The sequence below is a fragment of the Chelonia mydas genome, chromosome 1 (assembly GCF_015237465.2).
Source record: "Chelonia mydas isolate rCheMyd1 chromosome 1, rCheMyd1.pri.v2, whole genome shotgun sequence".
Taxonomy (NCBI): domain Eukaryota; kingdom Metazoa; phylum Chordata; order Testudines; family Cheloniidae; genus Chelonia; species Chelonia mydas.
This window is the reverse complement of record NC_057849.1, coordinates 234939589-235011677: the sequence shown is the minus strand read 5'-3', so window position 1 is coordinate 235011677 and position 72089 is coordinate 234939589. Positions and strand designations below refer to the sequence as shown.

At 43.7% G+C, this 72089-nt stretch overlaps 1 long non-coding RNA gene across 5 annotated transcripts; it reads left to right on the top strand.

The window, feature by feature from the left end:
• Window positions 1–30712: 30712 nt before the first annotated feature.
• Window positions 30713–68779, top strand: LOC122464398. Of its 5 annotated transcripts, XR_006288369.1 has the most exons (5): window positions 30713–30737; window positions 50703–50794; window positions 51918–51984; window positions 54115–54242; window positions 68414–68743. It is a non-coding gene; the product is annotated as an uncharacterized LOC122464398 (long non-coding RNA). The 5 variants fall into 5 exon arrangements; XR_006288380.1 differs by lacking the exon at window positions 50703–50794 and having other exon boundaries at window positions 30723–30829; window positions 68414–68779; XR_006288379.1 differs by lacking the exons at window positions 30713–30737; window positions 50703–50794 and adding an exon at window positions 34076–34388.
• The last annotated feature ends 3310 nt before the right edge of the window (window positions 68780–72089 follow it).

The following is a 72089-nucleotide window of genomic DNA, read 5'->3' as shown; positions in this document are numbered from 1 at the left end:
TTTGCAGAAGACATGGTGTTTCTGCTGTAGCTGTGTTTTGAGACTGTATATTAATTACTTCTTCTAGGATGAGGCCTTTCAACATATTATTACAAAAAATATCACCGGTTGATTAAAGGTTCAATCTTTAATCACTGTATGTGTTAAATTCTGATGTAGAGGTGGGTCCCTATCAACCCCCACTGCTTCAAACAGCCACAGACTTGAGGGAAATTATCATCTGCATTTGGAGTTAAGCCTCATTGATAATTTGAGGTACTTGTGAAGCCAAACTTTGACTCTCTGGTCTGTGTGGTCTGATCCGGAGGGGTGCTGATCTTTTGTAGTTTAGATGAAGCTGAGGTCCCTTGCATGCTCCTTGTGGGAGGGACTGTGTTGCCTTCTGCACACTGCACTGAGGACATTGTGTGCAATTTCTCCATATTAACTGGAATTTTAATCTAACAGGGTTGCTTTAAGCAAAGAAATAAAATGAACTGTCTGCAGATTGTGTCCTTGGCTTCTGAGAAATCTTCTGTTCCACAGCCACCTTCAATTCAAATTGTAAGTGTAAAAAAAATAATAATAAAGAAGGTTGATCTCCTTCCACTACCAAATACCGTATCTAACAATTAGATTTATTTAATGAATAAACAAACATGTAGAAGGAACACAGATGTTTTGCTTAAGATTTTTAAAATAGTTTCTGCAAAACACAGTAAAATCAGTGTAACTGGCACAGGGACCCCAGTGGAAATAGAAATGTAAAAATCAGGGGCTCTGAAGAACATCTTTTCACCCTTTGTGTTAGATAAACTGCATGTGCCAGATCCTGAGCTGGTGTAAATTGGTATGGCTCTGTTGATTTTCAATGGAGATATGCCAGTTTACCACAGTGGATGTTTTGGCCCTCCATTTCTGATAGTTGAGCTGGAAGGATTTTAATGTTCTTTGCCATTGTAAGACCTTAGCAAGCACAATAGAAAGGAAGAACAAAAGTGAATAAAGATCCTCACGCTGGGAAATTGTTTTTGCTAACAAACATCAACTCAAACCCATTTAAAGTGTGCAGGCAATAAGCACCCTTCCTGAGACTGGCTTAATGGCTAAAGCCCAGGCAGAGGATTCACAAGATGTTGGTTCTCTTCCTAGCTCTGCCACTGAGTAGCTGCATGACCTTGGCCAAGTCAGTTAATCAAACTATTGCTATGGTCTCATCTGTAAGATGGGAATGATACTGTTGTTGTATAACAATCATTATATAACATGTATAAAATGTCTTGGGAGACTCAGACAGAAAGTGCTTGAGAAGTGAAGTCTACAATTATTTATTATTAATTAGTCTCTGTGTGCCATTTATGGTTTTAGAGTCGCTTGTATGCATTGCACATAATCTGTCTTCTGGCTATTGTGATCAATGATACCCATAAGAAGTTAATTTGTAAATGTCAGCTCTCAGAAGTTGCTATGCAAATGTATTCTGTCCTCAGGGAGTGATCAGCCAATCAGAATTTGTTCTGATGGTACAATATTCGAAACGCCACATCCTTGATAGAGCTTTGGTAGATGGGATTATATAAAAATGGTTGTAGCTGGTTTTGTGAGAACTCTCCAAAGCTAAGATTAAAAAAGCCACTTAAGAGCCTAAATATGAACATGGGTGTCCTGATTTTCAAAAGTTCTGAGCATCTAGCAGCTCCCTTTGACTTCAGTGTGAGCTGCTGGGTACTCAGCACTTTTGAAAATCAGGTCACTTCAATGTGTGCTTAAATATGGATTTAAGCACCTAACTTTAGCCTTTTTTTTTTTCTTCAATCTTGGCTCAACTTTCCAGTCTTTTCAAGTAATTGAATTAAATTAACTGAATAAAATATTTCAGTGATATAGTTTTTCCCAATTCTTGATGACTAATACTCTAGATGTAGTGGTTACGAGCCAAAATTGACCACATCTGGAATTTATCAAGGTGCTGCTGCTGAAGTGGATTTCATTGTATTTTGTGAGCAACCAGATTTCTAAGGGTAACTTCAGTAAAAGGAAATCCATATGCCTCAGGCGTCTGACATCACTGACAACTTTCTTTTTATGTGGTTAAGTTTGTAGTTAATTCCCCTGTTCCTCAGCACTGATCAAGAAGTGTTCAGCATGACTGGTGCAAGGGGAAATTGCAAAGCCCTTTCTGCTCCCTCAGTTCTGGAATCAAGCTGCTCTGGCTACTCTAGCTTACTAAAGCTCAAGACTGTTCTTATTTGTCCAAGCTGCCAGCAGTCTTAATGGACCAGGATGGCACCTTAGGACAAAAGTACACAATGAGCATTTCCCCATACTTTCCCTATACCTCTGTAGGAGCCATTACAGCAGCTGAACATCACCTGAGAGCATCCATCTACATTGCAGCGATTCTCCTGTGGTCGCTAAGCCAAATTCAGGACTTCTGTGGGTTGATGAAGCAGTGCAAAGCTGCCCCAACACTAGGGGGACTCTGGACAGATTGTCTTCGGTATTTACATGTCTGTTTATATTTAGGGAAAAAACAGCACCAGAAAAGATGAAATCCAGGTTGTAACATTCTGCACATGACAAGCTTGAGGGTAAAAAGCCTGAATGTGCCTAAGTCCCTTTGTTAAAAAGGACATAGGTGCTCAGGAGCCTGTCAATGACTGTCAATAGGACTTAGGCACCAAAGTCACTTAGGATCACATGAAAATTGTATCCTGGGTGTTTTGTGATTTCTTTGGGATCCTGAGATAGGAACCGTTCACTTTTCTCTATTGCTGTACAGTATTCCATATGTGATATGGTTCCATATCTTTTTAAAACATAAACTTTCTTGTGTCCCTAATTTTGTTTCTCCTAGGGTCTTTTTGTCTGTTTTTAGTTTTCTTGGCCTTATCCCATTGTTCTGTTCCCTCAGTCCCAAATGCTGATGGCTTCTCATTTAAAGCTGACCTTTGCAGGTGTCTGTGGCTTTCGAGAGTGCTTTACCCTTTGTTGAAGTGGACTTTAACTTCACTTTTTATTTTAAAAAAAGATCAGTTGGGAGACTCTAATGCTTCCAATTCAGCTTTTTCACTTATAGTACAAGTTAAAAGTCAGCCTGGCTGAAGAAAAGGGAGAAAGCTAGAGTGCATATTCATGTAGTAGAGTAGTGCCTGGGTGCCATTATTATTGAGGATAGCTCATCATTTCTATTACTAGTGGAGCTCTCCATCCAAGGAATGGATCTATTTCGTGTTAATCAGATCCAAATAACTCTGCCGTATTGTGAGTATTGAATACGTTATCAGTATCAAATTTTGCAACTCTTTCACTGCTAGGTATGCTTTTTTTTTAAAAAAAAAATCTTCACAATATGTATTGAAATATCTGTATCCATTATTTAAAAATAAAACATATTTCCTTATTTTCTTCCAACACACCTTTGTTTATCTGCTGGCCTATAATGATTCTCTCATTTTCAACATTCAAATGATCACGTCTTCACTGGCAGCCCTTTGGGCATATAAGATTCCCTTTAGGTCCTCTAAATGCTGTTGAGCCGGCAGGATCGTGGGTATGTGATTTTGAGACATTTCTCCGACAAACCAGCTAACCTCAGGGAATGACCAACAGGAACCAGATATCAAACCTGGATTTCCCTCACGGTAGTGTAGAGCATTCTGAATATTTCTTTAGCCAAAGGACTGGTTCTTTTCAGTCATATGTTTTATTCCTTTTGTGACATGGTGCCTCCAGATAACAACAGAGACCTTTCCTTGCAGGGTGGCTGCATTCCACACTGGAGTTGTTAATGTGTAGAGGGAAGCCTGGACTTTCCCACACCAAAAGTCTAGGCAGGCTGACCTCTCCAAAGGCATGAATTTGATCTGAGAGCTACTAAAAAGCAGAAGAGCACCTGATCTGTCACAGACACATATTTTTTGTGCAAATAAATTAATAAAAGTACCTCTTTTGATGGACAGAAGAGTTTTAAAATCCCAAGGCTTGCACATTGACCTGAATGTGCCGACAATAAGTTGTTAAATTTCCACAGCAGGTATTCATCCTATTTTTCTAACATCAAAAGGAGCCTGATTCATAAAACATTGCTTCTATCAACGTTCTAGAATTTCACTATAGATCTTTTATTTTGGAAATGGATGCATATTGTGTGTTGGATTGATTATAACAAAAAACCCTGAAGTGTTAGTCAGCAGTGGCCTGAGGGAACCATCTTGGCAAACACACAAATCTAAGTTATAAAATATCAAAAAGGAAGGATACAGAACAAAAAAGAAGAGTCCATAAAAAACATGAAACCGACGAGTTTCTGTAGCTGAAACAATAATATATCAACACTGTCAAAAATCATAATTGTCTCAACACTGTAACATTATTTATTTAATATTGAGAAATTATTGCAGTCTAGTTAAAAAAATCTCATCTTAAAAATGCATGAAAATAGTATTAAAATTAACATTAAAACTGTACAGTGGGGAGACTGGGTGGCTCAGAAAATTGATAATGGGATATGGAGCCTTTCAACCCACGTCATTAATGCTTGAAAGTCATTATCATGTGCAGGATATTTGGTCATCTATGAAAAATGATATGGTAGTCTTCATACAATTTCAATGGGCAAATGTGTCCATCTCACAGAGACTTACTCACACAAGTGGCACTAAATACTGTAGTATACTTTTGGTAAGGATTGGATACAGCTATAAAGAGTGAACTATACTCTTTTCCTCAGAGGTGATCCCATTTAGGAAGGCATATTGATGGGGCAGCATGGAGAGTTTTGTCATATGGCTGCCTATGCAGTAATTTTACTATGGATAGAGGAATGCAATACCCAGAACTGTCAGGCACGTTTCCACCATTACTAACCATTTATTTAATGTACAATTATTCGCGTTTATTATTACTGTTATTGTCATTATTTAACATTTATAATGCAGTAGTAGCTAAAGGTCACAATCAAGTCAGTCTGCATTATGCTAAGCACTGTACTGTGCAAAGGGCTCACACCAAACCTATACACCCACTTCAGCTCTCTTCTGAGGATTTAAAATGAGCTTTGTGCAGGTCCTCTGCAAAGAAATGAATTTGACCCTTATTGACTAATCCTGAGAAGAGCTGAGCAAGTATGTCCAATGGGAGTTGTGGTACTGAGAGCTTCTGATCAGGCCCTGATTTATAAATATTACAATTAGAGTGTGTTGTTTCAATGGAATAGGCAATTTTTTGAATAAGGGACTTGTTTGTTTTGTTTTACTTCTGTGGGAATAGTAGTGCAATTGTGAAATGGATATCAAGTATGTTTCATCTGTAGGATAAAGATGGTCTCTCGTTTAGATAAATTGTACATATGTCATTCATCTGCAAATTAGGACTTGCATGTTTTTGGACCTGTTAGAACAAAAATGGAAACATGTCAGGAAGTGAAGGGGAAAAAAAATCCTGAGATTTGTGACAAATATTATCGTCAATACATACGGCATTAACAATAATGACATTACAACTTTGTTGCAGGCAGATAAAGATATTTGAATGTAAATAACTTCTCTTGACTGAAACATGCTATGACAACTTGAGGTCATTGAATTTTAAAAAAAATTACTATTATCATAATAAGAAAAGGAGGACTTGTGGCACCTTAGAGACTAACACATTTATTTGAGCATAAGCTTTCGTGAGCTTATGCTCAAATAAATTTGTTGGTCTCTAAGGTGCCACAAGTACTCATTTTCTTTTTGCGAATACAGACTAACACGGCTGCTACTCTGATACCTGTTATTATCATAATAGTTTTCCTCAGCAGTAAATATGGGAAAAGCTTTTTCTAAGTTACAGTGCAGTTTGGATGTATTTCCAATGCATATCCAATGTGCTTTCATTACAACAGTATGTTTGCAGTTGTAACTGTGAGTTTGCAGAGGCTGTTTACTAGACTTTCAAGTGCAAGGCCTGATTTTTTTTAAAAGTGTGAGAGCATTTTTGTGTGTGCAAAGGTGGGGTTTTGCACGCACCTATACTTTTGCACATGAATAACCCTGGCTTGAGCTCATGCAGTAGACATTTTTCATGTAGAGTTTGGGCATGTTCATATGCATTTCTAAAAATGTGGACCTAAGTCTTGTTTTGTTTGCCATTTCATGCAAGGCTCTTAAATCACCTTACAAATTGACTGAGCTTCACAACATTCCTTTGAGATAGGAATTATAAGACCTCTTTTACAGAAGGATAAATGTAAAATGCCAGTAGTCTAAGGTTCATAACAGATGAATACAAGTTGGACAGCAATGAGGTAAGTGGCTTGAAGATGAGACAGTGGCTTGAATGTGCATTATATAATATTAGCTAACAGTTCTTATGCCCCTCCCCCCACAATTTTTAGTGTATCTGAACTCCATTTTGAAGAAACATATGAGAATTCATTGTTTTGAGTGGAAACTGTAGGAATATCAGGAATTTTGAACTTGTTTTGCTTGTTTAGACCTAAAACTCAAAAGTAGAACTCCAGGGTTGAGAAGTCATATGAACCGAAACTAAAAGTGCTAGGCTACTACAGTGACAGCTCATCCTAGAAATACTTAAGATGTGGGTGATGGAAGCAGTTCTTATCACAGTGGGGTCTATATTAGTAAGTGCAAGAGTAAAAACAATTCTCATCATAAATTTTCAAACACGCATAAAATAGTAGTGTTGGAGGACCAGAGCAAACAATAATCCAGTAATCTGATTCTGCTGCTTTAGTGATAGAATTGGAGATCAAGCCACATTGTTCTGATCCAGAATGTTCAAAGCCAGGATTTTCTTTCAACCCATTAGAAATAGTGAAGCACTGGCAAATTTCAGATCAAGATTCAGATTTCAAACACCCGCCTTAGTGCTACCCACTCTTCTCCATCTCCCCACAATTCAGATGTGTTCAGAACAAGGGTTTTCATTCAAGCCCATCTCTACTAAGTGGCTATATGGTAGGTACAGTACTCTTTTAAAGACATGAATAAAGTGTTTTCTCTGAGCCGCAATTGCTACTTTAAGTTCCAACTGTAGGGGAAAGTAAGACTGTGGTGTTCAAATGAAGCTTGACAGTCTGTTTAGAAGGCACCAGCCATCTGTGCTATGGCAGCACTGTTTGTATTTTAATGTTTAAACATACAGCAAAGATAATTAAGAATAACTATAATTAAAAATGATTACAACAAATTACTTTTCCCTCAGCAGTAATGTGTGACTGTAACTTACAAGTTACTTGATAAAGTAACCTTTTGGTAAGCTAAACAGAGTAACATTGCAATTCCTACCCTGTTTTTTGACAATTTATAGATTTTCAGGGGGATGTTTTTTTCTTAAATGATAAAAGCATTTTACTTACTGGGCTTCACACACCCATTTGATGTGCAGTAATTATTGCTGAAGTTTCATCCTTCATAGCAGCAGCTTCTCTCGCTCTCTTTTTTTCCATGAAAAGATTAAAAATAGTTTATTTCTTGGAGAATAGAAAGCCAAGTGATTGGGGAAAAAAACCACGCAAATTTCTCTTTCGTTTCAAAGAGAAAATACTAATATTTGTCTCTGAAAAAACCAGCAACAACCCAAAAACAAAAACAAAATAATCCCCAACCTACATTTTAAATGGAGAAAATGTTAGAAAAAAGCTAGACAAAATTCTGGTACAATGTACGCTTTCCAATAACACAAATACTTTCCGATTATATAGCACCTTTCCTCTAAGGCTCTGTAAAGTCCTAGTCCTACAGTGAACTCCGTACGGGCACTCTTCTATTGACCTTGGTAGGATGCCTTGTAGTCACAGAGGTCTGTCCTCCTGGAGATTGTGGGGTACTGAGGTCTGAGTCGGACTTTCAAGCTACCACTTTGTGGTGGAGAGCGGGATTGGTCCTGCTTGCAGGCTACGGGCCTGTAGGAAAGTCTGAGATCAGAGTCATTTCTAGAAAGAGCCAGCTTAAAGGAAGGTGCCTTTTTGCCTTAAGGAGCAGCCTGTTTGCTCTCTCTCTGTTCCTGGGTTTTTGTGTGGTGTTGGTCTGCATTTTAAGAAAGACAGTAGTTGCAACCTTCCAGCAAGGGAATTTATGTTTTTAATCTAACTTCTTTGTGTGTTTTCTGTGAACGTAACAGAGAACAATGCAGGATGAGGCCCTAAGTGCTTTATGAATGTCAAAGGTTAAATGTTCAGAAGAGCCCAGGGCCAGGTATCAAGAGCTTAGCACCCTGCAGCTCTCACTGTGAAGACTTAAATGACCAGATCTTAAAAAAATTCTCAGTGACAGAGCTGTTGGAAATTGGTTATTTTCCCACAGAAAATATTGGTGAAAACTCAAAATGTGAAATATTTCATCCCCAAAATGAATATTAAGATTTTGAAATGGCATTGTGGTGCCTCATAAGAGGAGTTATTTGGATTCCTCATTCTTCCATTCTTCTCTATAGTCTGGGCTCTATGATTGGACTACATCTTCTATGATGTATCACTGTCTCCCTTTTTGGCAAGGAGATGTAATGCATAGTGGCAGTCGCACAGTCCTACTGCATCACTGGAGATTTAGTCCACCTGGGTAGCCCAGGCCATAGGGGAGAATGGGAGCGTGAGACACTAGAGCTACAAGTTTCATGAAGCACCACAGTGACATTTCAAAATCAAACTATTCTGGTTTTCAGCTAAAATATTTCAGTTTCAGTGTTTGGTTTTTCAGTAGAAAACCAAAATTTTCCACAGAAAGCAAACACTTTTGCAAACATTTTTGTTTAATCAATTTTCCATTGAAAACTTGGTTAGATGGGACATTTTTTATGAGACCTAATCAACATCTCGTGTGCTGAGCGCTGTTGAAAATCGGACTTGAGGTGTCACAACCACTGTGAGGCTGGTAGTGTTATATGCATTTTTTTAAAAGAAAGATAAACTGAGGCACTTAGGAATTGAAAGATTTTCTTATGGCCACAAAGGGATTCTGTGGCAGAGTCAGAAAGTGAGTCCAAGGCTTGACCACCGGCTTCCAAGTCACTGTTTTAACCTGTGTGCTTTAAGCACACTGTTAAGTAAAATGGGCTGTTGTTGTTCTGTTTTAGGTAGTTCAGCTTTTCAAAACACAACATCACAGATTCAAAAACAGAGCGCTTAAAAGAAAACAAAGAACACTTTATAGCCTCACTAACTTACAGAAAAAGCACAGTTGTCATATTACAGAACACATAATTTAAATGCTGCTCCAGTGCAATCTAACACAGTGTTTAAAATTAATAATAAGGGCTACTGAAAACAGGCTTAGGTAGGCTTGACAGGTGAATTAAAATGCATGTGTTTGAAATCTGAGCTTGCTACCAGTGCATTCCTGTGCCTTGGAGGTGCTGCAGGTGCTACACCATTGCAAAGGACACAGAACTCCATACAAGGGAACTGTTTCATCACATGGTGGTCACTCAGATTAGCAGAATGAAGAGAATACTGAAGTGGGACATGAATAAAACATTGCAATAAAGTGAGGAAGAATCCAAAACTCTTTCCCAAACTAATGTTTTATTTTCTGCTTTAAGTAGTTTAGTGCTGTTCTGGCATATAATATTTGATAAGTGTTATAGTTTATAAAGTTTGCATTGATACAATTATCTACCACTCTTACTGGTGAGCCACAAAATCTCCTTGCTTTAGAATAATATTATTTCATCAGGCTGGTTGAAATCATGTTTGAATGTATTTCATATTTAAACGTGATGGGCCAAATTCAGCTCTGATGTAATTCTGCATATGTCAATGGAGTAAGACTAGAGATATATTTGAGTTTATGGATTAATGTAATGACAAGATAACAGCATGCTGTATAATCACATACTTTACAATGGGAAATACCAGTTAAGTCAGCTAGTCCATACCTGGGGTCCCAATTCAGAAAAGTTCCCTACAGTACATTCTTCAGTGCTCTTGTTTAGAATTTTAAAGGACTCAAACAATAGCATTTCTGTCTTGGAAGACTATTGCATAGGCTGTCAGATCTCACCATTAGGAAATGCTTTTTGAAATCCAGCCTAAATTTTCCTGTGCATAATTTCAATCTCAATAAATTTAGTTTTAAGTCCTGTCTTCTGCCACCCTAAACAATTCTTGTTTATTCTAAAGTAATTTGTAGGTAGATGTATTTAGGTTTTTTTTCCATGAACTCCTCACAACACATGATATATGCTATCAGACTCTGCGCTTTGGGTTCCCATACGGTCCGATCAGTGGACTACTTCAGGTTAAATAAGAATCAATCCAAACTTTTTATTTATCTTTAAGTTTGAAAAAAGTTTAATTTCAGAAAAGTGTTATGTATTCCCATCCTTTCTTTGAGAGGGACTGGAAACAGAAATACCAAAACAATGCAGGAAAGACTGCATTTGCTGAATTTCCAGCCTGGCCAAATCCAGGAAATACTAATGATTTAATGAGAGACTGATTTTGTAAGATTTGAGCTGGATTTCAAGGGATGGGCCCTATTCTGTAATTCCTTACAAAGAAATGATTTATAGTAAAAGTTCACTAGATTCATGTGTGGGCTGTGGTAAAATTCAAGGCAGGTCAAGCAATGGACTATGATGAATTAGTATTTGAAAAGAATCCACATAAAAATAAATGAGGGAAACACTGAAAACAAACGATAACGAAGTCCTAAAAGATTACTGTTTATGGTATAGTTTCTCCAAAGATTAACAAAAACTAACACATTTTACTACTATTCTAGATGCATTCCTTACAAAGAATTGAGTGACAGTAAAAGTTCACAGGATTTGCGAGATGTTGCTGAGGAATGTAATGTGGCAAATTTATGGCCCGAGCCAACTCCTACTGAAGTCAATACGAAGCTTTCCACTGAATTCAATGGAAACAAGATCAAGCTTTTAATTTTTTTATTTTTTTAAAAAAATACCAAGAAACAAGATTGGAAACTGTAAGCAGCTGGGTCAGAATTGTGGTTCCACTGAGCTTTGCAGAAAAATGAATGGAGGTGATAGTATCAGGGAAACAGTTCTGAAGCCCTGATTTTCAAGGCCAGCACAAGCGGTAGGTGCTGCCAGGTCTTTCATTGCTGTGGCAGAGCTCTGCTCTGCCATAACCCCAGCTTCCGGGCCCAACACATCCGTGAAATGCCTCTTCCTTCTCCCTACTCAGGAAAGACGGAGTAGGGGTAAGCAGGCAACAGTTGCAACACTGATAAGCCATATTTTTCTCCTACAGGGGAATTCTTGTCTGGTCATTTACAACTGGTTTATAGTCCCTTGATGCCATTAGAGTGGCAATGAGCCATAACTCAGCTTGTGAATCTGGCCCAGTGAATTTAGTATAAGTAAGAGCTGTTTGTTGGACAATACCTGGCAAAGTGCAGTTTAAGAATGACTAGCATGGACAGAGGCACTGAGGGTCAAATCCTTAATTTACCTACTAGACTACTTTCTTGATCTTACACTCATGAGAGGGAGAAGGTCAGTGGATAACACTTTAGATACTTAAAAACTTCAGACATTCTAATGACACAGCATAGACTGTTAAATTTGCAAAAGAAATCTGTCAAGTTTCCATATGACAAATAAATAACTAATCTAATAGGTTATGGAACAAGAGGAAGAACAGAGCTTTTTCAGATAAAATTGGTGTAAGGTGTTGCTACTTATTAAAATGTGTCCATCAATGTATTGTGTGTCTTTACATATTCCAAAAATAATATATGAAAAAGGGGGGACTGGGTGGCTCAGGGTATTGATAGTTGGAAAAGGAGCCTTTCACTTCTAGGTCATTATTTGGAATCTAGATCAGGCATTTAGTGACTAAATCTACTGGCCTATCTAAAATGAGTTGGTAATTAGGTTAACTTGGTTCCCAATAGATATGTGTTGTATCGCAAAACCATCACCAGCACAAATGACACTAATAGATATACTTGTTGGCAGCCAAAGACTGAATTAGCATGAAAACTGAATGATCCTTTCATCCTTTGGAGGTGGTGCCTCTGGATCAGTGTGTATAAACAGTGGTTGGAACATCTCAAGGAAATTTGTACCATTGCTACTCATCCTATCTTTCTTCTGTGGATGAAGAAGAGGCTTCAGGACTGTCAATTTGGCACTTTTCATGAACATTAAAATCACAAAAAGCCCAGGAAAAATGTATATTAAGAAGAATAATACATAAATAAACACCTAGCTCTTACACAGGACTTTCGGTAGGGCTCAAAGCACTTTATGAAGGAGCATCATTATCCCCATTTTACAGATGGGTAAATGGAGGCACAGAGAGGTGAAATATAAAGAATATATAAAGAAAAGAGTGTACCACTCAGAGAATCCATCACAGATTTTACACAGAGGCTAGTGCACACCAGGAAAGAAATTCAGGAGTGCAGTCAGTACTGTGTAGTGCAAATATGGTCAACAAAGTTCATAGTTGATATATCTCACTCTGGTGTCTCGGTTCTTTTATTTAAGGTAGTGCCAGTAGCCTGGGATACAACTTGTACCAGAGCACACAGATATATATGAATTGTCAGTTTTCTTTATGTAAGGGGATCTCAACATTTTTAGTAGAACAATTTGCTAAAGTTCAAAATTGGAGGACCTGATTTTTAAACTAGATAGGCTTTAATTTGTACACGCATTTAACATGACTACACACACAAATCAAGTACCATATTGTTTGTGCAAGTAGGTAACAGGGTCATTGTTGTGCAATTGCAATAATTGGACAAAGAAGTTAGTTGCTCAATGGTGCTGGGTTTGTTCAAAAATCAGGCCCAGAAAACATAGGGATGTTGACAGAAATGTTACATTTTCATGTTTTTTTAAATTGTGCTCCTGTGTCTCACTTGCCTCTTGAAGTTTGTCAATTTTTACAGTCTATGAAGAGTGCTGGAATGACTGGAGTCCTCTGTTGAGCCACAAAGTAGATACCACATGGGGAGTGCAGGTTCCTTCCCTCACCAAGATGCCTCAGCATTGTCCTGGATGAGAATGTTCTCAGTGTTCCTTCACACTTTAGCTTGTCTAATGGGACTGCCAAGAAGGGGGCCAATAGGTGGTGAAGTCTGGTGCAAATTTTCTGAAACTGGCACTTTTCTACTGTGAAATGGACTGACCCAAACAACTCATTTTATTTAGACCACCTAACAGCTATCAGATTACAAAGCCTCTTAATAGTTAGCATCACAAACTAGATTTGAACTAAGCATCTATGGATGAAAAGCTGCATCCAGTATCCAGTTCCCTGAGCTATTGAGTCCCTATTCTCACTTAATATAAAACATTGCAATAATGTGAGAAAGAATCCGAAACTTTTCCCCAAACTAATGTTTTATTTGCTGCTTTAAGTAGTTTAGTGCTTTTTCTTGCATTTTGCCTTCCTTTACTGCATCCTGTTTCTTTATGGCATGATACTATGATTTATACTTAAGATCTAGAGCAGAGATGGGCAAATTACGGCCAGCGGGACCGTCCTGCCCGGCCCCTGAGCTCTCCACCAGGAAGGCTAGTTCCTGGCCCCTCCCCTGCTGTCCCCCCTCCCCTGCAGCTACGCCGCCGCGCAGGCAGTGCTCTGGGTGGTGGGGCTCCGTGCTCATGCAGGTCAGCATGTCTAGCTCCGGCTGGGCGGCGCAGCTCCAGACATGCCGCTCTGAGTGGCATGGTAAGGGGGCCAGCGGGTTGGATATGTGGCAGGGGATTCTGGGGGGGCAGTCAGGGGACAGGGAGTGGTTGGATGGGGTGGAGCGGTCGGGGACAGTTGGATCGGTCAGAGGTTTGGGCGGGCAGGGGATGGGGAATAGAGGGGGTTAGATAGGGGGTGGGGTCCCGGGCGGTGGTTAGGGGCGGGGGTCAGGGGACAAGGAGCAGGGGGGCATTGGATGGGTCGGGGGTTCTGAGCGGGGCAGGCAGGGGACGGGAAGTGGGAGGGGGCAGATAGGGTGGGGGCCAGGCTGTTGGGGGGGCAGCACAGCCTTCTCTACCCGGCCCTCCCCACAGTTTTGCACCCTGATGTGGCCCTCGGGCTAAAAAGTTTGCCCATCCCTGGTCTAGAGTCCTGCTTTCCATTTGTTTCCAATAACACATTTCTTTGATCTGACCTTTGCCTTAATATTTCTTCACTGATGTAGGTCAGTTTTTTCTTTCTTACACACACAATTTTTAATCTTATGTGAATATATGTTTTATATTTCCTTAGGCCCTAAGCCTGCTGCCTGCTTTCTATGCTCATATTCCTGCTTCAAGTAAAAACAACTCTAACAGCGCTCAGAGCCCAGACCTGAAGTAAAAACTGAGCAGAACTTGATGTATTCTTTTTTTTCTTTTTTGTTTGTTTGTTTGTTGTTGTTTTGTAAAATGGCTTGGTTGTTGACAAAACTCCATTGTATACAAAAGCACAAGGGGGCAGCATTACATTAAAATAAATGGTTGCGCTATCTATATGTATTGTAGACTCATACACACACTATTGCTGGCAGTTGCAGATAAAGTGATGTGATTTGAGGCTACTCTGACATTTCTGAAACTTCTGTCCAATAGGTTTATTTGAACAGTTGGCATTGGAAAGTCAAAAAAAATGCTCATGTTGGAGCAAACCCTGTTTGCTGCCATAAGTTGTGGTGAGCTAACTTTTTCTTTCCAATCATTGTTTATTTTTTAAAGCTCCATCATTTTGTTTCAGAGGATATGCGGATTACTAGTTGGCATGAGGAAGAAATTCTCCCTTCCCAGGGTGAGCAGGTGTCTGGTTTTTGACAGGAACACCTTGTTGAAAAGGGATCCTGGCGGCTTCAGTCAGCACCACTGACTGGGCCATTGACTGTCCGGTTGGCGGCACCATGCAGCGGGGCTGGCAGGGTCCCTGCTAGCCTCTGCACTGCATGGCTCCCAAGAAGCAGCTTGCATGTCCTCCCTCCGGCTCCTATGCCTAGAGGCAGCCAGGGGGCTCCACACGCTACAACAGCCCCAAGTGCCACCCCTACAGCTCTCATTGGCCAGGAATCATGGCCAATGGGAGTTGCAGGGGTGGCGCCTGCGGACGGGGAAGTACACAGAGCCGCGTGGCCATGCCTCCACATAGGAGCTGGAGGGGGGACATGCCGCTGCTTCCGGGAGCTACCTGAGGTAAGCACTGCCCAGAGCCTGCACCCCTGACCGCCTCCCAGGCCCCAACCCCCTGCCTGAGCCCTGATTCCCCCTCCCACCCTCCAAACCCCTCAATCCCAGCCCGAAGCACCATCCTGCACCCCAAACCCCACATCCCCAGCCCCACCCCAGAGCCCACACCTGCAGCCAGAGCCCTCACCCCCGCTTGCCCCAACCCTCTGCCCTAGCCCAGAGCCCCCTCCTACCCTCCAAACCCCTCAGCCCAGAGCACCAGCCGGCACCCAAATCCCTCATCCTTGGCCCTACCTCAGAGCCCTCACACCCCCCCACATACACCCCAGCCCTCTACCCCATCCTGGAGCCCCCTCCCACACACTGAACCCCTCATTTCTGGCCCTACCCCAGAATCCACACCCCCAGCCCAGAGCCGGTACCACCTCCCACACCCCAACCCCCTGCTTCAGCCTGGAGCCCCCTCCCACACTTAAAACCCCTCGGCTCTACCCCCCAGCCCAGAGCCCCCTCCTGCACCCCAAACCCCTCATCCCTGGCCCCATCCCAGATCCCACACCCCCAGCCGGAGCTATCACCCCCTTTCATGTCCCAACCGACTGCTTCAGCCTGGAGCCCCCTCCCACACTCTGAACTCCTCATTTCTTGCCCCACCCCAGAGCCCACATCCCCAGTAGGAACCCTCACCCGCTCCGACACCCCAGGCCCCTGAGCCAGCCTGGTGAAAATGAGCGAGTGAGGGTGGGTGGGGAAAGTGAGCAACAGAGGGAGGGGGGATGGAGTAAGAGGGGGCAGGGCCTCGGAGAAGGGGTGGGGCATGGGCGGGGCAGGGGACGGGGCAAGGGTGTTTGGTTTTGTGCGAGTCGAAAGTTGGCAACCCCATCCCTTCCCCAACGATACGCTACTTCACAATGAACTGCACTATGAAGGCTTTACGCCATCCCCTGAAACATTCATCATTGATGGGCCATTTGGTACAGGACAGCCTAAGTGGTCTATTCTGGGATGGCAATTTTTATATCAGATCAGTGTGCAGAAGGCACCTTTTCTGATATCACACCATAATGACTCAGTTTCTGAATGTTATTGCTTTGCTGTTAGAGATCACCCTCAGAAATGTTTTGATTCCTAATTGCAAGAATTAACATTTCAAACAGACATTTTTGTGTTATTTTTTTGTTGTTTAATTAAAAAAGTCCCATCCAATTATGATAATTAAAAGTCCCATGTCTCTTTTTGTAAGAGTTAGGGGTATTAACCCCTCCTCTCCCCATCCTGGCCAAATTCCGACTCACACAACTACATTCTACTTCCCTAAATTTCCCCTGAAGTTTGCATTGGCTATAGATGCTGACTGTCTGCCGATTTGCATGTCATTTACTCCTGTGCAAGGAGAGTATAGAATGCTCCAATTCTGATTTGCAGTGAATGTAAAGCATTACAAACAGAAGAGGTTACATAATAATATATAAATCCTTAAATGCTGAAACACATTGTCTACATTTTGTACTGCAGTTAACACCCCCACCTAGTTTAACAATTCAGCCATGCACGAAGGGTCAAATTCTGATACCACTGGCTTCAATAGGGAAAATTCCACTGATTCCAATGGGATCAAGAACTGGTCCGTAAATAGACAGCAATCCCAGTCACTTACTTTTGTTTTCTCATCCAGGAAAGCTGGAGTTTTTGTGCTCTTGGGCATCACCTGTTGAAAGTATTTAAATGAACACCAACCCACTTGCATGATTGATTGTTTCCACCTGTGTTAAAATACATAATCCCTTTAATACTCCTCCACACCATTTGCTTGTTGAAAGGAAGGTTAAAAAAAGACTGTCCTGGGGCCTGATCATGTGAGATGATAAGCCCCCTCAACACCCAATGAATTCAATAAGAATTGAGCGGACTCAGCACCTCCCAGGAGAATGCCCTTGGAAGATAAACAGAAGTTAATGCACTGCATACATATTTACACCTGTTTAGCTGCTATATTACTGATGTGAGGTGTAGGAAAGTGGTGCCTTCCCACCTGGATCTCAGCCAGATCAGTAACTAGAAATGCCATTAATTGTTGACACTAGTCAATCCTCCAGCTAAGAAATTGACTGTCTCTTCCCTTCATTTCTGGAGCCAGGACTGAACTCTATAAAAGTGAAAAAAATAATAATAATACATTTTAAATTTTTTTTCTCATTCTCTCTCTCTATATATTTTCAAAAACAAATAAGAAAAAGCTTAATTGAATCTTGAAATTATTGATATTTACTTTCATCCTTAACTCAAGGGAAAACATTTTTACAAAAAACTATATAGTTTTTGTAAGAAGTCAGGGAATTCAAAGTTAAAATCACACACACAAAAAGGAAGAAAAAGGGGAAAGTATGAAATTTCACTGTTCAGGTCACCCAAATAACCTTAATTTTGCCCCCATATTCAAGTTTACATATCACCCCAAATCAAGAAACAACTTTATTCCTGAACATTGTACTTAGAGCATCCAGTGATTCATTTTCCATTCATAAAAGCCATCTTAGTCTTTCATTGTTTCAGTAGATTCACAAGCTGATACCTTGGCTAGTTAAACCCTATTTATGGAGCACTGTTTCAAGATTTTTGAGACATGGGTTCTCTGAGAGCACTTGTGCAGCTCATCTCCTTTATATAAAAAATAAAGAGCACCATCTCCCAGCATTCTCCATATCTAGATAAATCAGCATCTTGGTGAAGAGCAACTTGGATCCAAGAAAGACTGGTAGGAAGTGGTGAAACACTGGAATGCGTTACCTAGGGAGGTGGTAGAATCTCCTTCCTTGGAAGTTTTTAAGGTCAGGCTTGACAAAGCCTTGGCTGGGATGATTTGATTGGGGATTAGTCCTGCTTTGAGCAGGGGGTTGGACTAGATGACCTCCTGAGGTCCCTTCCAACCCTGATATTCTATGATTCTATGAAGGTGCTTTGGAGAGCTTGCTTTCTCTACAGCATCCCCCATTATTGAAGTCATCTGCCTTTAGGTTATTACATGGGTGGTTAACTGCAGGAATCTTTTGGACTAACCAGTGATATCAAATGCCTGAAGAACTTTTGTGATTTTTTTTTAAAAAAGCCCACTTCTATCTACAACAGGCCAGAAGGTTATGCCCCATCCTATCAAATACAAACCTGGCCATGGTGTTCAACGCATGCAACTTATTATAACTCAGAATGACATCACACAGCCTGAAAAAGCTCCAACTGGTACAACACACAGTAGCTTGCCTTCTTAGCAACACAAGTCACCATTAATTGTACTGTGTTCTGTTCTGTTCTATTCTATTCAGAGTCTTATATCTAGGGCCCTACCAAATTCACGGTCCCCTTTGGTCAATTTCATGGGCATAGGATTCTAAAAAAAATCCATGATTTCAGCTATTTTAACCTGAAATTTCACGGTGTTGTAATCGTAGGGATCCTGATGCAAAAAGGAGTTGGGGGTCACAAGGTTATTGTAGCGGGGGTTGCGGTACTGTTACCCTTACTCCTGTGCTGCTGCTAGCAGCGGTGCTGCTTTCAGAGCTGGGCAGCTTGAGAGCGGCGGCTGCTGGCCAGGAGCCCAGCTCTGAAGGCAGAACTGCCGTCAGCAGCAGCGCAGAAGTGAGGATGGCCTGATATAGTATTGCCACCCTTACTTCTGTGCTACTGCTGGCGGCAGGAGCACCACTGTTAGAGCTGGGCGCCTGGCCAACAGCTGCTGCTCTCCGGCCACCCAGCTCCGAAGGCAGCGCAGAAGTAAGGGAGGCACTACCCCAATCTACCGCACCCCATTAAAATATCCTTGTGACCCCTTGCAACTCTCTTTTGGGTCAGGACACCCAATTTGAAAAATGCTGGTCTTCCCCATGAAATCTGTCTAGTATAGCGTAAAAGCACACCAAAAATCAGATTTCACAGGGCAAGACCAGATTTCATGGTCTGTGATGCTTTTTTCATGGCCATGAATTTGGTAGGGCCCTACTTAGATCAGACTCATCACCTGAGTATGGTCTGAGTGCCCATGAACACATCACTCCAGTACTCCATTCCCTGCACTAGCTTGCCACTGAATGCAGAGTCAGTTCAAGTTCCCTGTCCTAATAGTCAAAACATTCATGGGACTGGCATTAGCTACCGGAGAAAGTGCCTCTCCTGTAAACATGAGCTTCTGCCGTAGCTTTTAAATGTCCCTCATTCTGATGGACATCACTCATTCTAGTCTGAAAGTTATCTATGTGCCACATGAATTTGCTGTCCCCTGACTTTTATCATTGACCATTGTTTCCACCAGATATTCAGAATCATGAAACTGAGGTTACAGTAAGAGTTGCTAAAGCAACTTAAGTCTCCCATTTGAATATATTTGCTCTCATTTTGGGCCTATGTCACACATGGCATCTTCTGTTTGGGCTTTGGGAGTAAAGAGGTATCCCTTCCTTAACAGCTTTATTCCACTGTAACAATGAAACTGTTGACCAAGTGGTGGAGGAGGGCAGGGGAGGGAAGGGGCTGATGAGCACAGGAGACAGAGGAAAGGTGGTCCAATCATTAAGGTGTTATAGTGTAAAATGGGAATAATAGTACTTCCATATCTCACCGAGTCTTGATAGGAGGATAAATAGATTAAAGACTGTGATGCATTTAGATTCTATTGTAGTGGGGGCCATATAAGCACCTAAATGAGGGATATAGAACTTTCACAGGAACTTGACTTGGATTGTGTGGCTACCATCACATCTAGTGGTGGAACTAAAAACAAAATTCATTTCTTTGACTTATTTTCCCTTTAAATCTCTCTCACTCTCACACACACACACACACACGGAGAAAGAGGACTGTTGTTGTTTCTATTAACATCTGAGCACCACCCAAGTATTAAGGTGATGAAGGGCCATATAAGTACATAGAAAAATAGAAGAGCTAGATAAGCAACTTAAATGTGAATAATAATCTATTTTTATTCCCCTCAGGCAAAATCACCCTAGTCTTCAAGTCAAAAATATTCCATTTTTGTTTTTCACTTTATAAGAATATGCCCATCATAAAGCCTGTGAGCCCCTTTAGGATATTCATATAAACATTAATTATCAAAAAAAACCCAACAACATTGACCAAACTGGTGAGGAATTTCTGAGGTTGGCGACTGTGGGAGATGCCAAACAAACAGAGCTTCAGCGTTCTATACCAGTGACAGAAGCTGTGGAAAATCTCTGGGTTCAGAGAGGCTTCCTCCCACAGGCATACTAGCTGTCACATTTTCTGTCTCCGAAATGTGTCAAGCAGTTAGGCTGAATGTCTTGCTCTGGCATAACTTTGTATTGATTTTTATTGCCAGATTGGTCATCTGCTTTCCCCTCGTTCCTCCCAGTTTGTCAGATAAGACCCTACTGTGCTGTTCCTTGACAGAACCTAAAATGTATGTGCTGCTTTGATTACAACAGCTTGGAGCTCTGACTAACAACTTTCCCTGACATGTTCCACGCAGCCTAGGGCCCCTTCGGGCTAGAGCTAGCCGAAGGGCAACAATACCATTTCGCTGCAATTTTTGAGGTTTCAAACAAAATTTTAATTCCAGCTTGGAACTAAAACAAAACTTTTAAAACATTTTCATAAAAATAGAACTGGGTTGAAATGTCAGTTTTGAGATCAAAAGCTGAGCTTTTTGGTTCAGGAAGAGGTGTATCTGTCCTGGAGCTTAGGGCAGTGGCCTGGGATGTGGGAGCCCTGTGTTCAAATCCTTATTCTGCCTGCTTCAGAGCAGAGTTTTACATCCCAGATCAGAGGTGCTGGGACAATTTTTATAGTGGGGGTGCTGAGAGCCATTGAACCAAACTATAAACCCTGTATATAATGGAAACCACTTCAAGCCAGGGGTGAGGAAGCACCCCTAGTTCCAGCACCTATGTCCCAGATCACTCTGAACCAGGCAGAGCAGGAACTTGGGCTAGGGTCTATCACATCCTAGACTAGTGCATGAGGCAGATTACAGAATCTGAATCTCTCTCTTATAAACCTTCCTAACAAAAACTTTATCAAAACTGATATGTCTGTTCAAAATAATTTTGATATTGACAAAACAACATATTTTAATTAAATGGAATTTCAAACAGCTCTCCTGGGGCCTTATCTGGCAACAAACAAATTCAAGAGAAGCCTCCTCTCACATCTGAGGGACCCCCAATATGCTGGGAAGAGTGCCCTTGGAGATTATAAACTAATAAGATTTTACTAAATACTTTCCCTTTCCTTTCTTAGTGTGACTGACACAGACGGTGCAGGCAATGTGAAATATACTTTAACAAGGGCTTTAATCCAGCAGTATGGTCCCCATCATTGCACAACTTTCAAGTCCTTTCCATTTTGACCACTTTTCCTATGGCCAAACTCTATTACTGAGGCATTCACTGAAAGCAAAATCTCACGTTGTCCTAGAAAGAACTAATGTAAATGGAGGCTAAATGGTGCATGGCCAATGATTACAATGGTAAGACTTGTCATTCATTTCCTAAGATTTTTGTGAGTAAAAGTGTTGATCTACTTAGACCAATTTTTTTTCAAAATTAGGTGCATAAAACTAGGCTTCTGAGTTCATATTTAGGCACCTAAATAATTGGCCTATTTTTCAGAGTTGCTGAACACCCATAACTCCCCTTGATTTCGGGTCACTTATTTAGAGGCCCAAATATGGATACAGGTGCTGAATGCTCAGCACTAGTTTGAAAGTTGTATGGGGGGGGGTGAGGGGAAATGAGCTCCCAAAACATTTTATTTTCAAAATATCTAACTTTTAAGCCTTCCTTTTCTCTCCATTCGATGGTCTTGCTGAGCTTATCCCAATCTGATCTGCTAAGGGAACTTGCAAGATTGTTTTATGCTTTTTTCTTTCCAAAGAAGCAAGCATGCTGGCTAGGCAGGTTTCTCCCAAGTTTTTTGAGCTTCAGTAAAAAGAGGTAGGACTGGGGCAAAATGAATAATTCCATTCTGTACTGCATATATTTTATTTGATCTGCTAATAAATGTAAAAGGCTGAGTCATATAAACTCAAATGTTCATTTACACTAGAAGGAGAGAAAATCAGCTATAGATTCTGTCCTGCAGCTAAAACACATAGGTGCCTCTAACCTACCTTTTTGATTAAACTGGGTGAAACAGAAACATGGTCTTTTATTGGCTTGGTTCTAGGAGTATGGGCAAGGATCTCCCTAATAGAGACTATTAAAGCCCCGCTTCTCCCCCACAACTATGGCCAACAGTCTGAGCCAACAGGCTGTTTTGTAGCTCTAGTGAAGTGTGACAGGGTCAGGCCAGATGGCTACAGGAGATTGACCCTATTGGGATCCAGGAAGTGGGCTTCTGCCTGCCCACTTCTAAAGAGTCCTCCCCCCCCAGCCTAAGGGGGGGATCCACAGGACCTGGAAGCCAAGTGATTTTGGGGGACAACTAATAAAATAACAGGAACAGGAGTGCGGTCAAAGGGTCAAACGAAGGAAACCTGATGGGGACACCGAGCGAGAACCTCAGACAGCACCCACTGCTCCTTGAAGGCATCAAGGGAGTCGGTGGACGCTGCCCAGAGGAACTCTGCCCGGATGCGTGAACAGACGGAGGATCAGAAATAGTCCCCACAGTCACAGGAGTCTCCATCGGCCAACCTCCTCTCCCTGGTTTTATAGATGGCCATTTTAGCCAGGACCAGGAGGAGGTTGACCAGGAGGTCCTGAGGCTTTGTGGGGCTACGGATAGGGAGTGCATAGATAAGGAGGTGAGGGGAAAAGTGTAGCCAGAAACGTAACAAAATATTTGTGAGGAGGTGGAATAGGGGCTGCAACCTGGCACACTCCAAGTAAACGTGCGCCAGGGTCTTCCTCATGCCGCAGAAGGGGCAGGTGTCCGGGATAGGGGTAAACCGTGCCAAATACACACCGGTGCTCATGGACCCATGAAGGAGCTGCCAACTGATATCCCCAGAGGGCCTCAGGACCAGCATGGAGTATAGGCTGGCCCACCAGGGCTCCTCACCCTCTAGAGGTGGCAGGAGGTCCCACCACTTTGTGTTAGGGCAGGACACGAGGGTGAGGACGTGAAGGGTGTGGAGCACGAGCGCATATAGGTGTTTCCTTGGCACGATCTGGAAGTGTACCAGCTGCAAATTGTGCAGCTGGCTCACGGTGGGTAGGGGGTGGTGTCGGTCGGTGTGCCCTCTCGCAGGACCCTATCGAGGTAAACCCGAGCAGCGAGCGGCAAAGCGGCCCTCACCTCCTGAAGTACATGCCGGGGAGTACGAGGCCTGGAGAGCCCCATGCACTGAAAGAGTGTCAGGGGATCCAGCCAGTCTCCCTGGTCATAGTCCAGGAGGTTTCTGACTCTGGTGACTTCTGCCAAGACCAACCTCTAGCACACCGAGGGGGACTCTGCCACCTGCACATGGAGCTGGGGGTTGTGTAGCAGGGGATCCATGAGTTCTGCCCCCATGGTGGCCGCCACGGACTTGGTCACTGAGAACAGTTTCCAGGTCCGGAGGAGGTCCTGGTAGAAGACCGGCAGCCCAGAGAGGTCTTGCGGAAGACCTCTTGGATGGAGACAAAAGACCTGCCAGTCATATCGGAGCCCTCAGAAGCGGTGCAGGAAGGCATGTGCCAGTATGCTCCATGCCAGACCACCTGCACCATAAAGGAGCCTCTGCAGGGCGTGGAGGCAGAAGACATGGACTGGAGTGTGTAGACACTTCTGGTCCTGCCCTCCCTCCTCCAGGGGTAGATGGAGAATCCCTGCAGAGACCCAGTTCAGTCCTGACCAGGAGAACTCCAGAATCGATGTCCAGAGGTGGGCCAGGAAACTCGGGGCAAGGACCAGGGTGTTGAGCCAGTACCAGAGCATGGACAGGATTAGTTGATTAAGCACCAGTGCTCTCCCTCGAATGGAGAGGCACCGGAGTAGTCCTGTCCATTTCTGGAGCCTCTGTGTCACCCTTCCCTCTAACCATGCCAGTTCTCCGATGGAGATGGATGCGTGGCAGAAAGGTAAATGCCAAGATAGAGCAGCAGCCCCACGCTCCACTGGATGGCCTGAAGCATGGGTGGGAGGGAGCTCTCCTGCCACCCATCCCCTACCACCAGGCCAGAGCTCTTGACCCAGTTGACCTGGGCGAGGAGGCTGCTGAATAGATGGCCTGGCAAGCCTCCACATGTGCCAGGTCCTGGACCATAAGGAGCACATCATTGGCATATGCCAACAGGACCAGCCACAGCTCCAGCTCTCGCAGCACCAACCCCATCAACCTCCTATGGAGGAGACAGAGGAAGGGCTCGATTGCCAGAGTGTTCAGCTGGCCCAAGAGGGGGCACCCCTGCCGTACTCCTCGCCCGAAGCTGACCGGCTCAGTCAGGGTCCAGTTGAGCCTGACCAGACACTCTGCAGAGGCGTACAGCACCTGGAGAAAACCCACAAACTGGGGTCTGAAGTCAAATGCTCACAGAGTGCTTAGGAGATACCCGTGGTCCTAATCCAGGGACAGGAGGGCAAACGACAGACCATCCCTACACCTGAGCTCCAAGAGGTCCCGGACCAGATACAGGTTGTCAAAGATGGTGCGGCCTGGGACAGTATAGGTCTGGTCTGGGTGGATCACATCCACCAGCACGGACCCTAGCCACAGCGAGATGGCTTTCACTACGACTGTGTAGTCCGTGCTGAGAAGTGAGATGGGATGCCAATTTTGTAAATCGCGGAGGTCCCCCTTCTTCGGCAATAAGGCGAGCACGGATCGCCTGCATGAAAGAAGGAGAACCCCGTTCTGCAAGGACTCGGCCCAGACGGTGACTAGGTCTGGGCCAAGGAAATCCCAGAACACACGGTAGAACTCCATGGTCAGCCCCGTCCATGCCCGGAGATTTATTGGTGGGCATGCAGCAGACGGCTTCCGAGAACTCGGCCAGAGTGAGAGGCAGCTCTAGCCAGTCTCGGTTGCCCGCACTGACCATAGGGAGTTTGTCCCAGAGCACTCTGCAAGCGTTAGGATCGGTCAGATCTGGGGATAAAAGGCCTGTGTAGAAGGCCCTGGCCCTCCTGCACATCTCCGCCAGATCTGTGAGGGGGGTGCCATCCTCTGCCAGAAGGCAGGGGACGTGCTTCTTGGCCCCTCTCCTTTTCTCCAGGGCATAGAAGAAGCGGGAGCCACGATCCATCTCCTAAAGGAGATGGATGCAGGATTGAAAAAAGGCACCCTGGGCCCGATGGTCTTAGAGGGTCCGGAGCTCCTCCCACTTCTCCTGACACGCTCCACAGAGGGATGGTTCCTCGGGGCTGGTGGCCAGAGGCCCCTCCAGCTCTAAGACCTCCCGTTCCAACTGCTGTATCACCGCATCCCTCCGTCTGCTGGCGCCCCGGGTGTAGTCACAGCAGAAGAGCCAGGTGCGCACCTTTCCCAGGTTCCACCAGCGCCATACCAAGGGAAAGGCACGCCTGCCCTCGCCAGGCTAGCCAGAATTCCTAGAAGGACGCCACGAAGCCCACATCCTCCAACAAGCTGTTGTTGAAGTGCCAATAGGCCGGCCCCGGCCTCTCTGCGCAGAGAGAGAGGCCGTCACGGTGGCTAAATGATGATCAGAAAATGGGGCTGGCCGAATGCTGGAGGAGTGGGCCTATGAAAGGTGGAAACATGATAAATAGATGCAGTCCAACCGGGAGTGGTGCAACTGATGGGCTTCCACCTGGACAAAGGTGAATGTCGAGATGTCATCCGGGTGGAGGTCGCGCCAGACGTCCACCAGGGAGTGATGTTCGACTATCTCCCGGAGGAAGTCCGCGGTGGCCGGGCATTGCTCGTTCTCCAAACGGTCCCTCTCCTTGAGGGTGGTGTTAAAGTCCACGCCCAGGACCAGGCACTCACAAGGATCCAAGGTGCCGAGGAAGGCCGGCCTGCTGATAGAAACGCAGCCGCTCCGAACCCAATGTCGGGGCATAGACGTTAATGAAGTTGACCACTAGCCCCTCCATATGGACCTGGAGGTGCAGCAGGCGGCCCGGCACAGTCTCGGCCACCCCGAGCACCTCAAGCCATAGGTTGGGGGAGAAGAGGGTCGCCACTCCAGCCGTATGAACTGCGAGATGGCTAAAGTAGACCCTGTTCCCCCATTCCAGCCGCCAGCTGTGTTCGGCGGCCGGATCCATATGGGTCTCCTGCAGGAAAACCACAGAGTACCCCCCTTCCCGAAGGAAGGAGAGCACCTGGCTCCTGTGGAGACCCATCCTACAGCTCCGGGTGTTCAATGTTGTGAAAGTGATGGGTGCCATGACGAGGGCTGGGGGGGATCCTCGCCGGCAGGGTTGCTCACGGCCCCCGTCAGGCCATGCAAGAAACCGTGACCTACTCTGTAGGTGAGTAAGGAGTCATGGAAGAGGTGGACTGGCTGCTAGGCCATAGCGGCCTGCTTCCCAGTCCTTTTACCCTCCCCCATGTAGGCCCTCGCAGCCCGGAGGATTTGATGAAAATCCCCCCATTGCTGGAGAGTGAGCTGCACCTTATTACGGGAGCTGCAGACATCTTCAAGGAACTCCCGCAGCACCTCTCGCAGCGTATGGGGGGCCAGGGTCACTGGCCCCAGGCTATCCTACGGAGGGGCCTCTGACACAGCCCCGTGGCCCACGGAGATGGGTAGACAAGGGGCGGACCCCCGACATGGTGCCCAATGGGCCGGCGCCATGTAGCCCACCTCAAACCCTGGCTCAGTAGGGGGCGGTGGAGGGAAGATAGCAGCCCCTAGAGGGTCAGGACAGGGAAATACGAAGGCCGCACCCTGGGGGCTGTCCTATGGGAAAGAGGAGGTGACGGCCCAAGGGGCATCAGTGACATCACGGGAGGTGGAGAGGATAAGGACGGGGTTGGCATCAGGGGCAAGGCAGGGGTCAGGAGCAGAGTCAGGGAGAGGGGCGGAGGCAGGATCCTGAGCCCCAATAGCTGGGCTGCTGGGAGGCGGTCCCTCCCGGTTCGGCTCAGGGATCTGGAGGGTGGAAAGGGGCCCCTCAATGATGCCGGGCTCAGGATCTATGGCAGGTGTGGCAGCCACAGCATCGGGAGGTGGACAGTCTGCAGTGGGGTCCCCGCCTGGGAAGGAGGTCAATTGCCTCACACCTACAAGGGATACACTGAACTGGCCGTCAACTCAGTAGGCTCGGTGGCCGTCAGTGGTGTGTCACCTGCGGCCGGGCAGATGGAGGAGCCCAGGGGACCCTCGGAGGTGGGAGCAGAAGCAGCAGTTAGGGGGAGGGAGTATGGGCGAATGGGAGCCAGGGCGAGGTTGCCCAGATCGAGGCCCACTGGCATAGGGTCGTCCTCCCCCTGGGTGACCTGGGTCAGACCCAGGGCCTCAATCTCCTCATAGATGGAAGGGAGATCACCTTCCACCACCTCGGGGTTCTCCCCGCCAGCACCCGAAGCAACGCTCACCGCAGGGCTCGCAGGGGCTTCAGATGTCAACAGGGCGGGAGGGGCTCCATTGGGGGCCTCCATGGGAAGGGACTCCAGTGGAGGGGCAGTGCTTCTCCCAATGCTTCCACGTCTTCCCCAGCTGACACAGGTGGATGGAATACACCCGTGGGCTGGGGAGAAGGCTCAGCATCGGTGCCCCCCTTCCTGGTCTTCCGGGGGGCCTCCGCATCAGATGGAAGGAGCGGAGCTCGAGCCTTCTGCTTGCCCCACTTCCCCTGTACTAGGGCCCAGCCCTCCATGGCATCATCTGTGGGCTGGCTAACTGGGGTTGGGTCTGGGGGCAGGGGCGATGGCTCGGGGACGTAACTGTGGGGCAACACAAGGGAGGGAAGATTCTCCTTGGGGCGGGCCCTCTCCTATGCCTGGCGGTATCCCAGGCGCACCCTCCTCCACAGGCCCCGCCAGATTGCAAGCAGTGGAGGTGGGGCTCTGCTGCTTATCTGGACATAGTGGGGGAGGTGCCCCATGGGCCAGAGCAGGAGCGAGGGAGGAGGAGGGGTGGCTCCGGGCACCGGGCAGCTAGAGATGCTGGCAATGATGGGGCCAGCACCCTGCCAGGGCTCGGGGGTCCCGGATGCCCCTCCTTGCTGGGCCAGGGGGCAGTCCCTCCAGACATGCCCTATGATCCGGCCGAGGTAGCACCGTGCATCCCACGTAGAATAATCCACCCAGTAACGGGCCCCTGGTCGGGGACCAAGAATGACCCCTCGAGCGCCTCTCTGCCATGTGCCACCAGCGGCAGTTGAAGCTGCACTTGCCAGTGGAATGAGAGAACGTGACGGAGGGCGGGGTCTTTGCAGCCCAGTGGGAAAGGGCTTACTACAGAAATGGGCTTCCCCAGGGTAGAAAGGGTGGGTAATAGGGCGGCATTGGGAAGGAAGGGAGGGACGGAAGTCAGGACCAGTCAGACGCCCAGGTCTTCCAGCTGCTCCAGAGAGACGAACACGCCCCCCACCGCCAGGCCCTTCTCCACCGCCTCCTGGGCGGCAGCCTCCGATGCTAAGAAGAATACTAGCTTTCCATACATTTTGGAGGGCGCCACAATGGCCGTGGGCCCCACCACCCTCGCCAACTACCACACGTAGGTCTCCACGTGGGGCGAGGGGAGTACCAGGAGGCAACGGACGCTGTGCTTCCTGGTCAAGGTCGGGAAGGGACCCCGGCTGCTATAGATGGTAGCGGAGGCGGTGGGTGGGAGAGATGACATAGCGGCAGGCGGGGGGGCTGCTGCCACCTGGGCGTATGCCCTGGGGGCCGGGGGAGGGACACCCGCAGAGCTGGTGGAGAGAACAGTGGGGAGGGCTGCCATGGCCGGTGGCTGGGCCATGGCAGTGGGGGCAGCCCCTGCCATGGAGGGCTTGGTCTTTTTAGTGGGGCCCTTCCCCTTCTGTTTACCCTGGCCCTTCCTGCCCGCTGCAGGGGGCTTCCCCAGAGTCGGAGGGGGCAAGGGACATGGCAGCAGTGGAGGTCACCCCGGTGTCTGCCGCTGCCGGTGCCCCAGCGGGGCATTAGCAGGTGGTTCAGCTGTGGCGGCGGAGGTAGAGGCTTGGGGGGGTGACGGGACGACAGGCGGGGGTGGGGCAGCTGGATCTGCTGGAGGGGCCCCAAGCGCCATGCCTCCTGCCATAATGAGCAGGGAGGGAGGGGGGAAAAAGGGGAAGCAGGTTGATCACTCCTCCCTGCTAGGCTGCAGGCAGGGGAGGAGGGTGCCAAAAGCGGGGGCTGGATGGAGGGGCAATCAAGGACTTGGGGGGGAGGGGTGGTCACCAACACGGGGAGGGTTTCCGGCTCCTCTAGATGTACTCCCCTGCTGGAGTACATCTAGGAGGGGGGAATACAACAGCATTGGGGGGTGCAGTGAAAAGGGGTTTAAACTGAAATGGGGAGGGGCATGGGCACATGGTGGGGCATGGGCACACGGAGCGATAGGCTAAGCAGGCTGGAGGTAGGACAGGGAGCAAAGGGGCTCGCTTCAGAGACTGGGGCGGTGCAAACAAACGAAAGCTGCAGAGGGAAAAGGGCGGGGCAGGCAAACAAACTGAAGCTAGTAAGGGGGGCTAGGGCAAAGGGGAGGGCAAAAGACTTCAAGGGGCAAATGGGGCAGGTAGCAAGGAGCAAAGCTGGGGGGGGGGGTGTCAGTCCAAGGGTGGGGAACGTGCGCTTGCAAAAGTCAGTTTGGGCTGGCTGCTGCTTCAGGCCCAAAAGGTGGTAAAAGGGTATGTCAAGCCAGGGGAACAGCTGAGTCCCAGAGGCAGGAGCTTGAGGCAGATGGTAAGTGTCCACTGGGGGCAGTGGAGAGGGCAGTGATGGTGGTGGTGGCAGTTGGGGGGGGACATGGATGGACCAGGCTCCACGCCACACCCTGTGTATCCCCACAAACACAGTCAAAACCCCCACCATAAGAACACAGTTCGAAAGTTACTCAGTCTTTGAGAGCCCCCTCCACAGTGGTCTACAGAGTCTCTGTGCACTCCCGCAGCAGCAAATGGTCCTCTTCTTCTCCTCCCTGGGGTTCCAGCAGCTCCTCTGCAGCAACCACAACAGCAGCTCCAGCAGGCAGTCTGGTGGTCCAGGCAGGCAGAAAGGACCCCTCAGGTGGTGGTGGCGTCTGCAGCAGTAATGGCTGGGGCTGGGGTCCCTCACTCCCCTCCTCTGGGGAGCAGGCCAGCAGGCACCCCCGCCCCCACCGGGTTGTAGTTAGAGTAGTAGCAGCAACCGAGGGTGGGGGGATCCGGCAGCTGGCCAGCAACCAGGTAGCAGAGAAGGAGGGGGTGGTGTTTGGCCCCGCCAGGGGGAGCAGCTGGAGCAGCAACAGCAGGGAGAGCCCAGGGCCTAGCAGGAGCAACAGCGTGCGTGCGTGCATGCGTGCGTGCGTGCGTGCGTGCGTTCGCTTGCACGCTCCCTCCCTCCAGGCCAGAGGGCAGTAGGAGAGTGCTCAAAGGGAGAGATATTGGTCCCAGGTTAAGCGGGTCCCTTTTCCCTGGGTAAGGTAACGGGTGGTTCCAGATCAATCAGGAAGTTGCTGGAACCAATTAAGGCAGGCTAATTAGGACACCTGGAGCCAATTAAGAAGCTACTAGAATCAGTTAGGACAGGCAGGCTAATCAGGGCACCTGGTTTTGTAAAGGACCTCACTTCAGTTACTAAGGTGCATGCGTGCCAGGAGCAAGAAGACGAGGACATGCTGCTGGAGGACTGAGGAGTACAAAAGCTATCTGGCATCAGGAGGAAGGTTCTGTGGTGAGGCTAAAGAAGGTGTTGGGAGGAGGCCATGGGGAAGTAGCCCAGGGAGTTGTAGCTGTCACACAGATGTTACACAAAACCCTATAGACAGCTGTGATCCATGGGGCCCTGGGCTGGAACCTGGAGTAGAGGGTGGGACTGGGTTCCTCCCAACTCCCTATTGGATACAGGAGGAGTTGTCCTGGACTGTGGGTCCCACCAGAGGGGAAGGTCCCTGGCCTCTCCCCAGCCCCACTAGGTGGATCAGCAGAGACTGTGGGGATTGTTCTCCTTCCGTTTCCCCATGCTGGCCAGTGATGAGGTTAGCTGAGTGAACGGCAGGTTTGAGCCACTAGCCAAAGTGGCCAAACTGAGGGCTTCCAGGAATCTCTGAGGCGAGCAAATCTGCCAATAAGTGCAGGACCCACCAAGGCAGAGGAGGAACTTTGTCACAGTAGGGACAGCAGCCTCCCTGAAATACAGATACCTGGAAAACTGAGGAAGGTTGGGCCTACTTACTCTTTGCCCTCTGCCTCTAAAGAAGTGGAAGTATGGTCTTGGGTTTGGGACATCTGGGCTGAGGGCCCTGCTCTCCTATAGATTTCCTAAATGACCTTGAGCAAGTCATTTAACCACTCTTTAGCTCAGTTTTCCACTTGTAGGGATTGTGCCCATTTTATGTCACAAGGATTTGTGAAGATAAATACATTAAAGATTGCATGGTGCTCAGATACTATGGAAATGGTGATGATATAAGAAAAAAAATAGTCCTTTGCCCAAAGTGTCAGGAGGGGAGTTAAAGACTGCCAGGTTACCCCAATACTGCAGAAAACCCTCTAAATATTAATGATGGGGGCAAATGTGACTGGGGGAGGGACAGGTGGAAAGGATTTACTCCCTGGTAGGCATCCCGCCCCCACCCCTGCTCCCTTGCTTGGAAGTTGCTCTCCCTATGTGCAGGCTAGTAAGGTCTTGTCGTCTTCACCTTTCTTGGGGTTGGACTCCCCAGGGATGAGTTTCCCTAATATCCTCACCAGGGAAACACTCTCCTCACCAGGAACCAGCTCGGTCCCCATGCCTGGGCCATGTGCAATGGGATCTTATATCATTAGACTTAGCCCTTTAACAAAAATGACTTTGGAGAGGAGTTGATGTTGGATAAGTGTGGCATCAGACTGTGCAAACCCTTAAAAACAAGGAAACACCAAGTTCTGAGACACCTCATACCTTTGCACCAATGCAGCACATTTGTATTGACTGTGACAGACATGGAATCTTAATAAAGGACCTACTCCTTTCTCCAACAGAGAAGGAAGCACACTACCTATTTATCTCCCACACAGTGTAACACAAACCCTTATTTATAGCCTTAGCAACATTAGCAAATATTCTGTGTTGACATGTGCACACACTAATTTTGTGGTGCACTACACATTTCTGAGGGAAGTATGAGGTCATAATTAAGATTTTCTGGATAAGTGTCAGGAATATACACATGGCTACAAATCAGACAAAATTACTACCTGCCATATCTTTATTATCTATAATGTATCGAGTTTATAGACATCCCTATGGCACTCTTCACCCGAGTATATAAAAGGATGCATTTAGTGGAGATGGAGATAAGTCACAGTCAAGTTCAAAGTCAAACCCAACATTTTACCAAAGTTTGGGGTAGTTTGGATCAGGAGTCTTGTTTTGGCCCATGATAGACATAGAATCCAATCTCAAAGTTTAGCCCTATATCTACGCAGATCAGAGGTGCTCAGATACAAAAATTTTATTAAAGCTAATGTTAAAAAAAGTTATATCATATGAGTGTCTATACATCTGGTTATAGTGTGATGGACAAGATATAAAATCCTAGATAGCAAAGAACAGTTGTATATTCAAAGTATTCCAAAGTTCAGGAGTGTTTGGATGTGTGGTTTTGGTTTGTGTCCATCTTAAGTAATTAGCCTCTGATGTAAAATGTTGCCACACATCTATTCTGCTCAATAGAAATACGTAATTTAAACCACCTCTGAGACATGTATGAATCAGCTTGTTATCTTATGAGAGCTGATCAGGGCAAAAGAGTCCCAAGCCTTAAAATGTTAGCTCGCTCTGCATTTTAAAGGCTAAACTTTGAAACCATTATGTGGGAGATGTGCTCACAAAACCTGATAAATAAATAATAGCTCTGTGTGTGCACCATCCATGTTCTTTCAGAGAATTTATCCCTGTAAAGTGTCCACGTATTAGTTACAAGCTTATGATATGATAAAAGTGTAATACTGTCAATCCTACAAAAGGGCCTGTTTGTTTTGAGCTAGTTATCTATGTTAAGGATTAGGAATAAGTTACTGTGGCAGGGTTTAAAAAGAATTGGATGATGCTGTGAAAAAGAGAAAAAAGGTTTAATTTTAAAATATTTTTTACAGTGTTATAGGAAAATACTGTACACTGCAGTTCAGATGACCACACACATTCAAGGAAGTGGTGCGGTCTAGTGGGGAAAACATTGAGATTTCTGAGACTTGGGTTTTATTCCTATTGCCACTAACTTCCTAGGTGATTTTGGGCAAATCAGTTCATATCTCTGTCCCTCTTTTTGCCTCGTCCAGCTTGTGAGCTCTCTGGGACAGAGGCTATCTATTAGTCTGTTAGTACAGTGCCTAGCACAAAGGAGTCCTGCTCTCAGTTGGAGCTTCTAGGAGCTACTGTCCTATTAATCTATTTTCTGGAAATTAAAAGAGAACTGTAAGAAGAATACACAAGAGTAGCTGTGGGGAAGGAGAGTGGGTGATGGCGTGGAATCAGCTGTAGAGGAAAAGCTGTTACATTCTCCTCTGTGTTCCAGGGTTGATCATCTAAAACATAGGGATTTTCCTCATTGGTTGGTTCCCCATACAGGGGCCCTCTCTTTCTATTTGTACTGCAAAGATGGGCTCTTTAGGAGCAGTATTGTGGACTCTTCTAGACGTAGGTCACAGTGATATGAAATAGGGCTGTAAATTTCATGTCAATTTCTGGCTCAGGACCACAAGATTTGAATACAACTCTTGCCTTAAAATGTTTGTGTTAACCCATTTCATTTAGTTCAGATAGGTTTCTATCTTTGCTGTGTGTGATAGGGTTTGTACCCTACATCAGCCCTGATAAGATTAATGAGAGCCCAGGAGGCTGATTAAGTTAGTTGGTGTCACCTGCAGAGAGAAGGACAGGGTTAATTAAGAGTTAAGCCAAGCTGGGGAAGGGCTGGGATAGCACTATAAAGGCAAAAGGCTGAAAGGGGCTGTAGGGGAAGGAGGTTGGCCACTTCCTGGGATGAGGGACATCAACAGGGAAATGGAGGCAGTCTAGGGGAAGAGCAAGTCCTGAGATCCTGTCCTGGAGTAAGAACTCTAGCAAGAGACTAGAGGGGGTGAAGTAGCCATGGAGAGTACAGTATTCTCCCATGGTAAACCCTAAGACAGGAGTAGTAAATGGAGACCTGGCTGGAAGTCACTGGAAGAAAACTATCACAAAGCAAGCAGAGAGCAGAAGTGGGGCACCTCGTCGCATGAGCTACTTTCTCAGATCTAGACACAAGGAGGTGAGGGGTACCTTGTTACACTGTGCCATTGACCTGACCCTATTTTGCTCACCAGTATACATTTAAGTATAAGTTTTGCAGGAACATCACGCATGATTTTGTATAATGAATAAAATATTTTGTATTAGTATCACAGTGTTTGATCCTTTGGATAATGATTGCTTGAAAACATGCTTTTTATCTGATTGAATGCTCCTAACTCCTTATTGGATGTGGGTCATGGCACATTAGGCACCAGGAAAGGAACAGCCCTTAAAATACAGAATGGATGGACACGCTTGTGACATTCTGTACCTCGGGGGAACACCCAGCATCCCCATGTTCATCCTTACAATATAACTGTGGTATCTAATGCAAAGTTTGTCATGTCGGGTGTCTTCGGAAGGCTCATGATGCACTGAACATTGTTGTTATAGTGACGTTATAGGTTGTAATTTCATGTATATAGTTCTGAGGCTGAAAATGTGTCCTCATGGCTTAAAACAAGCCCAGGCAAAACTCTCCAGAAGCAGAGGGACAGTTCACACCTCGTCAGGGCATGTATGGGGCAAACCCAGCCCATCCTCACAGGAACAAAGGACACTGGCTTAGGCAACAACAGGATCTGTTGGACTCTTGAGTGAGTCACCCCCCTTCCTTTGGTCAGTTTGGGACTGTGATGAGGTAATGCTCACCTGACTCGGGGGGGGGGGGGGGGGCAAAGCCAAGAGCAGGGGTTCTCAAACTGGCAGTCAGGACCCCTCAGGAGGTCATGAGGTTATTACATGGGGGGTCGTGAGCTGTCAGCCTCCACCCCAAACCGCGCTTTGCCCCCAGGATTTACAATGGTATTCAATATATTTAAAAGTGTTTTTAATTTATAAGGGGGGGTCACACTCAGAAGCTTGCTCTGTGAAAGGGGTCACCAGTACAAAAGTTTGAGAGTCACTGGCCAAGAGGGAAGAAAGGACATGATAAAAGGCAGAAACGTTTGCCATGCTCTTCCTCTCTTCCAACTCTATCTACAGACATCACCACCAAGCTATTGAAGTGCTGATCAAAGGGGAGAGTCTGGCTGAAGGGCAGCCAGCCAGCCTGTGGTGAGAAGTATCTAAGTTTGTAAGGGCACTGAAAGTGTTAAGATCAGCTTAGAATACGTTTTGCTTTTATTTCACTTGACCAAATCTGACTTATGTTTTGACTTATAATCACTTAATCTATCTTTGTAGTTAATAAATTTGTTTGTTCTACCTGAAGCAGTGCATTTGGTTTGAAGCATGTCAGAGACTCCCCTTGGGATAACGAGCCTGGTGCATATCAATTTATTTGTTAAATTGATTAACTCCTATAAGCTTGCAGCGTCCAGCAGACATAACTAGACACTGCAAGATGGAGGTTCCTACGGTTTCGTCTCGGACTGGAGATATTGGCTAGTGTCATTTGGTTGCACAATCCAAGAAGCAGCTTACATGCTAGAGGCTGTGCCTGAACAGCCCAGGAGTGGGGGTTCTCACAGCAGAGCAGGGTAAGGCTGGCTCCCAGAATCAAGGATTGGAGTGACCTAGCAGATCACCAGTTCAGATAACACCAGGGGAATGTTACGACTCTAACTTCAGATTTACTTAAAACATTCTCTAGTAGTGCACTAGCTACTGTAGTTTGGGTGGCACTGTGTTGAACTGCAATGTACTATTGTTCTAACAACTTTCTTGGAATAAAACCAAGATATACAAGGAGAGTTAACTAACAACCAGCAGCAAACTGCATAGAGAGGAGCACTAGCCTGCAACACGTTCTTGTGTGTCCTTGTGTTTTCTCTGAAAACATTTCCCACTTCAAGTCAGAGCCAGATTATCAGCATCCATACCTTTTTAAAAGAGCTCAACTCTTTGGTGGATCTGCCTATAAGTCTCACAATGGGAGCTGCTCTAGAGGTCTCTCTTTAAAGTGAAGACAGTCCTGTATTCTATTCCCCTTGCTGTGTATGGGGGGACTAGTGAGTGTATGACAGCAGAATACATTGTTTACAGTTTCAGATTTATTACATACAGTGGCAATAGAGGGAGTTGGCAGGAGTGACGGTACCATTAGTCCTTAGCAGGATAGGAAATAATAAACACATTGCATTTTTGCAGCACTTCTCAGCCATAGATCTGAAAGCACTTCACAAAGATAGGGGAGCATTATTACCCCCATTTTACAGATTGCTGGCAGAGATGAAGGGTGAGATTCTCACTCCCACTCTGACCCCATTAGGCTGAGTAAAAGGCTTGGAGAGTAAATGGATGCTAAAAGCCCCATATCTGGCCAAGGGAGCATTCTCCCCCTGCAGGCACTGTGGAAAACAGCTATAAGTCTGCTTTCCAAGGATCCTGTTGCAAGCCCTAAGGTCCCCAGGGCTATCTAAGTTACTTGAAGGTCACCGCCAGCCCCCAGAGCAGTCCAGGATCTAGGGGATGCAAAAGTGGCTTCAAGCCACCAGTGTCCTCCATGCTCTTGGCTGTGAGTTCTATGCTGCACCTTAGAGGCACAGGCCAGAATTGCACCTTAAGTTCATTCTGCAAGTCCGCATTCAGTTCAGGAATAGAACCCATGTTTCTTAACTCCCATTATTAGGCACTCTTGCCTATTGACCCTAGGGGAGATGGCTGCCATGATAAGTATGATACATGAAAACACAGTCAATCACCATTAATTGCATGCTTATAGTGATCCAATCAGTTTACAAAATCCTTCCAGACATCACATTAGGCTTGGTATTCTTTGGTAGGCAATATATATTTTATCTCTGCAGTTATTATGTTTTTTCCCTCTGGTATCCTGAGACTACTGCCCTCTAAAAGTGTTATTTCGAAGAGTCATGGTATTGCCTCAGAAGCTAGGCACTAGCTAATAGAATACAATGACTCTCCTACTGGAAATGACGCTGTTCAGTTTCTTATAACATGTCCATCACTGTGGTACCTGCAACCTTCCAGAGTTAAAATACTAATCAAGGAAACTAAGTCATTTCCATGTTGCTTTCTATTACACACACTCTTGGAGGGAAAAATTGCATGTGTGGGGTTTTGTTTGCATATTTTTAGTAAGTTGATGTATTTTATGGTAGTGGTAGGAGACACAAGGGGAAAGCAATGTGCCTTGCATTTGGACTTGAACATAGTGACATTTGTGGTAGTGCTTAGTTTCTAAAAGGAAATTTCCACAGTCTGAGGTTAGGTTCTGTGCAAATGACTGAAGTGGTTTGGCCATAGAATTGATCTTAGAACTAGCATAGACAGGCCTTGGTATTTTGGAAGAATTTCCAGGCACAAAGTGTTCTCATACTGACAGTTTGTCTGTAGTCAGCATCCCTCTGAAAAGAATTATGTCTTATGGTTATTTTTTATTTACATACACATCAAACTGACAAAATGAGGTTTACACTTTTTCCACTTTTTAGTTTCCAGCTGATTATCATTTTCTTTTAAGATTAAATAAGTAATTTATTGAACTGTAACATCAACTATTTATTAGGAAATTGCAGGATAATTTTAACTTTCCTTTTTTAAAACATAAATCTGCATCCAAGGCCTCAAGTAACTTTGTGCGACTCTGCACCATTAATTTCTTCCAGAGTGACATTTTGATATGAGCTGAACAGATGGAATTGCAGGATTGTTCTAGCAAATTTATCATTAAAAATGCATCCGACACCTGTGTAATTTGCCTAATCATTTTCCTAATAAGCTCCCACCATTAATTATGCACGATTTCCACAATGCAATCAAGATAAAAGTAAATCTGATGACTTAATACCCTTCAAAATAATTGGTTCACCCAACACAAGGCCTCCTTGGCTTTCCATAGCCATTCCAGTTAATTAGAAAAAGGGTGCACCTTCTAGGAGTCAGCAGAATGGAGACGGATCTCATGGCGGGAGGCAGGCCTGCTGGTTTTTTGGGCAGGAGTCAAGGCTATTAACTCATGAAAGAAACTAATAGAATCCCCCCACATCTCTCATCTTTCTCTCTCCCCCCTCCCCCACCCCACCCAGTAGCAAACAGATGCTATTAGTGTTCTTCAGCCATCAGAAAACTGACTGCAGGACTCCACGGGTCTAATGAGAATCAACTTTTCTGAGGCTGCTGTCTTGCGGTGCAGCCCACCTGTCACATCATTAGGTGCAGCATGTGCCTGGAATTCACTTTGCTAAATGAGATTTACAGGCCCCAGTGAAACTCATCCTGCAGTATTCCTGCTTCAATTAGCTAAAGATTAATTGTCTGAGAAAGGGAATGAAAGTTTTACTTCAACTGACCTGAAAAAAAAAAAAAACCTGGTGGGGGGGAGAGGGCTGGGAGGGAGTATGGTTCAGGTATTCCACATAGGCCTCAGGCAGTGTGGAAAAACGTGATAATTTAAAGGTGCTGCAAATTTCCTACACCTCGTCTGGATGAGTGAAATTAACTAGCACTAAAAGCTGTCAAATTAAAGGTTGACTTCCCGATATTAGCACCTTAAATGTCACCGAATGGTCTGTTTCTCTCTCTTCCCCCTCTTTGTCTCTCGGCTTCATTCTCTCTCTTTCTCCCCCCCCCCACCCCCTTTTTTTTTTGGCATACATTCACGTCAGCGCACCTGCACATGCACACAAACATTATCCTACTGCTGTTCCTGCTAACTGCTTGTGCGTGCTTGGGCTGGAGTCACTCAGTATAAATCTTTGATGTAACCATGGCTACGGAACAACTGGCAATTACAAAATTTCCTCCATTTTTAATGTTACACTAATTATGTTTGAATGCATTTTAATGGAGGAAGGAATCGAGGAGGTGAAGCAACATTCTGTAAGCCAAGACAAAGAGAGGGGAGAGAATTCCTCCTCCTCGCCCTTTCAATCGCCTACCCAGCTATGGGAGAAGTGCAGAATTTTTTGAGGGGGAGCCAAAGTGATTAAAAGTATAGACCAATATATGAATTCTAAGACTTAAGGCACATTAGATTTTAATTCAGACAGGCCTCAAATACAGCGAAACATTCAGGGGATCAGAAGTCCAAACTAAATTTGGATCTGAAATTCATTGTTGATCAAGTTCTACAATCAGTTGAACCAAAACAACTGATCCAAACATCCTTGCTATCAAGTATAGAGGTTCAAAATCCAGATCAATTTTGTGCCTTTGACCGATCTCTAATTTTGAACTTTAACCAGTTTTTCATATATTAACATTTTGATACTTTACATACAATGGGCCAAATCCATCCATTGCCGATAGTGGAATTCCATCAGGGAGTAATTTGACCTGTTAATTGCTAATTTATTTTAGGTGGTGCAATATGAAGAACAACATCACTGCCTGCAGAAGATTTAATATTTTGGTGAAGAAAATGGCAAACAGTTTGGGAAGCCTAGGGTTTCCTGACACCTCCAGTGCTGATAATTAATTGCATTTGCATTCTAAAATAAGGGTCCTTTTTATTCAAGTGCGTATTAAAATTGCAAAGCACCCTAAACACCCTATCAACTTCTTCACTGAAGCTTAATGTGGCAGGTATGTCATTGCAAAAGATCACCTCCTGCACCACCAAAGGTATGAGTGGCACACTCTCGATGTCCCATTTTGATGCCATGCTGGAGAGAAATCAATGGAACATTGCTGCTGTAACACAGATGCTGGGATGGGGCAAAGCCTTTCCTCCCCATTGCCTGGGATGCAAAATATTTAGGGATTGATCCTGCACCCATTGAAACTGACAGGAGTTTTACCATCCATTTCAACTGGTCCAAGATCAGGCCAATAGAGAGTGGTAAAGATGCGTTGCAATCCTGCTGGCACTGCGAGTAAAGGCTTTGGAATATCATGCAACGGGTTTATATTGGAGGAGAATCTGTTTTTTAAGAGAGCTCTTTAGGGTAGAACAGGGATCTTATTTTAAAACAACACTTTACAGTGTATTTCTTCACCTTCCTCTCTTCTTTCTGTCATGGAAATTTAATGTGCATGCACACCCACTGTTGAAGGTGGGGTGGGAATATAGTTACAACTTCCCTTACAGCAGTGAGCTGTAGATCCCAGCTGTGCTTTCAGCAACATGAGCCAGCTTGATTATGCTAAAGCACCCCTGGATCCCTTCCTCTTTTGTTTCATTCTACTCAGGGTCTTTAAGCTTAAACATTTGACATGGTTGGGTAGTTTCTCCTCTAATTTTATCCCAGCTGACAGTGCGATGAGTTTAACTCATAGCCCTTCGGTGCAAACCATTTTCCACAATATGTATTAAGCCTTAGAAAGCTGGCCAGTAGGTAATTATATTCTGGGTAATGCCATATATTGGAATTTGGCCAGGATACTTGGGCTAATATTGTTACCCTTGCACAAAGTGATGTGGAGATTTTTAATGACCACATGTGGTCAGTGCCATATGTTTATATCACTTCCCAGGGGTGTCACCTTCAACACTACAGTGGCCTTTAGAATCACTTCAGGGTAGGATTAAAGAGGAAACTGAAAGCTGGGCGGCTGATCAGGTAGTGTTTGAGGTGATATGTGATATAGACATATGGCACTGACCCATGTGGTGGTTAAAAAATTCCACATCACTTTTTGCAAGGGTATGAGTTTGTTAGTTCAGTGACTGGGGACATTTGTGAAGTAGGGTCAGAGTGAGTCCCACTTCTGCACTGCCAGCAACACTCGCCAGTCCACACATGTGGCAATCCATAAATCATGACTGGATGTTTTTCTAAAAGATACTCTGCTTCAAATAGGAATTAATTCAGGGAAGTCCTATGGCCTGTGTTATACAGGAAGTCAGGCTAGAGAATTCATAGCGGTCCCTTCTGTCCTTTTCTATAAATAGAGCCTACCAAATTCCCGGTCCATTTTGGTCAATTTCACAGTCATGGGATTTTTTTTTTTAAATGGTAAATTTCAGGATTACAGTTATTGAAATCTGAAATTTCACAGTGTGTAATTGTAAGGGTCTTGATCCAAAAAGGAGTTGGGGGGGTGGGGGGGAGGCAGGTTTGCGGTACTGCTACTCTTACTTCTGCGCCTCTGCTGAAGGCGGCGCTGCCTTCCGAGCTGAGGAGCTGGAGAGTGGCGGCTGCTGGCCGGTAGCCCAGCTGTGAAGGAAAGCTGCTGCTAGCAGCTGCGCAGAAGTAAGGATTGCATGATATGGTATGCCGCTCAGCTCTGAAGTCAGCACAGAAGTAAGGGTGGCAATACTGTGACCCCCTAAAGTAGTCTTGTGACCCCACCCCCACAACTCCCTTTTGGGTCAGGACCTCCAGTTTGAGAAATGATGGTCTTCCCCTGTGAAATCTGTGTAGTATAGGGTAAAAGCACACAAAAGACCAGATTTCATGGTCTGTGGCGTGTTTCTCATGGCCATGGATTTGGTAGGGCCCATCTATGAATATGCTCTCCCACTGCCGGTCTGTGGCCGATTTCCAACCCTTCTTAATCCAGCGTGATACCAAAAGTCAATGTCCTTTTGGAGATGATGAATCCCACACCTCAGTCCAAGTTGACATTTACATCATCCTCCTTCAATGACCCTTCTCCCTTTCACTTCCTCCCTTGCCAGCCATTCACTCTACTTCTCCAGTCTAGGTTTCTTCTTTGTTACCCTCCTGAGACTCTTCAAATGGGTTGAGTAACTCTTTCACTCACGCTGCCCCATCTATCTAGACTCTCCCCACTCCTTTACTTTCTCCTTCCCTCTGAGCCACTAAAATATGTTCTTTTTATATCCCGGGTTGAAACCATCCATTTACTTTAGCTTGCAGTAGAATTGACATTTACTATAAAATATTTGATACTGCTTCAGTTTTGGCCTGTGTGGCTTGTTGAGGTACTGCTAGTGTGAGGAGAATGCATCTGTGTCTCGGATGAATTTCCGTCCTGCTATCAAAGGCAGTGGGGAACGTCATTTAGGAGGGCAGAATGCCTTCATCTTTAAAAGGTTCACAACTGCCCTTTGCTTCAGAAATCGTCCATGGACTTTGAAAACAGGCCCATAAGTGGCCAGATAGTCAATCTTCCCTTTTTGGTTAGGTAATTGGGATGGTTTTGGTGAGACATGTCTGACTATTTACTTCAGATGTCCTTGAACCTTGTCAGTTGGTTACAAAATTGTATTTGCAGTTTTGGTCAATGATTTCCTCCCAGCAATAGATGATGATCAGGTGCCCATGCCTGTGTTAGGTTTCCAAGATGCCTTTAAAATTACTCATCATGATGTGCCACTGATGCCCCTCTGGATATGAGCATATAATGCTTGGGTAGAAGCTCCATTCTTTCCTGGTTGAGAAGACTCAGAAGGTTGTATTGAGGAATGCCACATCAGCTGTCTTGTGAAGAGTGCTACAGGGTTGTCTTGTCATCACTGCGGTTTAGCTTGTGTATAGGGGGCAGAAGATAGGGAGGCTAGTTAAGGGGTTAGTTCGGAGGCATAGGATAGGGTATCTTCAGTATATGATACCAGCTAGCATAGTGTATCATTATCAGACAATCCAGCAAGAGCAATTGTGTGCCTAACAGAGGCTCTGGTGCAGATTGAGGCATGGATGAGAGCAATCTGGTGGAGGCAGAATCCATATAAAATGGAGGTGAGACTGGTAGGCTAGGAAAAACCACTAGACGTCATCAACCTACATGATTGATGTTTGCCTACTATTTGGGATCACAGTTCATAATTTTGGGGTATATTTGCACCAGCAACTGTATTTAAGATAATCAAGTAGCAGCTGTGTCCAGGAAGGCGTTTTCCAACTATGCTTGGTCAAAAGGCCACCTCTTTTCAAAGGAGATCTTGCTATTGTCATTTATGCCTTTGTTGCTTCAGGGTTACATTACTACAATGCACTACATGCATGTGGGCCAGAACTTAAGTCTATTCGGAAATTAGAATGGGTCCAGAAGGTGATTGCCTATGTAGGGACAGATTTTTCAGATTGCTCAGGCCCAGAGTTTTAAGTGCTCAGCATTCACAGAGGGGGTCAGATTTTCAAAAGAGCTTAGTTCCCTCTTAAGCATCTCTTGAAAATTTGGCCTTTTTTTTAAATGTGCCCAACACACAGCAGCTCCTGCTATTACTTATACTCAGTTTGTCAAAAGAACTCCTTGCCAAGAATGCTCAATTCCTTTGAAAATTCAGACACTGAATTTGGTGGCTAAGTGGGAGAACTGAACTTTTTAGAAATTTGGGTCCCTTGTGGTGCTGCTGACCACTCGTGGCAATTGAAGGTGGGATTTTCAGGAGAGTCTAAGTGACTTACAAGCCCATGTCCCATTGCCTTTCAGTTGGATTTTTGCTCCTAAATTCCTCAGGTGCTTTTGAATAATTGGAGCATCTTATTGGGCCAACATGATGTTTGTGCTCTCTGGTCTGTACTAGATACCTGTGAGTTTCTGGGGAGAGGTGAAGAGGCTGGTTTCAACTTGTAAAGCTTTAAATGGCCTGGGACCAGCCTATCTGAGAGACCGCCTCTCTGCCAGTGCTATATTGCTATAGATATTGTCAGTGATAGTACTCAAACTGGAGACCCCTCAGTATAATAGAGGGTGCTGCTGGCAAAGCATTCCTCCTGTGGGCCCATTGACTTTGAAATTCACTCCCGTGGGTCCCCTCTCACTTTCAGGGGACAGTGAAAATATCTGCTTTTTGGGAAGGGGAGGGACATGGAAGGGTTTGGCCTGAGGTGATTTGCTGTTTGATGGGACTATAACAGGAATTTTTCTTGTAGGAGAGTGAGGTTTCCTGAAGTCTATCTAATTGTATGCGTATGTAATTATTGGCTGTGTGCCCCGAGTTCTAGGATAGGTGCCTTTTTACCATTTTATAAATCCAGAAAAAGAAAAATACTTTGCAAGAGCAATACAATAAATCAGTGGTTCTTAGCCTTTTCCTTAGTGTGACCCCCGCCCCCCCCCCGCCACGCAACCCATTTAGCTGGTGAACCCTCCAGCATTTACCAATATGGAAAGGGCAAGGTAGTTGCAAACTCTGACACCTGTTTTCAGCCTTTCTGAGAATCGTGACCAACAGGATAAGAACCTCATACTAGAAATGAACTATATCATATTATGTTTATATAATCTCCAACCCCATCCTGTCAACTCTGTTACTGTTTCCAGTAGTTTTCTGATGTCTTAGGCACTCTTTGTTGGAGATTCCAGGACAACTGTATTCTTAGTTCAGTGAGAACTTTGAGAGATGTACTGCAAATATTAGAAGTGGCTTTTGCACAAATACACCTAATACACTATTTTACTTGATGATGAATCCCACAAAACAGATTGAATGTATTTTCAGGGAGCAGAGGTGAGGATCTATTCATTTGTTTTCCCATTTTAAAATGAAGGAGGAAGGCATAACTACTTGGAAAACAAATGTATATTAAGCAGTACTTGCATGAATGTTTAGAATTTATTCCTGAAAACTATGTGGAGTATATTAATAATAATAATAGCAGTGTCACATTGTGTAATTTTAAGCAGGAAATGGGAGCGAAGACCTTTTAGCGGCATCTGAAAGCATCAATTCCTAGACCATTTTCTGAAAACACCTGTCATTTGGTGCAACCTGGACTAATCCAAAGTGGGGGGGTGTGTGTGTGTGTATGTATATGTATTTTTGACAAAATTCCTCCTCTACCTTGGTGGGTCTTGTGCTTATTGGGGGATTTGCTCGCCTTGGAGATTCACGGCAGCCCTCAGTTTGGCTGTTTTCAGGAACCCACAGTCCAGGTCAACTCCTCCTGTGTCTGACCAGCAGTTGGGAGGTGTCATAAATATAAAGGGAAGGGTAAACACCTTTAAAATCCCTCCTGGCCAGAGGAAAAACCCTTTCACCTGTAAAGGGTTAAGAAGCTAGGATAACCTTGCTGGCACCTGACCAAAATGACCAATGAAGAGACAAGATACTTTCAAAAGCTGGGGGGAGGGAAAAACAAAGCCTCTCTGTCTGTCTGGGTGATGCCTTTGCCGGGGACAGAACAGGAATGGAGTCTTAGAACTTAGTAAGTAATCTAGCTAGATATGTGTTAGATTCTGATTCCTTTAAATGACTGAGAAAAGAAGCTGTGCTGAATGGAATGTAGATTCCTGTTTTTGTGTCTTTTTGTAACTTAAGGTTTTGCCTAGAGGGATTCTCTGTTTTGAATCTAATTAGCCTATAAGATATTTACCATCCTGATTTTACAGAGGTGATCCTTTTTATTTTTTCTTCTATTAAAATTCTTTTTTTAAGAATCTGATTGCTTTTTCATTATTCTTAAGATCCCAGGGTTTGGGTCTGTGTTCACCTATGCAAATTGGTGAGGATTTTTATCAAGCCTTTCCCAGGAAAGGGGGTGTAAGAGTTGGGAGGATTTTGGGGGGAAAGACGTTTCCAAACAGACTCTTTCCCAGTAATATACCGGTTAGACGTTTGGTGGTGGCAGCAATAAAGTACAAGGGCAAAAGGTAAAATAGTTTGGGGAAGTTTTAACCTAAGCTGGTAAAAGTAAGCTTAGGAGGTTTTCATGCAGGTCCACACATCTGTACCCTAGAGTTCAGAGTGGGGAAGGAACCTTGACAGGAGGTTTGGGGAAAACCCAGGCCCACCCTCTACTCTAGGTTCCAGCCCAGGGCCCTGTGCAATGCAGCTATCTAGAGTGCCTCCTGGAACAGCTGTGTGACAGCTACGACTCCCTGGGCTACTTCCCCATGGCCTCCTTCCAACACCTTCTTTATCCTCACCATAGGACCTTCCTCTTGGTGTCTGATAATGCTTGTACTCCTCAGTCCTCCAACAGTACACATTCTCACTCTCAGCTACTAGTGCCTCTTGCTCCCAGCTCCTTACACGCACGCCACAAACTGAAGTGAGGTCCTTTTTAAACTCAGGTGCCCTGATTAGCCAGCCTTAATTGATTCTAGCAGCTTCTTGATTGGCTGCAGGTGTTCTAATCAGTCTGTTTGTCTTAATTGTTTCCAGAAAGTTCCTGATTGTTGCCTTACCCAGGGAAAAGGGACCTACTCAAACTGGGGCTAATATATCTGCCTTCTATCACTCTCCTGTAGCCATCTGGCCCGACCCTGTCACAATATATATATACACACACACATTAAAGTACATTACTTTATCAGAAGCTTGAAAATCACCCCATCCTCCTTTTGGCTTGGTGGCAGAATTTTCCCAAGAGGCTCCAGGGAGCTGCTCAGAATCCTTTCAAATGCATCACTGAACTTTATCTATATTCTTGGTGTTAATATTCAGTCACCACTTTTTAAGTGCTCCTCTATTCTAGCTCTGATTAAGACCTAAAATATCTTTGGCTACTGATTTTTCTCTAAATCCCTTCTCAGTGTATGACATTGCATAACTTTCTTCCCCAAAACTTCTTCATTTGAACTGATATTTACGTCACATCTTGGGAAAGGGTGAGGAGGTGTTCCTTATGTTTTTTTTAGACACTTTCTTCAAAATTGTGGTGTCTAGTCTGCTTAGTTCTAGAATTTTGACTGTGCTTTGCCCACCACATATTGTGTGCTGTCACCAGTTGTTCATTCTTCTTTTTGAAGTAGAGTGTGTGTGTGTGTGTGTGTGACAGGTTGACTTCCTCCCAGGTATTCACTTTTCTTACCACAGCTCTATTCTGCAGTGATCTGTCCTTCCAGTGACTCAGGCCTCTGGCCAGGTCACGTTTGCAAGTCCATCCCTTTTTGGGTATATATATATAAAGAGTTCAGTAATGGGGAGGTCTTCAGAATGAGCAAGGGATTCAGAGCTTCCCCCTGGGGTCAGGGTCTCATGGTCCTGGCATTTGTATCTTCAGGGTCTTCTGTCAACTAGGGTTCCCTGCCAAGGGATAGATTTCCATAGCTGACCCTCTTAGGGGTTTGTGTGGGAACCCAGGACAATCCTCTCCACTAGGCTTTGATCCAGGGCCTAATGGTAGCCAACTAAGTGCTGCACCCATAGCTGCTATGGGCTGATTCCCTGGAACAAGTCCCATCAGTCTTCTGCCTTTCCACATGGTAAAGTAAAACACTGAACATAAAGGTGAAGTCTCTAACCTTCAGAGAAGCACAGGTCCTGTCTTTGTTGGCTTGGTCAGGTCATTGTCACCAGGCAGCAGAAGCTCAGGTATAGATCAGCTTCCCTCCATTGTCCGCCAGCTAGAGAGCAACTCTACTCCCCTTTTTAAGGTCCTTCTCCAGCCTCTTGCAGGTGTGGTGGGGCTGCCTGGCCCCAGAGCAGCTCCTTTACCCTTTCCTCTCCAGTGTGGGGTTTGTGTAGCCCCTCAGTAGAGGTTATTATTTGTGTTCCAATAGTTAAAGCTGGATTAAAGGAATCTGGTCCATAGGCACAAGACAGGGACCTACCCTCCTCCTTTGTCCTCCTCCGCCCCCCTCTGCCGAGTCATGGTGGCAAGGGTAGCTGCAGGGGTCTCCTTCTCTTACACTTGTTTTGATGCATAAACGGGAGTTGCTAAGTTCTGAGCACTGTAGAAAATGAGGCCCTTATTTAGGTGCCGACAGCAAACAGGAGTTGAACTCTTCTGAAAATCTCATTCCAGGTCTGTATACCTGTAAATTAATTCATGGTGTGCTATCATCTCCTGACATTGTTATTCCTTCTGATTAGGCAAACTGGTATTTATTATTTTGTGTTATGCTAGTGCTTAGGGGCCCCAATCAAGACTGCATTGTGCTAGGGGCTGTAATTCCTAGTAGGAGTTTGCTTTCTTTGATTTACAAGACAGCCATGCCACGCTGGGCTGTGGACATGAGAACATAAGAATGGCCCTGTTGGGTCAGACCAAAGGTCTATCTAGCCAGTATTCTGTCTTCCAACAATGGCCAGTGCCATGTGCCCCAGAGGGAATGAACAGAACAGATAATCATCAAGTGATCCATCCCCTGTTGCTCATTCCCAGCTTCTGGAAAACAGAGGCTAGGGACACCATCCCTGCCCATCCTGGCTAATAATTGATGGACCTATCCTCCATGAATTTATCTAGTTCTTTTTTGAACCCTGTTATGGTCTTGGCCTTCACAACATCCTCTGGCAAGGAGTTCCACAGGTTGACTGCGCGTTGTGTGAAGAAATACTTCCTTTTATTTGTTTTAAACCTGCTGCCTATTAATTTCATTTGGTGCTCCCTAGTTCTTGTGTTATGAGAAGTAGTAAACAACACTTTCTTGTCTACTTTTTCTAGACCAGTCATGATTTTATAGACCTCAATCATATCTCCCCTTAGCAGTCTCTTTTCCAAACTGAAAAGTCCCAGTCTTATTAATCTCTCCTCATACGGAAGCCGTTCCATACCCCTAATCGTTTTTGTTGCCCTTTTCTGAAACTTTTCCAATTCCAATATATATTTTTTGAGATGGGGTGACCACATCTGCACACAGTATTCAAGATGTGGGCATACCATGGATTTATATAGAGGCAACATGATATTTTCTGTCCTATTTTCTATCCCCTTCTTAATTATTTCCTGCATTCTCTTTGCTTTCTTGACTGCCACTGCACATTGAGTGGATGTTTTCAGAGAACTATCCACAATGACTCCAAGAGCTCTTTCTTGAGTGTTAACAGCTAAGATAGACCCCATCATTTTATATGTATAGTTGAGATTATGCTTTCCAATGTGCATTACTTTGCATTTATCAACATTAAATTTCATCTGCCATTTTGTTGCCCAGTCACCCAGTTTTGAGAGATCCTTTTGTAGCTCTTTGCCATCTGCCTGGTTCTTAACTATCTTTAGTAATTTTGTATCATCTGCAAGTTTTGCCACCTCACTGTTTACCCCTTTTTCCAGATTATTTATTAATATATTGAATAGGACTGGTCCCAGAACAGACCCCTGGGGAACACCACTATTTACCTCTCTCCATTCTGAAAACTGACCATTTATACATCCCCTTATTTCCTATCTTTTAACCAGTTACCAATCCATTAGAGCACCTTCCATCTTATCCCGTGGCAGTTTACTTTGCGTAAGAGCCATTGGTGAGGGACCTTGTCAAAGGCTTTCTGAAAATCTAAGTACACTATATCTACTGAATCCCCTTGGTCCACATGCTTGTTGACCCCCTCAAAGAATTCTAGTAGATTGGTGAGGCATGATTTCCTTTTACTAAAACCATGTTGACTGTTCCTCAACAAATTATGTTCATCTATATGTCTGACAATATTGTTCTTTATTATAGTTTCAACCAGTTTGCCTGGTACTGAAATCAGGCTTACAGGTCTGTAATTTCTGGGATCACCTCTGGAGCCCTTTTAAAAATTGGTGTCAGATTAGCTATCCTCCAGTCATCTGGTACAGAAGCTGATTTAAATGATAGGTTACAGACTACAGTTAGCAGTTCTGCAATTTCACATTTGAGTTCCTTCAAAACTCGTGGGTGAATACCATCTGGTCCTGGTGACTTATTGCTGTTTAATTTATCAATTTGTTCCAAAACCTCCTCTGATACCTCAATTTGGGATAGTTCCTCAGATCTGTCACCTAAAAAGAATAGCTCAGATTTGTGAATCTCCCTCACATCCTCATCTGTGAAGATCGATGCAAAGAATTAATTTAGTTTCTCTGCAATGGCCTTATCCTTGAGTGCTCCTTTAGAACCTCGACTGTCCAGTGGCCCCAATAGTTTCAATAGGTTTGCCTGAAGATTGTCAAGATTCATTGGTCAGTGAATCTCATGGGTTTCAGAAGAACTTTTCACTGAATTCCTTTTTGTACTCTGTGGGACTCAAAGGAACAGGTTTGCATGTCACAGCTGCTGTAGGTGACTCTTTTCTTAGGGGGTGCAGTGACAAATTGTGCTTGGTTTCAGGTGTCATTAAGCAAGTTTGATGTTGACATGGTATGAAATGAAGACAAACAGGGATGGATTTTAAGCAGCAGGCTGCAACTTTATTAAACTTAACACAGGGAAGGAGTGCTACCTGCCCTGTCACCCATACTCTCACCTACCAGGCATTTTAAGTGGTTCCAGTGCAGGGGTTACAGGGCTCCTGCTACATAACCATAACTTGGGGTAGACTGTCCTCAGCCTAGCCCTATGACCCAGCTCACTCATCTGACTCCTATCACACCCCACCCCACCTGTAAGGGAGACAGAGGGTACTAAAAGGGGGGACATTAGCCCACAAAGGCCAAAAGTTCTTTTGCTATCCCATGAGCACAAGGCCCATCAGTAAAGTTCCCAGGTCTTTTACTTCTGGGAATGGTTCCTTTTAGCCTTTAACCACACTTGAAAAGGCCATAAGTTGTGATGAACTAACATCCTTACCAAGGACTATCACTAATTATTAAATCCCATTCCTATTTAACTGTGCCTTCAGGATGCTGCGAGGAAGATGCAAAAAGTCCCCAAGCCTCTGCCAGTTTGGCCCCTGTGAGAAGAAAAACTTCCTGACCCCAAAACAAGTGATAGGTCAGTCCTGTAGCATTTGCAAAACATAGCTTCCAGACTTCCTTTCCTCCCTAAGTTAGCCAATGAGGTGCTAGACACTAGAAGGGGAGTTGTAACCCTTCATCTCTTTAGGATGTGTTCTCTTTCCTCGTTCAGCTGGGGCAGTCCCAATCACCACCAGCCCCATCAAGTTCCCCACCCATTCAGGTGTGTGTGTGGAGGGGTAGCATTCTCACAGCTCTGCTGTTAACCCACTGTCCTGGCTAAATTCCAATTACCAGCCAGGCTCCCATTCAGGTAATTATATTCTGTCTGTTTAAGCTCCACCTATGGCATTAATTGGAAAAGTTATTCTTTGCTTCCTGCCCTAAACTGGTGTGTAGCATTGCTCTGTGCTATGGGTTGCCACGATCAACCCCGGAAATGGCTACACTTGAATGAATGAACACACACACATGCATCACTTGGGATAATTCTGGATTAAAAACAACTACACAGATAGGTTCCAGTGCCACTTTATATAGCATGGTGGCTGTAATATATGTGTACTGTCCTCTTTCAAATAGAATTAGACCTGCTCAAGTGCTGGTAATTATGTTTCTCTCCAGTGGCTTGAAGCCTAAGAAGAGATATAAACCATAATTCTACTGACAGCTAGTAGAAGTATTCCTTTTAGCTGAAGTAGCAAAGGTCTGTGGTTTAGGAGTCAAAGGTTCTGGGTTTATTCCACAATGCCACAGAGATGTCATTAAGCTAATACCTGTATGTGTGCAATTGGTCATGGATTTGTTATAAGAGGTGTGTGTTTGTGTGAGGACAAGAGGGAGAGAAACCTAACATAAAGTACATCAACAAGAATTCTCTGCTCCCAATTTTGCAAAATAAAATTACATTTCTCTATCTAATCTCAAATAGTATTTATAATATAAATTACCTCTTTATATTACAGTCTATTAGCATCCAATATAATTAAAGTTGACAATGCATAATGTTTATACACCTTCATCATTTCTTGAAATACTCACTTTGTAGGCTGACTGTATTGACTGCATAGTCTTTGTTTGGGTTTCTGTAGTTGTGTTGAATTTAAATGCTAAATCTTAATTAGTGAATGAATTTTCTTCAAACTTCCTTCATTTTGTAGGTCTTACTGAGACTTTAACCTAAACTGAGAGCTAAGACAAGCTCAAAGAAAATTTGGTTTTATAAAGGTATGGACATTTAAAACTTGCAAACTCTGGGACCACTTTAACTACTGTGTAATTATAAATAGGGCCCTCCAAATTCACAGCTGAAAAACGTGTCACGGACCATGAAATCTGGTCTTTTGTGTACTTTTACCGAATAGCAGCGTTTCTCAAACTGGGGTCCTGACCCAAAAAGGGGTCACAAGGTTATTGTAGGAGGGCGTGGTATTGCCTGCCAGCCTTCTGTGCAGTGTTCAGAACTGGGTGGCTGGAGAGCGGCAGCTGCTGTCCGGCTGCCCAGCTCTAAAGACAGTGCTGCCGCCAGCAGCAGTGCAGAAGTAAGGGTGGCACTGGGGGGGATCATCACTTTTTTGGGGGGAGGGGTCATCATGGGCTTTACATGTCTATATTTTGCCATTTCTAAATACATATTCATGCTTTGTTACAACCCTGTGAAATTTAAGAAACCATGAAATTCAAGATTTTTTAAAATGCTATGACCATGCAATTTATGGAAATGGGCCAGGAATTTGGTAGAGTCATGATTATAAGGGTGTATATTTGTATAAGGGTACAAGTGTGATTTTTTTCCCCCTACCCTTGCCCCTGCTCTCACAAGAATGTGTGAGTATTTCCCTGGAGCGTGGGGCCTGTTTTATTGCAAAATAGCTGGTAAATGATGTATATATGTGTTGTATGATTCACAGAAAGGACCATTTGGATGATCTTCTGTGATCTGCACTATATAATGCAGGACGAAGAGTCTCACCCTGTATTTCTTACATCAAGCCCGTAACTTCTGCTTAATCTATAACCTATCTCTTAGACGTATCGATTTACAGATTTCAAGTGATGGAGAATCCACTACACTGCTAGATAAGCCATTCCAATGGTTAACTACTTCACTGTTTAAAATTTTGCACTATATTTCTATTCTGCATTTGTCTAGCTTCAGCTTCCAACCATTGGACCTTATTACACCTTTTCCTGCTAAATTAAAGAACCATCTACTATCAGACATCTCTTCCCCAACTAGGTACTTGTAGACCTCGATGAAGTCACCACTTGATTTGCGTGGACACCTGCACAGTTGCACATTTTACTTGGGCCCATAATTTGTGCTGCTTATCTCTTCTGCTATCCTTAGATCTCAGACAGAAAACCTGGCTCTGACTACCCCCAAACTTTAGAAAGGTACAAAGTCTGGAGTAAAATTTTCAAAAATATCTGAATGACTTGGATGAAGTCCAATTTTCAGCAATGACCTAGATACTTAGGAGCTTAAGTCTATGTCTACACTTCCCCACAGTTTGGACTACGAGGATGTAAATAGCTCTGCACACCAAAGTGCTGCACTGTAACTTCCTGGTGTGGATACCATGGGCACAAATGCAAAGGTTCCTATTTTTCATTAATGTAGTTCTGTTTGAACAGAACTATGTTAACGAGAACTAGGAACCTTTTCATTCATGTCCACAGTATCCACAAGCGGGAATTACAGCACAGCACTTTGGTGTGCACTGCTATTCACGCCCCCCATAATCCAAACTGCAGGGCAGTGTAGATAAACCTTAAATCCCATTGAGATAGGCTTGTATGTACCTAAAAGGCTTGTTTACACAGGAACATCCAGGAAAATTAATCTGAATTACTACAATTGTAAATTAGAAGTGGATTAATTAAGCTGTATTAAGCCTTTGTGTGAACACCCTCCATTCAGAGGTGAAGTGGCATTGAGAATTATTCTAAACAGAGTTACGGCCACATTAACTCTGATTAGCAGCATGCACACATGGATTTAATAAGGTTTAACTAATTCACTTCAAATTTATGCCTGGAGTTAATTTGGATTAATTTTCCTAGATGTCCCCATGTGGACAGACTAAATTATTTTTGTTAATTTGGTTTATGCTCTTAAGACACTTTTGTAAATTTTTACCCAGGATTTCAATTTTGCAACTTTGGACCAGCTCTGTAAATGGTCCAAAATTGCTTCTCTGCAATCTCCTGGAAACTAGATATGCACGGGGGAGTGAAAATGTAAGAATGTAAATATGCAAACCAGTGAAGATTTCACAACTGTTTTAAAGATTGTGCTCAGCTCCAAAATTGGCCAGAGTTAGAAGTCTGAACTATTTCCTTCTCACCCCTCAGAGTGGTTCCTCCTGGTCATGTTTGAGATGCATCATGGGATAGGGAGGAGAAGTCTGAAGTACTGCTGTTCATGCTGTACCTGTACTGTGGATAAAAGGAGGACTTCACTCTCCAGCCCTCTCATTCAGGTACTCTTCACTAGAACTGAATTCACTTTAAAAAGAAAGGAAATATGCATGAAAAGAAATCTCCATATATAGCTTACTGTGACCAGAATTTGAAATTAATTATAGCTAGTTGGATCCTAATATGCTTCTATTGAATCTTCATGTAAGTAAGATGATAAGAAAATCTAAATTAAAGTTTAATTCCTCAATAAAAGCCTTGAATTCTTTGATCAGAAGAGTTCTGAAGACTGTTGTTCGGCCTACAGTGTATAGGTTGTACCGTCCAGATTGTATTTATAATTGGACCTCAGCTTTATTGCTTAATGAACTTATCCCAGTCTACACTTAATTTTGAGGCATCATTAGAAGCCCCTTCTATGCGAAATGTACTCTGTGTGAACAGGCTGCCTGCCTTTAGATCAAAACTCGAAGCTTTATTGATTAAAGTCTCTCTACAGTAGGGATTTAAAAAGTATGTTTTATCTCACTATCTATTTGAAAAATATAGATTCCTTTTATTTGCTGAGGTAAGGGAAAGTTGGCTGTATCAAGTTCTTTACACAAGGACTGACATGAGAAGCAGCGCCTTTGAAGATTTACCTCACTGTCTTGGAACAGTCCAGCCATTTTGAGAACAAAACTATTCCGTTTCGGGGGGGAACCCAAACTTTCAGATCAGTATTGAGCTGACTCTGTTTGCATCACTGTGTAGATGAAATACTATACATTTTTTTTTAAAAATTACAAATATGATTGAGTTGAATTGTTTTTATACTGTAATCTGAACCAGTTACAGCCCTCACTTATGTTAGTGCTGTCCTCAGGAGATATTGGGATTGCCTGGGCCTAAATGAGTGCAAAATGTTAGCCCTATGTGTAATGCATCAGTAGAGCTGGGTGAACTATTGTTGTTTGTATTGTGGTAGGAGTTCCCAGGTGCTCTCGTGGTCTGCGACCACATTGTGCATAGAACCAAAAGATGGACCCTAACAGCAAACAATTTATTTGAGTATAGCCCTTCTTTGTGTGTTCAAACAAATCATGATTTTTAATGAATTTGTCCATCATGGGCAATTTGAGAAATAACATGCGCAAACCAATTAGAGCCAAATGTTTTGTGACAAACTGGCATTACCATTCTGCTCCAAATAAACACTACATATGCTGCAGAAGTTCAAACTAACCCCTTTCCTTGCGTTTGGCCTTATTAGTAATTCTAATAAAAAAAACATAATCCTCAGCTCAAGGCTTGCTACTAGTAGAATTTCCTGCAGGACCGCCTTCTCTCCACCGGTAGCCACGGTCATGGTCACATGTAGAGCTGGGTTGAGAACAGGAGTTCAGTTTCATGAAGGATTGTGACATTTGGTTTTGTTCTGATTTGGAATGAAACCCAAGAATTTTGAAATTCTCCACAGAGTGGAATTAATGTTCTCCACCCAGTTCTATTAGCTGGGGACTCTGGAAGTCTGGGCCACCAAGAAACTAGGAGTTTGGGAGCTGAGACTCACAGGGTTTCCAGGCTCTTGGCTCCCCATCAGACCACCAGGTGGGCTGCCGAAGAGCCAGGAGCCTGGAATCTTACTGACGGTTTCCTGGGTCAGCCGCACCAGGTGCAGAAGTCATGGAGGTCATGGAAAGTCACAGAATCTGTGACCTCCATGACCGACACACAGCCTTAGTTATGACCAATGGACTTAAACCCATAGTGTTTGGCTACTAACCTATTCAGTGCACACAGGCTTCTATCTTTAGCTAAACTATTCACTTAGCCCTACTTCGTTCCCCTGAATAACTTTCACAATACATTACCAAGGACTTGTATTAAGCCTCTGTGGCTTAGTCTACACTAGCAAATTTACTGTGCATTTTTCAGCAGCTGTGACAGTGCTAGCATGGATACAACTAAATTGTTTGCAGCACTGTTCTGACAAGCAGATTAAGTCAAGAGATGATATGTACTGTAAGCCTTTCTTCTTTTTTGTTTTAATTCTTATAATTAATACCATTGATTTGTGAAAGGATGAAATTATGTGGTAAAGTTAATGATTAAAGAAAATAAACCTCTAAGGGATCTGAGCTTAATATATTGGGCTTTCTTTTTTAGTGAGTCATTACTGATTGACAGATCCTATTTTACATTCAAAGACATGTTAAATGTGTTTACAGGTTATGTGAAAGACTTGGAAGAGAAATTTACTTTAACAATGTTTTTTTTTCTGTTGTTGCAAGGTTCTGATAATGGCCCTATTTGGCTGAAGACAATGGAGTTATTCTGGTATATCAAAGAGCAGAGTTTGGCCCAATTACGTTGTAACTATACAAAGGATATAGATTTTTTTTTTTCCTTCTAGAAGTAGAGGTGACTATGAGGTGAAGTAGCAGTGTTGTCCATAAGTGGAATTAGGGCTGCCAGTTCTCATAACTTATCCAGCAGGCAGACTCTGAGATGAGGATGTCATGAGCTTGGGTGGACACATCACAATAAAATTCTGACATTCTGATGCAACCACAAGTTGCAGCAAAATGCCATAGTGCTACAGAGCAATGTGATGTTGCTGAGTGTCCTCATGTCATAATGCAAGTTCACAGTATGATGACATTTTGTGGTCCTTGAATAGTGATTTTTTTTTAGGGGGGGAAGTAGTGAATGTCCCACAAAAAGGGTGAAGGAGTTGTGCTTCAATCTGTGTGCACCTTAGATGGCTGCCAGTCAGTTAAGCTGGGTCGCTTGTCTCAATTTGTCTTGGCCTCTGGTCTTCTCATACAGTAAAAACTATGTATGTCCTAAATTGCATAGCCGAGGGGTTCCGTTGTAAGTCACATGGGACAAATTATTCTGTTGAGGTGTAGCTTTTTGTCTTCTTTAAAAAAAGAACCTAGGAAATTCCATCTCCAAAATTAGATTAAAATAACACTAAATTTTCAAATTCAAGCAGACAAAAGTCAGGAAATGCCAAAATCAAGGTTGCATGGGCAACTTCTTCACATGCATAAAGGGGGCTCTCCTTGTAGTATTTGCAGTCCACACATAACCATGACATTTTGAATAGCTTGTGAGACATTTCTAGCCTGATCTCAGAGACAAAAAGGTTTTGGCTACACTTAAGAAGCTTTGAATGCTGATCTTAACACAGCCTATGATTTGCCTTTTTCCCCCTCCAGTTTGTCCATCTTTAATTATGAACCACAGTAGAAACAAAATGTGCACGTCAAAAAGAGAGGGATACAACAAAGATTACTTTGAGGCAGAGGGATTACATGTCAAACCAAATTTTCAGCCAACTTTCAACTTTATACTATTACTTCTGTTTGTGCAACAGTTGTGCTCATAAGAGTAGTGGGCTTTTGTTTTGGGAGAGCAAATCAAATGGTTTGGAACCCAGCTGCTTGATTTACATATTCAAATAACTAGAAAGTAATGCATGGTCAAGTTGTTCATGCCAGTGTGTGTGTGTATATATATATTATATAACTGGAGAGTGGGGATAATTCTTAAAGTAGACAGTGGAAAAATAAATGCATCAGAAGAAATTGATGCTACAAAGACCCCAGTCCCCATCAAAACTATACCAGTGTAATATTGGTTCCTGGGTAATGGATTCTCTTTGGTGATAAATAATTCCTGATAGCCTAATAGGTTGGGTTTTACTATGCTGACATTACAGGGAAAAGAGAGGAAGGTTGTTGTATCATTTTTCTGGCATAAATAGAATATCCAATGACTTCCTGCTGATGACTGACTGTGTATTCATTGGAATAAAAACACATAGCCAACAGTGGAGACTGCCTTAGTCCATTTACATTTATTTCATTTTTTCCCTCAACCATATGCATCCAATTCTTTTCTTGTTTGTGAAAAGTTCCTGAGCTCTACCACATTTCTGTGCATGTATTCTCCTCTTTGAGAACTGCTTCTGCATAGTCCCATTTTGGGGATATATACTACTGGCACCACTGAGCTTTGGGAGCCTTCTATAATGCAGTGCTTTTTGGGGCTACAGGCATACTTTCTGAGAAATTAAATCCTTCCTGGAGTGGTCCAGTAGTTAGGTTGCTAGTCTGGGGTTTGCGAAATCTATGTTCAGTTTTCTGCTTTGCCACAAACTCACAATGTGAGCTTTGTGCAAGTCACTTAAGTCCATATTTTGGTACCTAAAAATGTAGGAAGGTGCCTAGTGAGATTTTCAAAAGCATTCATGTGCATATAGCCAGTTTTAAAGGTATTAAGGCACTTAACTCTCACTGATTTTTAAAAATCTGGCCCTTAGGCATTTTTGAAAAACCCAGTAGTCACCTAAAAACCTTTGTAAATCTGGCCCTGAGTTTCTGTGTCAGTTCTGCATCCTTAAAATGGAAATAATACTTCCCTACCACAGAGTGGTGGTATGAGGAGAACATGTATTAAAGATTATAAGGCACTCAGCTACTGAAGTTGGGGCGGGGGGCATGTAAATACCATGGATAGATGCAGTCCTAGTTGCTGGTATAGAAAGCTTCATTCCATATCCAAATAATTAGAACAAGAAAATAGATTTATGTGGGCACCATCAATGTAGTATTTGAGCACCTACACGGAATTATCTTGTCAATGAAATAATTGTGACTCAGTCTCTGGACCCAGTTGGGTCCATCCATTTTGAAGTCCTGGGTTGTGCAACCCATCATTAAACACAAAAGCTAAAAGCCATGGATCACTGCAGGGGCTTCTAAACTTTGTGAACAGGCTCCATCTCAGATGAAGGGGAAGAAGTATTACCAGAGATTCAGGGAGTGCCCAAATGCATTGGAGGTATCCGTTCCTACCCCCTTTAGATCCAGAGAGGGAGGCTGAATCTGCTATTTCAGGGCTTTGGTTATGTTAATTGCTCAGGCCACAGTGCCTAGTGCCATCTGGCGAGGTAATTTGTAGAACAAGCAACTTTCAGCCTCCAGCAGCTCATTTTCTCCCTCTGGATCTATAAAGAGTTTCTATTCAGTGTCTTCCCATACTTCTTGAGGTAACCCTCTGCAGAGGGTAGCATGCTCACTTATCCAACTGCCCGAGTTAACTACCACAGTAATAGGCACCTCAGATATACCATGGATATGTTAGATAGCTGAGATTCTGTGGATGATCACACACAGCAAATGTTCAGTTTCTCCAGTGTGAATCCGGATCCTTGTTTGTCTGTCTCTCATGGTGCTGCAACAAAATGCCACCTACTGAATCACCAGATCAGCTAAAATAGCAAGAATGTCACATTTTTCGAGGATGTGATGGTTCTCTTAAGCTCAGGACAGGGATTCTGTCAAACAAGACCCCTCAGTTTTATTCTATAAAGATGAGAGAATACAACAAAACTTGGACATAAATATCCCCAGAACAGAAAACACTAGCTTTGGTTCTGTAAGTTTGCAGAGAGAGGGAAGTTAGCCCCTTTGCTAATGCTAATCAGTGCTATCATCTCTCTGGCTGTGTGATCAACCATGGCTGCAAAGCATTTTGGTTCCATTCTCCAGTATGCTTTCTTCTGGTAGCAGACCCTTTAAACCCAGGAGAGACAATCAGTTGCAGTCGTAATTGGTCTTTTTTGTAAATGCTGTGCTTACAAGTTGTACTTCCTTCCTTTCTAGCTAGTATTCTGACTTCTCTTACTTTTTCTCCTGGCTTTCATTTTGTTTAGGAGCTTCTGATTACTTGAGATGGATCCAAACTGCAAAATCCAGATCTGAATCCAAACTTTCCTAAAACTAATGAACATATTTAATGATTTATCTTTATTATGAATAATAAATAGGGAAACAAGGAAGAAGGATAACACTTTAGAAACCCTATGGTGCTCTCCAGTTAGTTAGTTAATGTCTTTGAATTTCCTCTACACCATTATAATTCAGTGTGTAAGGTCTTTGAAAATTACCTAATTGCAGTAGGTTGTCTTGATTTGGCCATTTTGTTTCTGCAGACCATTGATCTGCTGATGTATTAGTCACCCTGCTCAATGCACTATTGAGATACTTTATTGTAACACATTAACAGAGCAATGCTCATTGATTTGATAACAGGGGAGCAAAGTAAGATTTCTTCTGTATGTTTTGCATAAAATAAAGGCATGGGGACATATTCTGTGTTCCATTGTAAATCCACTAGTTCCATTGAAGTCAATGGAGTTACTCTAGATTACAGCAGTATGAGTATGAGCAGAATTTGACCCACCTACAGCGAACCAAGTTCACAATACTTTTTAGTACAAAACCCTTAGGGCCAAATTCTGGTCTTGAATGCATGCACGTGACTCCTCTGGACTTCAGTGCTAGTCTCTTGTAAGGTTACAACATTTGGCTCAGTATGATGATCACAAATTTCTAATTGAGCCCACATACAGTTCATACATACTTATACCTGATTGAAAAATATTCTTATGCAGACTCAGTTCTCCATGGCTATATTTTAGCTAATTCTTTTCCCTGCTCCACATTGCTAAAGATATTTTTATAAATGCAGCATTTTGTTTTGAAAAGTTCCATGTTGCCCTATGGGGCATCTCAACTCTGATCTAGAGCGACCACTTCCAGGGGAAAAAAGCATTGTTTGGTCCTGAGGCCAATTTAATTGTTGGCCTTTCTGCTAAGAGCATCAGCACTGGTGTTAATGAGTGCAGTGAGTTTTGTGATGTGGACACCTGTCTGTGGCAGTACTGGAGTCATGTCGGAATGCTCCGGAATGTTGTTCTGGCACTTATTTGGGGAGCTAGAACAGTATTCTGGTATTTCACTCACTATCACTTATGAACTGCATCCTGGATGCTGGGCTTTCCACAGGCTGTGGAGGTTCTGGGGACCCACAGGGCTGCATAATATCTCCTCTTATGCTTTACTAGTTGTCTTGCCCTGAGCACATCCCCAACACTTCCCTGTCTGCAGGTCTGCAAACCTGCCTGCGGCTAGCTGTGCTCTCTATGAGCTGTAAGTCAAGCTGTGCCCATGGGGCACCCTGCACCCCATTGTTTTCTCCACCTCGACCGCTCCCTGGCCGCCTCCTTTGGAAAATTCTGTTTGTGCCCCTGGTTTCAGCACTTCTTTTTATAGGACTCTAGCACTGGTCTGTGGGGTACTGGACTGAGACCTCCATGCTTATCTCATACAAACCACTATGTATGGGTGGGGGGAGGGAGAATGTAGTCATTACTCATTAGGGGGACATTTTTTTTCAAAAACACTTAAGTGACTTAGGAGCCTGTCTTGCTTTCAAAAGTGATTTAGGAGCTGAAGTCTCATTGAAAGCCTTGGACTTTTCCATATATGGCAAAATAGGTGGGCTAATAGCAGATAATCATATGTAAAGAAAAACCTTACATGTATTATGAACTATACTTTAGATTATGAAAACTGAGATTTTTATGTAACCCTTCTGCCAGGCGGAGTCTGCAGCAACAAGGGCTGGTTCAATATTTAGGGGTTCCTCTTAACAATACAAAACAGAACTGGCTCGAGTCCCCACCCAGGAACCTAGGAAAACCTAACATCTCCCCTGAGTGCCTCTAAGAGGCAATACTTCCCTTCTCGCAAGCATTCAGGCTGTATACAAAAGAGAACTTTTATCAAAACCACCACTACCACATTCAAAAGCATGTGACCATCAGCAAACCCAACTCCACAGTGCCTTGAGCAGTGTCCTTTGCCTCAGTTTCCCACCTGGCTGTGGGAAAGTCTGGTGAATGAATGTCCCTTGAACACACCTCTCCTCTCTTTGCTGCACCCCACTCACAGTCGGCTGTCCTAGGTTAGTGAAGACCCAGAGTTCGGGGTGCTTTCACAGGGTTCACCTCCCGCGCTTGGGTGGGGGCATCCAGCAATGCCTCTGCTGCCGCCTCTGCAACTGGCTGACCGCTGCTGGCTGCGGTTTCTCTGCTGCCTCTCCTCGGCCACTGCTGCTGCTTCTCTCTCCCACCACTGGCCACTTGTCTCTTCTGACGCTTGCTTCTCCCACAACATCACATGCTGAGGTTCTGGCACTTAACTCAGCTCTTCGTGATTTGAGCAGGCAGTGGGGAACCTCGCAGCCAGTGCAGCCTCTGTGTTGTCTTCCGCTGTCCCCACACAAGGTCTAAGGTTTAGCTCCTACACCTGCTCAGCAGTGACGTCAGCTCTAGGAATCACCAACCAGAAACACGGACTCTTCATTGAGTCTAATCAACTCTGCCATTAAATACTAGAGAGGAACAGGTTAAGTGGTATCTGGGACTGTTTAGGCAGAGTCCACACCCCAGGCAGAAACTCCTGTCATCCTATCCACTTTCATCTTCACTAGGATTTGGCATCCCCAACCCTTGCTTAGCAAGTGAGGTTTTGTTTAGTGTGACCCCCTCAATCAGGGAATGCTAAGCACAGTTCTGCTGCCCTTTACTCGTGCAATAAAAGTAACATTTAATTACCCCTGCATTCAAATACTAGAGTGATTTGTAACAGAAAAGCAGCCAAAATTAATCTTTTTGGCAAAGCAGATCCATCTGCTGTGCAGCTAGGCAGAGTAAGTGTGTCTTTCCAAACACGGTGTGCTCCTGAAGTCTTTTCCCCCAGTGCATCACTAGATGTTAGGGGAGAGTTCAGTCAAACCTGGCTTACTCCTAAAACCCTATTCACTTTTCTCCCAGTTCTGTTGCATTATTTATGAAACTTGGCAGGTCAGTTTCACTTTGTTTCTTGGTCATTTTTGTTTCCAAGTCTAATGATGCACTAGCACAATGAAGCTGGGTTTGCAAAACTGCAGTGGAATGAACTGTATTTGTTTTTTAAGTCTCAACCGTAATTTGGAAAAGGAATTAGTGAAAAAATTTCTGTTCACATTATCCTCCCCACAGTGATATCAGTGATATCCTCCCCACACACCCTTTAAAATGTTGGGACTGTATTTAGTTGACAGTGTACCTTTATGCATTTTTAAAAGTAACATTATGATATTTCTTTTATTTTAGTTTCCTGCAATCAGCAATGTTTTGTAAGACATTAGTGGGTGTGTCTCATTTCTAGAGGTCTGAACAAAACTCAAATTTCAATTTTAAAATGATGCATCATTTCCTACAGTGCCTCATGCTCCTACTGTGTTCTATAGGCCAGGCTCCCTAGATTTACTAAATCTCCCATGATGCACTGTGGTCTCCCTTCTTAGTCTGGACAGGGACCCTGGCCTATGGAGGAGAATGGCAATATAAGATACCCAAACTACAGCTCTCATGAGCCTTGCAGTAGCATATCCAAATCGAGAGAGAGAGTGGTTTTTCCATAATTTTTTTTCAGAAATCAAATACTTGTTGCAAAAAAAAAAAAAAAGTTTGTCACCCCAATTTTTGGCCAACCCTACTGTTGCACCTTGTGATAGTTGATCTGAATGTGTGGTTTGAGCCCACTTCTACAGTTCCCAGTAACAGTCTTTTTTACATGAGAAACAAATGCTTACAAAGTAGAGAAGTTATTCTTTTTCTTGTAAACCATCATTTTCTAACTCACTAGTTCCTGGTAAATTGGTTTCCACTTTAGTAGCATGGAGTTGTCTTAGTTCCTGGAAACAAGCTTCAGTGAATCATCAGTCACTGTCTGCAGTCTGATAGTGAGTTATTTATACAGCTGCATAAAATGTTCACTGTGAAAAACCACACCACACTAAATCCTTCTAGTCTAGTCCTTTGTTAGAGACTCTGACCAGATTCACTAAAAACATTTAAAAAAAGGAGGACTTGTGGCACCTTAGAGACTAACAAATTTATTTGAGCATAAGCTTCATGAGCTACAGCTCACTTCATCGGATGCATTCAGTGGAAAATACAGTGCGGAGATTTATATAAACAGAGAACATGAAACAATGGGTGTTATCATACACACTGTAACAAGAGTGATCAGGTAAGGTGAGCTACTACCAGCAAAACCTTTTGTAGTGGGGAAAAAACCTTTTGTGGTGATGATCAAGGTGGGCCATTTCTAGCAGTTGACAAGAAAGTCTGAGGAACAGCGGGGGAAATAAACACGGGGAAATAATTTTACTTTGTGTAATGACCCATCCACTCCCAGTCTTTATTCAAGCCTAGAGTTAATTGTATCCAGTTTTCAAATTAATTCCAATTCAGCAGTCTCTCATTGGAGTCTGTTTTTGAAGTTTTTTTGTTGAAGAATTGCCACTTTTAGGTCTGTAATCGAGTGACCAAAGAGATAGAAGTGTTCTCCGACTGGTTTTTGAATGTTATAATTCTTGACATCTGATTTGTGTCCATTTATTCTTTTATGTAGAGACTGTCCACTTTGGCCAATGTACATGGCAGAGGGGCATTGCTGGCACATGATGGCATAGATCACATTGGTAGATGTGCAGGTGAACGAGCCTCTGATAGTGTGGCTGATGTGGTTAGGCCCTGTGATGGTGTCCCCTGAATAGATATGTGGGCACAGTTGGCAACGGGCTTTGTTGCAAGGATAGGTTTCTGGGTTAGTGGTTCTGTTGTGTGGTGTGTGGTTGCTGGTGAGTATTTGCTTCAGGTTGGGGGGCTGTCTCTAAGCAAGGACTGGCCTGTCTCCCAAGATCTGTGAGAGTGATGGGTAATCCTTCAGGATAGGTTGTAGATCCTTGATGATGTGTTGGAGAGGTTTTAGTTGGGGGCTGAAGGTGACGGCTAGTGGCGTTCTGTTATTTTCTTTGTTGGGCCTGTCCTGTAGTAGGTGACTTCGGGGTACTCTTCTGGCTCTGTCAATCTGTTTCTTCACTTCAGCAGGTGGGTATTGTAGTTGTAAGAATGCTTGATAGAGATCTTGTAGGTGTTTGGTCTCTGTCTGAGGGGTAGGAACAAATGTGGTTGTATCGTAGAGCTTGGCTGTAGACAATGGATTGTGTGGTGTGGTCTGGATGAAAGCTGGAGGCATGTAGGTAGGCATAGAGGTCGGTAGGTTTCCGCTATAGGGTGGTGTTTATGTGACCATCGCTTATTAGCACCGTAGTGTCCAGGAAGTGGATCTCTTGTGTGGACTGGTCCAGGCTGAGGTTGATGGTGGGATGGAAATTGTTGAAATCATGGTGGAATTCCTCAAGGGCTTCTTTTCCATGGGTCCAGATGATGAAGATGTCATCAATGTAGCACAAGTAGAGAAGGGGCATTAGGAGACGAGAGCTGAGGAAGCATTGTTCTAAGTCAGCCATAAAAATGTTGGCATGCTGTGGGGCCATGCGGGTACCCATGGCAGTGCCACTGATTTGAAGGTACACGTTGTCCCCAAATGTGAAATAGTTATGGGTGAGGACAAAGTCAAAGGTCAGCCACCAGGTTTGCTGTGACATTATCAGGGATCCTGTTCTTGATGGCTTGTAGTCCATCTGTGTGTGGAATGTTGGTGTAGAGGGCTTCTACATCCATAGTGGCTAGGATGGTGTTTTCAGGAAGATCACCAATGGATTGTAGTTTCCTCAGGAAGTCAGTGGTGTCTCAGAGATAGCTGGGAGTGCTGGTAGTGTAGGGCCTGAGGAGGGAGTCTACATAGCCAGACAATCCTGCTGTCAGGGTGCCAATGCCTGTTCACCTGCACATCTACCAATGTGATATATGCCATCATGTGCCAGCAATGCCCCTTGCCATGTACATTGGCCAAACTGGACAGTCTCTAAGTGAAAGAATAAATGGACACTAATGAGACGTCAAGAATTATAACATTCAAAAACCAGTCGGAGAACACTTCAATCTCTTTGGTCACTCGATTCCAAACCTAAAAGTGGCAATTCTTCAACAACAAAAAACTTCAAAAACAGACTCCAAGGAGAGACTGCTGAATTGGAATTAATTTGAAAACTGGATACAATTAACTCTAGGCTTGAATAAAGACTGGGAGTGGATGGGTCATTACACAAAGTAAAACTATTTCCCCATGTTATTTCCCACCCCACCCCACCCCCCGCTGTTCCTCAGACTTTCTTGTCAACTGCTGGAAATGGCCCACCTTGATCATCACTACAAAAGGTTCCCTCCCCCGCCCCCCGCTCTCCTGCTGGTAATAGCTCACCTTACCTGATCACTCTTGTTACAGTGTGTATGGTAACACCCATTGTTTCATGTTCTCTGTGTATATAAATCTCCCCACTGTATTTTCCACTGAATGAAGTGAGCTGTAGCTCACAAAACCTTATGCTCAAATTAGTTAGTCTCTAAGGTGCCACAAGTCCTCCTTTTCTTTTTGTGGATACAGACTAACATGGCTGCTACTCTAAAACCTGTCTATTATGCCTTTAACTAAATCAGGTCTCTGTTCTGACCTAATTTGGAATCTCACATCAAAACAGGGGATAGAAGTAGTTAATATTATTTATCATGAACTATCTATTCATTGGACTATACCTTCTTTTGCTCTTCACAAGTTGTGTATAAATAGATCGCAAAAGAATTTTTGTTATTCAACTTGTTCAGTGAAGATATTGTGCTGACAAGTTTCAGCTTATGGACTGCTCACAAACTGTTTGCTGTAGGTATTGCTTCTAAATTTTGTTTTCAAGCTGTTTGATTGGTCCCTTTAATCCTGGGGTATTGTCTCTGTTCCTTGACTGGATGACCTAATTATTATAAATGGAAGGTGTAGAGGGTATTTTAGGATGGTTTTAGAAGGCAGTAGGTAGGCCTTAGGAAGTGTAATTAGGACTATTTAAACTATTCTTTTCCAAATCTTTAAAAAAAATCCATTATATTTTGGCTATGTACGTGAATGCTAGAATTTTAAAATATTCTCAATTACTTCCTGATTGTGGAAGCAAGCCCTAAGTCACTGAATGTAAGATTTATTGTGAAGGTTTACATTAAATTTTCTCTTACCGTAGTCTCACCAAGTAGGGTGACCAGAGGTCCTGATAAAATCGGGACTGTCCCAATATTTAGTTGTTTGTCCCGCATCCCAACCGATATACAGTTGGGATGCCATTTGTCCTGATACTTTGCTTCGGCGGCACTCCGGCTTTTTTTTTTTTTTTTCCTTGGGGCGGCAAAAAACTTAGAGCGAGCCCTGGTGGGGGGTGAGCCTGTGGCTGTCTCCCCAAGTGTCCTGATATTTTGTTCTTGTCATCTGGTCACCCTATCACCAAGTAATAATCTGAGCACTCCTACTTGTGAAGAATGTGGTCAGATCCTTGTCATGTTATTGTGTCTTGGCCAGGGGCAAGTTGTACATTCCTAGCAATGCAGCAAATGTGACGTCCAAATCAGGAAAGTTGCATTCACAGAATCATACCCATCACATGAGCTTAGGTGCCAGACCTCTGACTTGAGGCTTTAGAGCCCTGCCATGCTGTGCTGTTAAACATATCTCATCTAATAGACTATAATAATTTACAGTAGTTAGCTAGTGCTTCCAGCACGAATAATGTTCACACATGAATGTCCATACTTGCACAAGAATACAAGTGCTTCCCCAAAACTGATGGCACAACTGTTCACAGAAAAGTGAATAAAAAAAGGTGTGAACTGAAATCCAACTTCAGAATTTGATTTTTTTTCAAATATTTTTCACACTGTCTGCATAGCTCTAATCATAAGACATTCATGACTTTGTTGTGAATATTTAAGTCCAAAAGTCAATGTGCAACTTGGAGAATGCAATCCCTATTAACAGAAAATTTTAATTCAAATCCCTGGAAACCAAACCTATAGCCAGACTGTAATTTTGTGTCTCGGGCCTAAAAGTTCAGCGAAAGTAATTCTCACTCAAAGCAGAAATGATTCTCTAGATTAAGTTTCTGTATAGACCTAATTTCAGAAGTCAATCAAGTCAAAGTAACAAGGCCTTCCTGGGAAATCCTGGGATCCTATTTCTTTCCACCACTAAATCTGAATTTGACCCCTAATGCTAAGGATCATTTTTATTAATAGTTCTAAAAATGGAAAGCATTTTCTTAGAATCTGTCCTGTAGTAATATGACTAGGACCCAGGCTGACTCTAGATATATTGATGTCCTAAGCAAATCAGAAAATACTCAACCTTTTAGCCCACTGTCATCCACACAAAGCTTATGTCTTCAGGAAAAAAAAAGTTTTTTTACATCATGAGAGCTATCTTGATTTAAAATCCTAGTGCAGGCAAGCCAGAAGTAGTTTTTACTTCTGTCTAGCTAGTGGAGGTCAACCCCCCACCACCCACATGGAATTTATCTTGACTAGCTAGATTGACGCAAAAATCACAATTTTTCTCTTCCCCAGGAACCTGCCTTGTTTGCTTGTATGATGAGTTGACATTGATCCATGCTTTACTGTACAGAAGAATACAGCCAGAAATGAAGCCATACCTGGAAAGTTTCTTCTTTGATTCAAAGCATTGGATAACAACATAGTTTCCATATGTTAATATTAGCTTCACCAACTATCTTTTACTTCTGTGTCTCACTGTTACATTTAGTTAGAAGATAGCATCACAATGCTAAACAAAGAATAGATTGGCAGTGTTTGGTAAGAAGCTGAGCTGCATATGTGAAATTCAAGAGCTGGGAGGTATGGAGAAAAGGAATGTAATGTTGTGCTGTTAAAAATAAACCACGTAGAACCTGTTTCTGCAGTCCTTGCTCAAGTAATAAGCTTATTCACTTCACTTTTTTTTTTTGTATCTGTACAATCCTGAGGTGGGGTGAGCGCATCAGAAGCAGAGTAGGGACATAGGCAACTGGAATCTAATTAGAGGGAAATAGAATTTCCTAATATTTGTCAGGTTTCAGAGTAGCAGCTGTGTTAGCCTGAATCCGCAAAAAGAAAAGGAGGACTTGTGGCACCTTACAGACGAACACATTTATTTAGCATAAGCTTTCGTGAGCTACAGCTCACTTCATAGGATGCATCATTTGTCCTTTTCCCAAGAAGTATGAAGCAAAGTGAGAGATGAGGGAACTCAACAGCTCCCAGACTCAGGACCACAACTGATCCAAAGCCCCCGCAAGTCAATGGAAAGGCTCCCTGTGCCTTGAGTGGACTTTGGATCAGACTGTCTATTATTCCCAGTGAATTCTATTTGGGCATGTATTTTTGTTTTCCTTTAAAATGCAACATTTTAAGAAAATGAAGATGTTTGAAAGGATTAGAAGAAACTCTTCAGGAAACAAAATTAGAGGATAATATTACTGCTGGAGTGACTGAATATAAAAAAAAATTAAATCCTGGGAATTTAATCAGTGTCTGTACGTAAACTGCCTGATGCTAACACAACCCCCAAACCCATGTATTTAAAGCTATATTTTATAAAAGCGCCCTGGCAAAAATCAATACAAAGCTTTAGTGTGTGTAATACTAACAAGCAGAAAGGTTAGTGTAGAAGTTAATGGTTCTATCAGGAATAAAATGGAGTTAAAGTGTGAAGGAAAGCTCTACCACAAGTGGTTCATTAACCTTTTGGAGCCCTAGTCTATTTTACAAGTAAAGATTACAACAAACCTGACCCAGGCCTGACTAGCAGTTGTTAGTTCTTAGCTTCAAAAACCAATAGGTTTTATATTTGCACTTATGAAACTATTGCAAAACTATACTTCTGCTAAGTTATTTAACCCTGTATAGAAACTAGATTAATTAAACTGGGGTTTTATGGATTGGTGGGAACAATGGTGAATATCTACCTAAACTCTGCTCACAGTTCCAGAGTAGCTAGAAGTTTATGCTAAAGTGATCACCACTGAGATAGCTAGTGATCACCACTGACAGTAAATTGGCATCATTTGAATTAACACCACATTGAGGTGGATGGGGGAAATGTGTAGACCCTTTAAGTCTATTTACCTGGAGATTCAGGAGGAAGAGCACTGCACTGAAGATTTTTTTCACAATTAAAAGGTATTAATTTTTGTCTTTAAATGAATGCTAAAAATTTGTAGAAGTTGATGTGGCCAACAGAAACATAGTGGGATATGTTTCAGAGTAACAGCCGTGTTAGTCTGTATTCGTAAAAAGAAAAGGAGTACTTGTGGCACCTTAGAGACTAACCAGTTTATTTGAGCATGAGCTTTCGTGAGCTACAGCTCACTTCATCGGATGCATAGCATATCGTGGAAACTGCAGAAGACGTCTCTGTGTGTATATAATGTCTTCTGCAGTTTCCACGATATGCTATGCATCCGATGAAGTGAGCTGTAGCTCACGAAAGCTCATGCTCAAATAAACTGGTTAGTCTCTAAGGTGCCACAAGTACTCCTTTTATAGTGGGATATGTGGACCAGCTCAGTCCAAACCTTATGAAAGAGACTGGAGAGATTTGCAATGGGTTATTATCATGTAGACATAAGATAAAATTTTCAAAAGCACCCAGATGACTTAGGAGCCTAAATCCCAGGTCCAAAAGGAATGTAGGTGCTTAGATCTGATTGGGTCAGTGTGATTTAGGCTCCTGAATACCTGAGTTGAAAATGGAATTTACATAGAGCTGGTTGAAAAAAATTAATTCCTCCTGTGGAAAATTCTGATTTTTCAGCAAAAATTCAAATACCAAATTTTTGGCCAAGAACCAAAATATTTTGATTTGCAAATGCTGCTATGGTGCCTTGAGGAGTTGCAATTTGAGTGCCTCATGCTCTCATTCTTCTCTATAGGCCAGGCTCTGTAGTCAGAATACATCTCCCATGAAGTAAACCAAAAGGAGAGACTTTTCACAGACAATTTAATGTAGCTGAAAACCCAGTTTTCAATTCAAAACCACTTCGACATAGCATTTTTGCTGCTCTAGATTTAGGCTCCTAAATCACTTAGGCAATTTTGAAATTTGTACCTGTTCTCTCTATGCCACTTGTATGAATCCAGCCCAAGTTACTGCTGAAAGTTGTTCGCATCTAATGAAAGTTCAGTGGTCAGTGTGCAATGAGCTGTAGGACTCAGTACAGTTTCTTATGGACAACTAGCCCTATCTCTAGCTAACCTATATTGATGCAGACATACCTAAAACAAAACACACACATTGATATATGTGGTGTAGAGGCCAAAAACGAAATAGACTGAACTCCCCTATTGTGCATTGAGAGGGTTCTCCCAGGGCAGGGCATTGTCGGTGTAGCGTGATGAAGCTTGCAGGCCTGCAACTCATGTTGTACTTGCTTTGTCATCCATAAACTCCAAGAATTTTTCTTCATCTATCATGTGACTATAGATGCAAAAATCCAAATTCAGTTTGCTGAGAAGGTAATATGGGGGACTGAAGATGATTATTGTATTTATTATTTTATAATCACTCAAGAATAAAGATAAAACAATGGAAGTCAAAGGGATAATTAGGAACCAAGATGCATTAGCTACACATAGAAGATTTGGATGGTGTTGTGCAGCCACCCGTTTATTTCAGTCTCCAGTCCTTCAAATTTTCTTCCATGTTAATGTTCTCATCTTCTTCTCACTTATCTCCATAGCTTGTGTTCCAGCAACTTTGAGGATAGAAGTTTAAATAAGCAGCTGCCACTGCAGAGAATGCCAATGTTCACTAACCAATCAACCAACAGGGGGTACTCTTAAACAGGATGGCTGGTCCCCTTCAGCGATTGAACCTAAGCTTTGTGACACCTTCTTATTTCACCACTTGGTGCCTGAAAACCCAGGTTCTTATTTGTCTCCAAGTTTTGGCAAAAATTCTGCAGGTCTGACTTTTGCAAATTTCCTTACAATCCAAAATGAACGGGTTGTTTGCATAGTGGTGTTTTTTTTTTTTTTAAGGAATTCAATTCATAATTAGGGGAGTTTTGGGACGCAATCTGTTATAAATAGAGTCTGCCAAAATGTTGAACAGAGCGCAAATTTGTGATGTGCCAGTTTTTTAATAGGTTTAGTTTTTTGGGCACTTTCTGCAAGTCCTACCCTTGTGTCATTTCACTGACATTTTGGCCTTGAAAATCTTGTTCTGCAACCTTCTTTTAAGACT